The sequence below is a fragment of the Emydura macquarii genome, unplaced genomic scaffold, assembly GCF_026122565.2.
Source record: "Emydura macquarii macquarii isolate MOO-44397 ecotype Brisbane River unplaced genomic scaffold, CSIRO-AGI_Emac_v2 contig_771, whole genome shotgun sequence".
Taxonomy (NCBI): Eukaryota; Metazoa; Chordata; order Testudines; family Chelidae; genus Emydura; species Emydura macquarii.
Genome location: NW_027130908.1, coordinates 34,097 through 101,752, shown reverse-complemented (window position 1 = coordinate 101,752; position 67,656 = coordinate 34,097). Strand labels below are relative to the sequence as shown.

Below are 67,656 nucleotides of genomic sequence, written 5' to 3'. Positions count from 1 at the left end.
AAATATGAATGTGCATTAATCTACACAGCACAACGTAGGGACTGTGGTTTCACAAGGTGCGGCTAGATGGCTGGGATGCTTTAGTTGTGGTTGGTCCTGCTTTGAGCAGGGGGTTAGTCTAGATGACCTCCTGAGGTCCCTTCCAACCCTGATCATAGAATCACTGAAGATCTATGATCTAATCTATGATTCTAACATATGCTAGCCACTGAGAAGTTTTATACCACACAATATAGGAATAAGGAGCTGAGCAAAAGTTTTGGAATTCAATTGCACCGTTAATGATGGGTCCAATCTTGCAACCTTTCCTCACCTCAGAAATTGCCTTGCCCCAATTCTGATCCCACTTCAATTATGTTTTTTACAACATTTACTTCTGTGGGAGAGCCTTCCCCTTGAAAGCTGAAGGAGTGAGATAGGGATCGGGACCGGGGAATTACGTGATTGTCCTGTATTCCTATGTAATTTACATACAGGCTGTGCGTCACTAAAAAACAAAGAGGCCCCATCATAGTTTGTCCCCTCCTGGAATGCTGGACTGAGCTTCTAGGGGACCTGTCTAAGGCCTACAAGAATAATGACTCTGGACACCATTAATCAGCCTTCTTAGAGTTTGAGTATGGCGAAAGAAGCAGAACAGTGCAGGGGAGTCTCTGCTCAGACCCTGAACTGCTGTGGGGTCTGGTGCACAGATCAGGCAGATCCAACCCTGTGGAGACCAGCATACAGAGAGTTAGAGATCCGACCTAGCACCAGCTTGAAGCACAGGAATGACAAAATGGCTTACAGCCTTGGGTATCCCGAGATTTACTGTCCCCAATAAAGTCCGCTGAGATTGCAATTTTGGGGTGTGGCATTTCATTGCTTGGGGACCATATTTTTGGATTTTGTTTCTGGTGTACTGGCTTATGCTCCTTGTTAAGAGTGATCACATTCATCATTTTCCCAAGGGACTGCTCTTCCCCCTCATGTCCCCGGCACAATGAGGAGTCACCTTGGGTGCAGACGTTGGGCACCACAACAAAGAAAAAAGGAGCCAAACCATGAGAGGAAGGGGAAAAAAACCCTCCAATTAGCAAGCACTAGGGAGAAGCTTTGACCCATGCCTTGGGGGAGGTACCAGGTATGTAGGTATAGAAAGACAGAATGACAGCTAGATAGATTTTCAGGGGGCTAAGGATAGATAGATAGATAGATAGATAGATACAAGTGCAGAATCCTGAACTTAGAATGGAATAATCCCATCACAGCTATAGACTGGGGACCGACAGGCTAGGCAGCAGTTCTGCAGAAAAGGACCTGGGGGTTGCAGTGAACAAGAAGCTAGACATGAGTCAGCAGTGTGCCCTGGTTGCCAAGGAGGCTAACTGGGCTGCATTAGTAGGCGCATTGCCAGCAGATGGAGGAAAGTGATTATTCCCCTCTATTCGGCACTGTTGAAGCCACATTTGGAATATTGTGTCCAGTTTTGGGCCCCCACTACAGAAAGGATGTGAACAAATTGGAGAGAGTCCAGCAGAGGGCAACAAAAATGATGAGGGGGCTGGAGCACAAGACTTATGAGGAGAGGCTGAGGGAACTGGGCTTATTTAGTCTACAAAAGAGAAGAGTGAGGGGGGATTTGATAGCAGCCTTTAACTACCTGAAAGGGGGTTCCAGGGAGGATGGAGCTAGGCTGTTCTCAGTGGTGGCAGATGACAGAACAAGGAGCAATGGTCTCAAGTTGCAGTGGGTGAGGTCTGGGTTGGATATTAGGAAAATGTTTTTCCCTAGGAGGATGGTGAAGCACTGGAATGGGTTACCTAGGGAGGTGGTGGAATCTCCATCCTTAGAAGTTTTTAACTCCTGGCTTGACAAAGCCATGGCTGGGATGATTTAGCTGGGGTTGGTCCTGCTTTGAGCCGAGGGTTGGACTAGATGTCCTAGATGAGGTCCTCATCTTCTATGATTCTATTATAAGATAAGATTGATTATGGGTCCAAATACTTTATGGGGATAGAGAGAGATATGCAGGTATGGCTGATCTGCCTTCTAACCTAGAATAATTCTCCACCAACTGCACAGAACATTACAAAGAGACGCGCCTGTACTTATACTATGCCTCCTCCTGGGTGCTCTCAGCTGCTGACACTGCAATAAGCGGCAGAGATTCTGAGCTGAGGACGGCTGCACCTACCGTGTCAGGAATGGACATCGAGCTTCCATTTGATGGGATAATCCAGAGGGAAGTCTTGGAAAGAACGGAGGAAAGGTGGGAGAATCCAGATGAAAGACAAGAATTGATGGGGAGACTGAAAGGCATGCGAACCATGTGTAAATGGGCATTAGTCTGGATGCTGCAGAATGAGAGGGAAAGACACAAAGAAAGAGATCTACAGACAAATAGGCACAGAGAGACAGACATCAGACTGAAAGAGGGAGAAGTGTAAAACCCCTTTATTTAACACGAGAGCTGTTGGGGGAAATGATGGTTCTGTTTGTTTCTTTTCACAGAGAAGTTTGTCTTTTTTGTCAAGACCCTGACAAGCCAATTGTGGTGGCCAACATCGAAATGTTCTCCAAGAAACGCTGAACATTTTTGGTGCTTGACTAAAACATTTTCAGTTTTTGGCCGAGACATTTTTTGAAGAAAAAGTGAAATTTTCCAAGGAAAACAGATACTTTTAATGAAAATGTTCATTTAATTGAAAATGCAATTTTCCATTGTTGACTGACTGGCTGGCTGGCTGGCTGGCTAGCACATATATATCATATTAATAATATGTATTTTAGTATGCATTAAACACCAATGACAGTAAGCACAAATATTGTAACAGTAGCCTAAACTGGCCTTGCGTTTGCTGAAGGAAGCATTTGGCATACGTGGACAGGAAACTTATCAAAATAAATACTACCAGCTGAAATGTGTAACTTGGAGAGGATAGCTTCTGCGTAAGGTGAATGAAATGTCACTGCACATGACTTCTCATCAGAGACTGATATCCTACAGAACCTTTTTCCTATACCATGCTAACATTAGATATTTGGTCTCTTTAGTACACTTCACAATGAAATAACCAACCAATCTGTCGTCAAGCAATTGACTATACAATTGATCAACACCATCAAAAATAGTTCTGATGGACAATTATTTACCAGCTCTAATAAACATATGAGCGTACATTAAATATAGCATATCCCAAAAGGCATTATAAAAAAGCTATGCATTATAAAGTTGCACAAATAAAAGGATAAATAAGTAAGAAGCTAGATCAATAATATATCACTGTCATCAATTTCACTCAAACTATCACCAGGTTAATTGAAATATGTCCAGATTATCAATCATTTTAAAGGTCTAATCAAGCCACAGTCTGGTCCTATGACCAATATTCCCAGAATGCTGAGTACACCATATCTCTCTGACCCTGCTCTATCTACTCATGGGATTTAAAACAGCTGATTTGGCTTGCCTCAGGAAATAACTGGCTAATAGGGAAACAGTTCACAACTGGTCTCTTTGGCTCCATCTCTATCACTATATCTCACTTCCAGAATAAAGAGTGGCTTGCAAAATACCAACCCTACTGTGCTGAAAAATCTATTGCAAAATATTAAAGAGTGGACTCAAATACCGGCAATCAAAGAAACATTGAAACTCTGCCTCTGGGAGCGTAGAAGAAGTGATGTTTAGAAGCCAAGAGAGAGCAAGACAAACAGATTGATTATTCAGACTTCAAATGTTCTCTTACTTCAAACCTTAATAAGACTTCACTTAGTGACCATTCCCATGGATCCTAAATAAGGCCCCGGGGATTTTCTTAAGAATGTTACAATTTACTAGATCTGGCTGAAATTTGTTTTCCTCTTAGAAAATCCTTCAAAAACTGAAAACTGAAACATGTGAGACAAAATTTGCTGAAAACGAGAAGAATTCAATAAAATGTGAGGCATTTTAGATTTCCCGAAGAAAAAGAAAAATATGGAGGAAAACAGACACTTTCCATGAATAGGTTCATTTTGTCGAAAATCTCATTTCTGGGAAAAAAAAGAAAATGCTGGTGGACAATTTTCAATCACTTTCTAACATTTACCTTTAGTTGTGACTGTGAAGTAGTGACTGTTGTATCAGTGCCTGAGAAGGAGTGACTGGTATATTGCTAGTGTCTGGTTTTGCGAATCATCATCCAATTTCCGTCTTCACTCTTTTATTTTTATTTTCTTCATACATTTCCACTCTCTTGGTAAAGACCCTCTGTTTTTCTTGATAGGCTGATCTGATCTGGCTACCCTGCATTACACAAAACCTTCGTTCCCTTTCTCTGGGTTATTATAGAAGAAGTCAGCCTCCCTGTGTCAGCTGACACGAGATTTCTTGTGATAATCATATCTAAATTAATGTCATGGGGAATTGATTATATTTTGCAATTAATAGGGCAATTAACAAGACTGAAGAATACAACTTTCTACCGTTACTAAGTATTTCATCCAGCGGTAATTGCGTCAAGACCATATTGTCAGGTTGATCTAGTTTACTGGACTTACTCAACTAGTCGAAATCTATGCTGGGATTTTCAGTGGAACCTAAAGGTGTTAGGCACCTAACGCCTATTGATTTTTTGTGGGAGTCAGGCACCTAACTTCCATAGGCCTATTTGAAAATCCAAGCCTATGTTGGCAGACTCTTTCAAGAAAAGGAAAAAATATAAACATTTTCCAGACGGTTCATGCTCGTGTTTTAAGGATTTCTGGGTGAAAGGACTGTAAGAACTGGCCATCAAACAAGTCAACAAAAAGCCAGCTATCTTCCTTAAAGGCCTTCAGGGTGACAATGTTGGCCAATGACAAAACAAATATAAATCTTATTTGGCCCCCTATTTGGCCTCAATATCACATGATATGCAACAGTCTCCCCTCTCATCACCACTGTTGCATCAGAAACCCAATTTTGCATTGAAAAATAGTTTCAATGGAAATTTTTCAATCAATCCTGTGATATGAGGAGGAATTAGTCCCTGGTCTCCCGTAAGCAAAGGGACAACAATTCTGCTTGGCCCTCAATGAGGCTGAAGAAGTGTCCAGAAGATGCTCCTACACTGCACACCTGGGTTAAAGCTAGGCACAACCTGGCACTTAGAAAAGAGATCTAAGGAAGTATTAGACTTGGGCAAGTTTGACCTGGTTATAACAGTAGATGTAGAGTAGATGGCACCAGATACACATTGTACAATGACCAACAGAAGTTGAATTATGTTTGTATTCAACGTATACTGGATAATGACATTAATTTGTAATGATTTGAGTGATTGATAGCTAAGCGAAACCATGAGAGTCAGTTTCCAGAAAAATTAAAACCAATAGAGTAGTTAATCCAAAATCAGTGACATTTTATTTCAAGTGAAAAAGATTATTTCTGAATGAGAAGTTTGAATATAAAGAGCAGATTCTGCTGCCAGGTACACTGGTGTATATATAGAATAAAGCAACTGAAGTCACAGATGTTTTGCTAAATCTTCACTGAGGTAACTAAGAGAAGAATTTGGTTCTAAAAGTTGACATTACATGTATTTAAGTCCACCCAACATAGGTCCCAGTTCAGTAGTCCACATGTAATATAGGCCACAATATATTTCTTCTGGTCGTTCAATGATCCATTGATTTAGAATTCCAGCTAGGGTATATTTTTAAGACCAGAATAGTTCAGAAAAAGGATACACACAAAAAAGAAACATTTTATTGGATTGGTGTGACCTTTTATTAACTGATCTTCAGGAAGTCCCTGGTTTAAAAAATAGCTTGTCAAATATCTATCTATCTATCTATCTATCTATCTATCTATCTACGATGATCCTAGTGATTACTGGATCATTTGGGACAATCCCTAGGGGTATGAATAAGCAGCTCAGGAATACATGAGGGGTGCGAGACATCTAAGATAGATAGATATCCTGTCTTCGTCTGTCTAGGTTCTGTAATGTGGGGACAGACTGCATCTAATGGTTAGTTGCAGAAAATATGTATGATCACATCACTGAACTTATCTTCATGGTCTGGTGAATTATTGTTTCACAGTTACCTGAGCTGTCATCGCATCTACCCAATAAAAAGAAGTTTGAATTAGAATTTTTTCCCTTTCTTTCATTTTCCCTTTGAGTTTAGAAGTTGACTCCTTTCCCATCTCTGCTGATACTGTCTAGAGAATATAGATATAGGAGAATAAAGAGTTAAAAGCTGGACAAGTGGTCAGGCCTAAATTACAGGGAACGGGGTCAAGGCAAGGGGAAACCTTGTTTCTGTTAAGTGGTGTGAATTCTAGTTAGAGTCTGTTATCTTTGTCTTCTTTTCCTCCCTTCCTGGCCATCTGTGCTGGGAATGAGGTTAATAAAATACCTATTGTTATTTCTGTGCAAGGCCTTGGTGGGAAGAAAGCATTATCTTCCTTCTCCCCCTGGCATGCCTTTACTTCAAAGAATGTTAGTGTACAATTAATAGGTTTTAAAGTGATGTGCCTGCCCTCTGTATGGTAATCCTGTAAACAACAAACAGGGGTGGGTATAATCGTATTCACTATGTAGTTGTTAATATTCATTTTATAGGTGTCAATGTAACCAAATAAGGGTCTATGGGGAGTTGCTGGAAATGTATACATTTACATTTACATACTGTTATGGATAAAAGAATTGTAAAGTAACCCCCTCGTTGCTCACTCATGGCGTGGAGGTGGAACAAGCAGGCAATAAAGGGTTCCGTCTCCCCAATCCGCCCCCGGGACAACCTGTTTGGTTATTTCTAACAATAGACATGATTAACTTTTCTGCTTTGGTTAAGTTCGAGTACCTATTAGCCAAAGTACCAAGGGAGATTCGTCCTTCTCAAGTGCAGGATAAATAATGAATCAGAAGAGACACAGGCTCTTTAGTACTTCATACAAGGCAAGGAAAACCAAGCAGGCCATCAGGACCATTGCAGAGGGAATGAAGACCAGTGAAAAAGATGGTGACTGAAAGCTGAGAGGGCAGCCTGAGTCCTTCTATCCAGGACTGAGAGATTATATCGCAGATTCGAGATCATGCAGATCTGTCTTAAAGGTAAATCAACCTTTTCCCTCTCTTCCTATTTGAAATGATGTTATCAGACAGGGAAATAAAAAGACAAACATTAATAGCATCATAGATTCCAGGGTCAGAAAAAACCAATGTAATCATCTAGTCTGACCTCCTGCAAAACACGTAGCCATCAAACATACCTACATTAATTCCTGTGGCACCCCACAAATTAAAAAAAATGTTTCTTTGTTCCAAACAGTGTTAGCCTGAAACATTTTCTAATCTCAAACTGAAATTTAGATGGATTTCCAAAGCAAACAGATGTTTATGTGGCTGGAAATACCAAATTAGCATTCACAGAGATTCCTGTTACAGCCCTTCATGATTTATGGCTGTGGCGATTTGGGGAATCTGACTGTGCAATTTCTGAATTCAGGTTGATGTTACGAAGATGTTATAAAATGAAGGCATACCAGAATGCCTCTATGTGGAAGTTGAATCCAGTACTTGCAGACATGGGCTGACGGACGTACCTACTAGACATGGAGAGCCATTAATCTTCATGGCTGAACTCTGACCCAACAATTGGTATGCTAAGGAAGTTGGCTGGTACATGGAGAAGCTACTTCCTCCAGATTGTTGCAGGAGGGGCTGGTGATGGTGGATCTGGAAAAATGCCAGGAGCAGAATAAAGGAACCAGATGTTGGTAGGGGGCATATAAACTCAAGACACTCACTAAGACAGGAAGACGAAGCTTTGGGTAGGAGAGGAGAAGAGACAGAGAGGTTTTTGTAGTGAGGGTCCTCTGTAGGTATGGACTAGCCAAGTCAGAGAAGGGCAGCTGGGGAAAAGAAAGCTCCATGTTTCGGAAGAGAAGCCATGAGCTGCTAACAAAGGACCCTGGACACCCAAGGAGTGTCTCCCAATCCCAGAGAAATCTCCAGCATGGGGAGAAAGCTGAGGCAGGGAAATGTGGATGGGGTGTTCAAATGTGGATAGGCTAAGTAAAGAGCAATGAGCTTTTAGGATCCTGCGCAAAGTCTTGTCTGTGCATCTGTTGACCTTCACTGTAAACCAGAGGGCTCACACCTATAGAGGCTGACATGAGTTTCAGGACCTGGGCAACTGGATGCCCACTGGCAAGAAGGGTGTCAGACAAAAGTCTGCACCTGGATCCTCAAAGCCAGGAACAGGGCCTAAACTCTACCCAGCCCCAGCACACTAGAGCTTCTCTGACTAGGTTGCTGACAACGGCTCATGTAGGTGTTGCTGTTATCCTAGTCATTTCTATTCAGTTAAATATCCCGCATCAATCACAGTAACATCCCAGCACCCACAACAGTGAAAAACTTTGAAGAGCAATAAGGGAATTCCCCAAAATATCAAATAATGAGCATCATTGGCCGTGAACTCTTCACTGAAGGGAAGTGCTTTTTTAGTCCTACACATCAACATTTAGTGTGTGACAGAAGGCGAGCAAATAATCTGAACTGTTATGACAACACTTAGGTCTCTGGAGTATTGCTAGTGAAAACTTTTTCACTGAGGCGCCTCTTTTGAAGCAAAATGGCTTTTTTAATTAAATGGAACATTTTGCAAAAATCTCCATGTTATGCTAAATTTTGTGGGCGGTTTTTTTCATTTGAAAAACCGAAAACCCCCAAGCACTGAAAATAATTTGGCAAAAACTGGTGATGAAAACAATTATTTTTCTTTTCATCTTTTTTGTTTCAGGGAAAAGTAAAGCAAAGCAATTTCCCAACCACCTCTAATTCGGGTATCTTGAACCTTTATTTGATCTTTTACTGGGGCAATTTGGATGACAGAATATGCCTGATTTGTTCCCAAATGTGCACATAAATGCCGTGGTGTGGGGTTTTGATCCAGTTGTTGGAAAAGTAATGATGAGCTTTGAACCTTTCTGGAACTTAAAAGAAGATGTGATTTAAGTTTATCACCATCATGTTGCATTATTGGATTTGTTTGTATTCCTTAGATATGACCATGGCAAACACAGAGTGGAGAAATCAAACAACCATCACAGAATTCATTCTCTTGGGTTTTGGGGGTCTCCCTGCATTGCAGATTCTTCTCTTCCTGCTGCTCCTAGTGATCTACGTTGTGACCATGGCTGGGAACATCCTCATCATTGCACTAGTTGTGGCTGATCAGCACCTTCACACCCCCATGTACTTCTTCCTGGGGAACTTGTCCTGCTTGGAGACCTGCTACACCTCCACCATCCTGCCCCGGATGCTGGCCAGTCTCCTGACTGGGGACAGAACCATTTCTGTTATTGGCTGCTTTGTACAATTATATTTCTTTGGTTCTCTGGTGGGAACAGAATGTTATCTCCTAACTGCAATGTCTTATGATCGGTATTTAGCAATATGTAAACCACTGCATTATTCGACCCATATGAATGAAAGGTTCTGCTTCCAGCTAGCAGCTGGATCTTGGATAAGTACATTTTTGGTTGCTACCATAATAATATTTTTAATGTCACAATTAACTTTCTGTGGCCCCAGTGAAATTGACCATTTCTTTTGTGATCTCACTCCAGTGATAAACCTCTCCTGCGGTGTCACCCGCAAGATGGAACTTGTGACCTTCTTGAGCTCCTTCCTATTCATTTTACCACCATTTCTATTAACCCTGACTTCCTACGTTTGTATCATAAATGCTATCCTGAGAATTCCTTCTAGCATTGGAAGGCGAAAGGCATTTTCTACCTGCTCCTCTCACCTTATTGTGGTTGTTACTTTCTATGGGACACTGATCATTGTGTATATTTCACCAAAAACCAAGATGTTGCAAGAGCTTAACAAAGTGTTCTCTGTCTTCTATACAGTCTTGACTCCTCTGGTCAATCCTCTTATCTACTGCCTGAGAAACAAAGAGGTCATGGAGGCCCTGAGAAAAGCTGCCAGGAACTTTATGGCTTTCATGAGTACATTTATTTAGGGTAAAATTAAATGAAGTGTATGATCTCCGACATTCAGTCACGGGTACAGAATCTGGCTGGTCTGTTTTCACAGTATTGTAAGTTGTTCAAAGCGGGTGCTAGGTAATAAAAGTTTAACTGTATTGGTTAGATGAATCTGTGTGTGCAATAAATTAAAGTTGAAGACAAGGAAACTGGCACATACAGTGTTTGAACTAAAAAATATAGTTAGAGGTTTTCATGAAATCTGACCATGCAAAGTTACTGAAGCAAGTATCCAGGATGTCAGTTGCATTAACAGCAAATAATCAGAACCATTCGATGTGTTTTTCTTAGTCAAATTGGATGGGGTAACGTTACCACCTGTCTCTGGACATTTCTTTTCTGGGGTCACTTGGCAGCTGGTGGCTTAAGTCCGAAGAGTGAACAGGTTGATGGAGGAAGTGGGAGAAGAAATGGTGAGCTTCATCAGCAAGGCCAGCCACATCATTTATTCAAACACCGAGCCCTTTCACAACATCACTGGGTGTTACTTTTCCGGATCTGAAAGCATGCTGTCTGTGATTTCAAAGGGGCCTAAGGAAGTTAGGAACCCTGTTCCCCATGAAAGTTAATAAGAATTGGGACCCAGACTTCAAAAGCTATTTAGGCACATAAAGATGCAGATAAGCACCTAGCAGGATTTTTAAAAGCAGCTAAGCAAGTAAGGTGCCTGACTTCCATTGGAATCTATGGAATCTTAGGCTATGTCTACATAGACGGTGGCAAAATCGCCGCTGTCAGATCGACTTATCTGGATCGACTGAGTAGTCGGCGAAAACCCGCTCAGTCCATCCAGAAGTCGACGTACTAAAACCACCTTCTCAAGTGGCGTAGCGCTGCATTGACGGGAAAGCGGTTCCCGCCAGCGCAGTGCAGTGAAGACGGCGCGCAGAAGAGAGGCAGAGACGTTGATGGGAGTTACGCAAGTTCTTTGCGTATTTTGCGTAACTCTGGTCGACTGCCGCCAAATCGCCCAAGTAAGTGTCGACCAAGCCTCCGTCTGCGGAAGAGAAGAAAGACGGGAGATTTGATATCATCAGCCTTTAACTACCTGAAAGGGGGTTCCAAGGCTGTTCTCAGTGGTGGCAGATGACAGAACAAGGAGTCTCAAGTTGCAGTGAGGGAGGACTAGGTTGGATATTAGGAAAAAGTTTTTCACTAGGAGGGTGTTCTGGAATGGGTTACCTAGGGAAGTGGAGGAATCTCCATCCTCAGAGATTTTTCAGGCCTGGCTTGACAAAGCCCTGGCTGGGATGATTTAGTTGGGTTGGTCCTGCTTTGAGCAAGGGGTGGGACTAGATGACCTCCTGAGGTCCCTTCCAACCCAAATCTTCTGTGGTTCTATGCTGTTGCCTGCCGGCCTAGTCTAGATTCTTAGGGTCCAGTACCCCAAGAGACTTGTTAATGGTCAAGACATAGACCAGACCTTGTTAAAATGTGACAGTGGGATTTTCCAAAGCACCTCAGCAGGACAGATGCTTACCTGTCATTTGTTATGCACCCAACGGGATCTTAAGGCAGCTAAATACCGTCAACAGTCCGGCCCCCAGTCACCTGGGATTTTTAAAATTGTACCTAAATCTAATTGAAAGGCAAGGGGGGTGCGATGCATTAAACCCCTCAGACCTCGTAGGAAATCCCACCATGCACTGACATTACTGGAGTTATGCGAATGTAGAAAGAGTGTGAGTGAGAAGACAATCAGGTCCAGTTTGTTGCAAGCCCACCTCTACTTCCTTCCTCAATATTCCTCACCGCTCTGGAGTGTGGATGATGGGGAGGAAATCAGATGATATATAAATAGACAGATAGACAGCATGCACAACCGATGCAGCTAGTTTGACTATTTTTAAGGACTTTCCAACATCTCTGAAGGCATGAATGACACGGAGAGAGAGCATCTTTGCTGAAATTTAGGCATCCCAATCCATATTGAAATACAATGGGTTTGGGAAACCTAATTCCTTAATTCCCTTCACATAGTCCATTGTTATAATCCTGGCCATGTGCACAGAGGTGAATCAGGCCTTTTCCGTAGAAATTAGCTAGATCATGCCAAAAGTCACCTAATCTTGTAGCCACCAGAGCTACACTTTCCACTGATTTCAAAGGACTTTGTGATCAGGCTCTTAGGTATGGTAGCTGTGAGAACAATATCCCCACAGGACTTATCAGTTTGTTTTAAATAACACTGCTGATCACTCTCTATGAATAGTGTGATGAGGTCCCTTTGGGTTATCAAATGAGACAACATGTCTTTATATATTTCTGAGTTGGGTAATGGTAATACACAATTCTCCATGTGAAGGTCAAAAACGTGGATGATGTATATTTTCATGTAACTCATTTACTTAGCGGAGAACATGCCGTGAGAAGATGAAGCAATAGAAACAAGATTCTGGTTGCTGAAGAGGTGAAAACAAGGGTTAAAATGACATATGAAGGCCACAGACCAATCAAAGGTAAAAATGGCTTTGCTTGTTAATCAGGATAAATTATAATCAGAGTTTTCTGGCATTCGTGAACAACAGGAAACTGAACCATCATACAAAATGACCGTAAAACGATTGGGCTTGATTCCTTCCAGTTTTGCATTTTGTGTGGTCATTTACACCTACACAAAGCAATTGCCTCATGGGTTTAAAGTGTCACCGTGGGTGTGACTGGGTGGAAAATTCAGATTTGGTAGCATTTTACACCTAATTTATATTAAGGTCTGCATTTCTGCATGGGGTTGACTACCATAATAGTCTACATAATTTTTAATGATATTGTCTATGTATTTCTCATTCAGTTTCCACTTCATCATACTTACTTACTTACTGTATGTATGTATGTAAGATAGATAGATAGATAGATGTGATCAGATTTTTTTTCCCATGGAAAATTTTATCTTTTAATTGACAAACTGAAAACTGAAAAATGCTTGGCTCAAAACATCCACAAAGCAAAATAAATAAATGGATTTTTGGGTGAAATCTTGGCCGAAAAATGCCAGTTTTCATGTTTTTGGTTTTCTAATGAAAAGTCCTCTTCTGTTTTGTGGAAAGAAGACACTTTCTGCAACACATTTTGTTTAGTTGAAAACCCAGTATAATGTCAAAAAATAATTTTCACAATAAAGATTTGATGAGAATTTTTCTTTCTTTCTTTCTTTCTTTCTTCTGGGTCTCTTCTGAAGCCCTATAGAAGTAGGCAAAGAATCCTACTAAACTTCCCACAGTTTTTCTGATGCTATTGGGTGTGCTGAGATTCCTTCTCTTTCATTCTTGTTATTTCTGGGGTTGGGGAGGGATTGGTTCGGATGAAGCATAATCTTGTCACCTGTATTTCTTTTAAAAGGATTATAGTTGACTAGGTTCCATTGAATAGTAACTTTATGAGGCATATGATCTATTTCAAAAGGAATTATTTCAGTGAAGTTCTCTGGCTTGTGACAGGAGGTCACACCAGATAATCACAGTGGTCTCTTCTGACCTTAAAATCTATGAATCACTTAATTTTCCTCTGTGTACATTTCCTTTTCTTTAGATGGAGCATATGGGCACAATTGACAAAGAAAATCAAACAGCCATCACTGAATTTATTCTTCTGGGTTTTGGAGACTTACACGAAATACAGCCCTTACTGTTTGTGACATTTTTATTCATCTACACCGTAACCATGGTTGGCAATATCTTAATTGTTCTGGTGGTAGCAGCTGATCACAATCTACATACCCCCATGTACTTCTTCCTGGGGAACTTATCCTTCCTGGAAATCTGTTACACCACCACTATTGTCCCCAAGATGCTAAGAAGTATCCTTACAGTGCGGGAAGTGATTTTATTCATGGGCTGTGTAGCCCAGTTGTATATTTTTGGATCTTTGGCGGTCACAGAGTGTCTCATTTTATCCGTCATGTCCTACGATCGTTATTTAGCGATATGCAAGCCATTGTCTTATGCATCTGTGATGACCTTTAAGGTGTGCCTTCAGCTGGCAGCCGGCTGTTGGGTAGCTGGCTTCCTGACTCCTATAGCAATGGTCGCCTTGACATTCACGCTGCCTTTCTGTGCTTCCAAGGAGGTTGGCCATTTTTTTTGCGATTTCATGCCTCTGTTAAAACTTTCCTGTACTGACACCCACCTGGTTGAATTTCTGTCTTTCATAGTGTCTGCCTGTGTGACCCTGGTCCCCTTTCTACTAACCTTGACTTCCTACTGTAGGATCATCTTGACCATCCAAAGGATCCCTTCCACCACTGGGAAGCAAAAAGCTTTCTCCACCTGCTCCTCCCACCTCCTGGTTGTTTCTGTTTTCTATGGGACCATCATTATTGTTTATGGAGTCCCTGTAGGAAATCAGTCACCAGCTTTAAACAAGGCCTTCTCCCTGCTCTATACAGTCATCTCGCCCATGTTCAACCCCCTCATCTACAGCCTGAGGAACAAGGAGGTCCAAGGGGCCCTGTGAAAAGTTGGAAGCAAAGTCATCACTTGCCTAAAGAAGAGCAATATCCCATGAGGTGACCCAAGTGACTGAAATCAGAGAATAGTGATTGTCTCAGGTGTTCTGGAGGTTCAACATTTGACTCGCTCAAATGAACAGCAGCAATATGTCTACATACCTGTTTCAAGAGATCAGAAACTATCCTGTGAACAAGGGAACATTTCCTTGTGTGAATACTATTAATATTTTTGGAACATTTTATTAAGGCAAAGTTGCAATAAAACATTAACTTTCTAACATTATACATTACCTATTACTTATTCAGAATCAGTTTAATATTCAAAGAAGATTATTCATCTACACCAAATATATTTTTGCAAGATTCTGTATTGAGAGTCTTCCTCCGTGCAGAATCATAGGGTTAGAAAGGAACACCATGGTCATCTAGTCCAGTGGTTCTCAACCTTTCCAGACCACTGTACCCCTTTCAGGAGCCTGATTTGTCTCATGTACCCACAAGTTTCATGTCATTTAAAAATTACTTTCTTACAAAAACAGACATAAAAATACAAAAGTGTAATAGCATGTTATTACTGAAATATTGCTTACTTTCTCTCATTTTTACCATATAATTATAAAATAAATGGATTGGAATATAAATATTAGACAATACTCTGGAGTATTGTGTCCAGCTTTGGGCCCCCCACTACAGGAAGGATGTGGACAAATTGGAGAGAGTCCAGCAGAGGTCAACAAAAATGATTAGTGGGCTGGAGCACATGATTTACTATGACAGGCTGAGGGAATTGGGCTTGTTTAGTCTGCAGAAGAGAAGAATGAAGGGGGATTTGATAGCAGCCTTGAACTACTTGAAGCGGGGTTCCAAAGGGGATGGAATTAGGCTGCTCTCGGTGGTTGCAGATGACATAACTAGGAGCAATGGTTTCAAGTTGCAGTGGGGGAGGTCTAGGTTGAATATTAGGAAAATGTTTTTCACTCGGAGGGTGGTGAAGCACTGGAATGGGTAACCTACGGAGGTCGTGGAATCTCCATCCTTCGAGGTTTTTAAGGCCCAGCTTGACTAAGCCCTGGCTGGGATGATTTAGTTGGAGTTGGTTCTGCTTTGAGCAGGGGGTTGGACTAGATGACCTCCTGAGGTCCCTTCCAACCCTCATCTTCTATTATTCTTACATTTCAGTGTACAGTATATAGGGAAGTATAAACAAGTCATTGCCTGCATGAAATTTTAATTTTTCCTGACTTTGCTAATGATTTTTATGTAGCCTTCTGTAAAACCAGGCAAAGATCTAGATAACTTGATGTACCCCTGGAAGACCTTTCTCCACGGGGTTAATTCCTCATTTTTTTAAAGACTCCTTTAGCCATTTCAATTTAAGCAGCTGACAACAGTTTGTTTTGACCCTTTCAGGAATATTAATTACTAAAATTTCAGATTCATCAGAGTTTATTTGGAAGCCTGATACCCGTCCAATTTCCAAAGTCAGTTTTAACAAGGCTTCTGGATCTTCCAATTATAAGAAGACATTGGCAGCATACAAAGCTATTTTGTATTGTATGCTAGAAGAAGCTTTGATTTCCTTTCCCAAGGGGATATTTTTCACATTTATTGCAAATGGCTCAAGTGGGCATTGATGACCATTATCCAAATCATATGCTGCAAGTTGAGTATTCAGGACTAATATGCTCTTAGAAAACTGATTTCCAAAACCAAATCTTACGAATATCTGTCTGAGCTATTCCCACTCCAGTCTGTTGAAGGCTTTCTCAGCACATCTTCTTTTCGTTTACCAGTCCCCCGACTTTTCAGTCATCTGTATACTTTACAAGTGATGGTTTTCTGTTTTCTTCCAAGTCACTAATAAAAACATTAAATAAAGTAGGGGTAAGAAGTGATGGCCATGGGGACCGCACGAGAAACACACCCGCTACCTGACAATTCCCCATTTACAGTTACACTTTCATACCTCTCATTTAGCCAATTTTCAGTCCATTTGTGAGCCATGTTAAGTTTATATTATTCCAGTTTGTTTTAATCAAAGTGTCTTGCAGTACGGGAAGTCAAACGCTTTCGAAAAGTCGAAGTATATTACATCGACAATATTACCTTTGCTAACCAAACACGAAATCTCATCATACACACACACACAAAATTAAATTAATTTGACAGGATCTATGTGCCATAAAACCATGCTAATTAGCATTAATTATATTACCCTCCTTCAAGTCATTATTAATTGAGTCCCATATCAACTGCTTCATCGTCTTGCCTGAGATCAGTCATGTTGATTGGTCTATAATTACCCAGGATGTCCCGTTTACCCTTCTTAAATTTGGAGCTTTCTTCCAATCTTCTAGAAACCACCCAGGGTCCTGAGACTTACTGAAAATCAATATTATGAGTCCTCAGCCAGCTCTTTTAAAACCCTTTGATGTAAGTTATCAGGATCTGCCATTTAGGATCCTCCTGAAATATTACTGGAAGGGAAAGAATGTTATCATCACCATATGATAAGAGTATATAATCTGTTTTTCCCCAAACACAGAACAGAAATATTTATTGAACATTTCTGCATTTTCTGCGTTATTTATGATAATTATACCATTTCTAGCTAGAAAGAGACAATACCGTTGTCAGGATCCTTTCTGTTTCTAATATATTTAAATGAACACACAAACAAAAAAAACTATTAATTTCCTTAACTCTGCTGGCCATAGATTTCTCACTGTGTCCCTTTTCTTCCCTTATCAATTTTCTAAAATCCCTAACTTTTGATTTATATTCATTGCTATCAACTTCCCCTTTCTTTCACTTGTCATTTTTTATAGCTGCCTTCACTTCCCCTGTAAACAAGGTCAATTTTCTTAACTAGTATGGCCTTCTTCCTTGAAGTTCCATGACATCATGCAAGAGCCCGCTACTGGAAAACAAAGTTTATATAGTAAACACAAACGGGGAGCCCAAGTATTGAAGAGGGAATTTCAAAAGAGCTAAGTTTTCGGCAATTAATTCCTACAGGCAGCTTTGAAAATGGCAAAAACAGAAAATCATGAATTTAGATCCAACATCAAAAGCGGGTTGGGAACAATGGGCTCATACACAGAGATCCTGCTAAGTGACAGTCAAAGCTAACACCTTGGAATCTTCAGCATAAAACAAATTGCCTCCTCCCACTTGAGTTAATCTGTGAGTAAACAGCAGTTTGTGATAGCAAATGAGAAAAGCTGTAAAACAAAGACACAATGGCACATTATAAGGATATGTTACATTAGGGTTTAGGGTAGGATGTAAGTGTTCAACTGTCATTGCAAGAGAAAAGGCTATCCTTGAAAATCACTGCCAATCCTTTTGTCTCATACTCAACTATATCAATGACCTTCAGACACTTATTTAACATTTTGGTCCTTTTCATTACAATTCTACTAAATCCAGGGCGTTTGAAAACCATTTCATATCCTACTCAATACCTTTCCCAAGGCTTCTTTCACCTCTTTGTTTCTTAAAGTGTAAATGAAAGGGTTTAGTAGTGGAGTTACAATGGTGTTAAAGATGTTGATTGTTTTGTTCAAATCCAAAGAGTTCTGAGCAGAAGGCTTGACGTAGATAAAAATGATGGCGCCGTACCAGATAGTCACGACAGTGAGATGGGCAGAGCAAGTGGAAAAGGCCTTTTGCCGGCCTTGAGCAGATGGGATTCTCAAGATGGTGGAGATGATGTAAATATAGGAGAGCAGCGTTATCACGCATGAGACCACAATAACAACAATCGAGACAATGAACTTTGCCAGCTCAACGAGGTGCGTGTCTGTGCAGGAGAGCGCTATCCAAGAGTCTATGTCACAAGTGAAATGATTGATGATGTTAGGGCCACAGAAAGACAACCTGGATATTAAAGCTGCCAGCACAGAGATAGCCAGGAACCCACATAGCCATGAGAGGAAGGCCAGCTGAACAGAGAAGGTGCCGTTCATGAGGGTGCTGTAGCGCAGTGGGTGGCATATGGCCAGGTAGCGGTCATAGGCCATGATGGCCAGGAGGAAACATTCTGTGGCCCCCATGGAGAGGAGAACAAACAATTGCAGGAGACAGACAGTGAAAGAGATTGTTTGGCTCGTTCCCAGCATGACAGCAATAGTCTTGGGGACACATGCTGTGGTGTACCAGATCTCCAGGAAGGAGAGATTGCAGAGGAAGAAGTACATGGGGGTCTGCAGATGTGGGTTGATCCTCACTAGGGCAATGATGGACACATTCCCTACGATCGTCAGGATGTACATCACAGTAAACACCACAATAAGAGACATCCGGAAGTACCAAGTGCCGGGAAAGCCCAGGAGGATGAACTCCTGCACGCTGGTTTGGTTTCTTATTTCTCTCCTAGCCATGACATCCATCTGTCAAGACACGAGAGGTCATAAAGCATTTTAACATGTTGAACACACATTTGGATATGGAAGGTGCAGACCGCAGATATCTGGTACTAAAGCTATGAGAAGAGACAAGAAAATGGGTGCTACTCAACACTGTCCTGCCTTATGCATCTTTCCACCTCCACAGTAGAGATGGGATCTCCACTCATCATTCTTCTAAGTCCCATGAGGATGCACTGGGGTGGCTGACCCTATGGTGTCTTTTCTCTCTTGCTGATTTAACCCATCAACCCCACTCCACCCACTCATGAGAAAGCCTTGTTATTAGGCCTATTCTCTGCATGCCTCACCTTGGGAGGTAACTTTTCTCTCTGCTCCCCATAGAGTGGCAGTTTTTGCACAAGTCCCTCTGAAAGTTGACAGGATTTATACTCCTGAATCACTTACAATCTTCTGACTTTCACAGGGGCTTGTGTTCCTTAGACCTAGTGCTGGTCAAAAAAAAGATCGACAAAACCGCTTCCCTTGGAAAAATACCGTTTTGTTAAAATATTTCACAGAAAGACGCTAGGTTTAGCTGAAAATCTCATCGGGGGGTGTCTCAGATCCAACATGGAATATCTGATTAAACCAAAAACCTGGAAAATAGCAGCTCTTTAGCCCAGGGGTGGGGGCACTTCTTTGAGATGTAGGGGACTCATTTTTGTTCCATATTGGAATAAAAACAAAGCGTGAAGCTGGGGCATTTTCCACAAAATGGAAATCTTGTTTTTTGGCCAGCACCACTTAGTCCATTTTAAAAGCATACCTCAAATTCTCAGCAACGTGGAAACTACACTGGAAACTAACATTTCTATTTATTCTTTCTTGTGTGTCTTCTGATAGAATCTTAAGGTCCCACCTATGGTTGGGAAACAGTTTGTACTAAGCACTGGAAAAACATAGCACAACAGCCGTCCCTACTCCAAAGAGCTTACAATCTAAACTACAAGCCAGACAAGCCAGTAGAAACAAACAACAAAGATGCAGTTTCCCAGATGTACAGCGCAGATGTACAATCCCCCTCTTCCACTCACCTCCCCTGGGGTCAGCTTCACTCAAAGCTGACAGTCTAGGATAGACCAGAACAATATTTAGGAATCATGTTCCAAGCGCTATTCAATGCCAATGTGATTGTTGTTGTAGCCTGGTTTTTTCAAAGGGGTTTAAGGGAATCAGGTACCCAGCTCTCAGTAACATTCGGTGGAAGTTGGGTGATTAACTCCCGTATGTGTGTTTGAAAATCCCAGCTGCACAGTTTGAAATCCTTCTCCTACTGATAATAATTCTTGTGTAGGTCTTTACACCTGCAATGTGTACAGAATGGCTATTCAGCCGCACCACACACCTGCATGACAAAGACCGGATTTAACCACAGTAGGGTGAATAGTTGACCAGGCAAGTATCCCTACTCCTATTGTACAAGAGGAGCAACTAAATCAGGGAGCAGAAGTGATTTGTTCAAATCCGAGAGACAACTGGGCAGAGAATACAAGAGTTCAAATCCCCTCTTCTGTGCCCTGCTCTCAAATATAAACACTCCAAAACCTCCAGCTGCCAGAAGCTGGGACTGAAGAACAGGGATGCATCACTCAGAATAGCCCTGTTCTGTTTTTTCTCTCTGAAGCATCTGACACTGGCCGCTCTCGGAAGACAGGAGAGTGGGCTAGGTGTACCACTGGGCTGATCCAGTAGGACTGTTCTTCTATTAATGTGCATCTACACTTCTCTATCTGCCTGAGCTAAGTTAATGAACCAGTAAATTCGAGACGTGAATTTGTTAGAACTCCAGGAAACATTTTCATTTAAACATTTTGGATGGAAACACTCTCTTTGATGAAACGAAGACTTTAGCAAAAAATATTTTCATAGAACAATTTGGGATTTTCATAAACATAAAAATTCAGTTTCTGGTATCTGAATCGTAGAAGTGTAAGACTGGGAGAAGTCATTAAGTCCAGCCCTATTTCCCTTTGTTCCTCCTAGACTATATACTACATTGAAACAGAGGGATGAGTTATAACCATTCTTCCAGTACAGGTACAGTGGGCAAACACTGAGGTAAACTTTTGGAACAGCGGGCGTATATTGCCAAGAAAGGTGAAGCTATTTCCCTATACAGTTACTTTGAATTACAATTCCAGCAGTATCTGGCTAGTGGATTTAACTTACCAGCTCTGTTGATGGAGCTTGCTGATATAAATTCCCTTCATACACAATCTTTTTCTCTCTAGAGGATGCACAATCTGGCTGCTGATTAATGGTGCTTCGTAAGGTGGTATATTTTACTTTTCCCGCACCTAGACTTATATTTGTTACAGGAAGATTTCATACCTGATTCTTATTTCCAAGAAGGTCACTTTCCACCACTGTAGCAGTGTCAAAGGGGACTTAAAGTCTGTGTGATCAATTTGAATCATTTCCATTGTATGGACCCCTTACACTGCTGGAGTGGCGTGAAGTATTGTCGGTATAAAAGAGAATCTGCTACTTCAAAACCAAAAGACTGGCAAAGTTGGTAGATAGCTACATTGCTTAGAATCTCTTTCGATCACCATCCAACTGTATTTACCCTACCCACCTTGTTCATGCACTGCAGCTCAAACTGATCAGATGAGGGGAAGTGTTTTGTACTCCACCGTCAGCTCCCCATCACCCTGGGGACACCTGAGCTCAACAGAATTTCACAGACTTCCCTAGATAATATAAAACATTCTGCTAAGTCAGGATTGTCTCCTGGCTGAGGTACAGTGATGGAAGGCTGGAAACCAGCACGCTAGTTCAGCCTTTCCCAAATGCTTCCTGCACTGCGTTACTCAAACCCATCCCTCAGCCTCTTTTTCCCCATCTGTGAAATAATGAGAAATGCCCTCATTTGACCCCCCTCAGTTGCTGCACATGGACAAAGAGCTCACAGAAGAAGTCACTACTGTGCATTTTATTGGTCCTAGAAAAGCAAGGATTTATGCTGCATATACCTGAGCGCAATCCACGAGCAGCTGATCTATTCACCATTCACAGACATACAGCGATAGAGCAATCCTGGAACCGGGGAAAACATCAATACGTACATACATAAATTCATAGATTCCGAAGCCAGAAGGGAAGATTGTGATCATCTAGTCTGACCTCCCATATAAAACAGGCCATGGAGCATCCCCAAAATAATTCCTGGAGCAGATCTTTGAGAAAAAAATACCCAGTGTTGGTTAGAAAATTGGCAGTGACAGTGAATTCGCCACTAAACTTTCTAAATTGTTCCACTGATTAATTATTCTTACTTTACTTTACTTCCAGATTGAATTTTCCTAGCTTCAACTTCCTGCCATCGGATCATATTAGGTCTTTCTCTGCCAGCCTGAAGAATTTGTTGTGAATATTTGTTCCCCATGTAGGAACTTTCAGTCTGTGATCGAATCAACCCTTAACCTTCTTTTTGTTAAGCCAAATAGTTTGAGCTCTTTGAGACTATCATTATCAGGCATGTTTTCTAGTCCTTTAGCCATTCACGTGGCTCTTCTCTATACCTTCTCCAATTTATCAACATCCTTCTTGAATTGTGAGTATAAGGACTGGACACAGTATTCCAGCAGCTGTTGCACCAGTTCCAAACCAAGATTGAAAATAAATTCATCTGCTCCTACCTGAAATTCCTCCTTTACGGATTAACTTTTTAACCACAGCATCTCAGCGGGAGCTCACGTTCAGCTGATTATCCATCCTGGTCCCCAAAGTTTTCAGAGTTGCTGCTTCCCAGGATAGAGTCCCCCACCCTGTAATTTTGGCAGATAATCTTTGTTCTTAGGGGTATACATTTACATTTAGCCACGTTAAAACACATCATTTGCTTACATTCAGCTTATCAAGCTATTCATATTGCTCTATGTCAGAGACCCCGCCTCTTCATGTCTTATAGAAATCTAAGTCTATTACATCCACACTATTACCTTTATCAGCCAAATTTATAATCTCATCCAAAAATGATATCCAATTAGTCTGACAGGATCTATTTACCATAAACCCATGTGGACTGGCATTAATTATAGTATGCTATGTTAGTTATTTATTACTTGAGTCTTGTATCAGCGGCTTCATTATCTTACCTGGGATCCAGGGCAGGCAGACAGGCCTATAATTACATAGGTTATACTATTTTCCTTTTTTAAGTATTGGCCTTACATTACCTTTTTTCCAGTCTCCTGGAACTTCCCCAGCACGCCGAGGCATATTGAAAATCAATATTAACAATCCAGTGATGCCCTCAGCCAGCTCTTCTAAAACTCTTGTATGCAAGTTCTCCACCCCTTCTGCTTTTAAAATGTCTCATTATAATAGTTGATATTTTACATCCTTCCATGATATTAGTGGATGGCAAATTGTGTTATTATCATGATATAATATGACTATGTCATCTGTTTTTGATTACCCGAATGCAGACAAGAAATATTAATTAAACACTTTTGCCTTTCTGCATTGTTATTGACAATTCTATAATTTAATCCAATAATGGACCAATATCACTGGAACCCCCTTTCAGGTAGTTAAAGGCTGCTATCAAATCCCCCTCATTCTTCTCTTCTGCAGACTAAACAAGCCTAGTTCCTTCAGCCTCTCCTCATAAGTCTTGTGCTCCAGCCCCCTAATCATTTTTGTTGCCCTCCGTTGGTCTCTCTCCAACTTCTCCACATCCTTTTTGTAGTGGGGGGAAGAGTCAACATGGCTTTTGTAAAGGGAAATCATGCCTCACCAATCTATTAGAATTCTTTGAGGGGGCCAATAAGCATGTGGACAAGGTTGATCTAGTGGATAGAGGGTACTTGGATTTTCAGAAATCCTTTGACAAGATCCCTCACCAAAGGCTTTTAAGCAAAGTAGGGAGTCGTGGGATAAGAGAGAAGGTCCTCTCCTAGATCAGTAACTGATTAAAAGACAGGAAAGAAGGGATAGGAATAAATGGTCAGTTTTCACAATGGAGAGAGGTAAGTAGCAAGGTCCCTCCAGGATCTGTACTGGGACCAGTGCTGTTCAACATATTCATAAATGATCTGGTAAAGCGAGTAGACAGTGAGGTGGCAAAGTTTGCAGATGATACAAAACTACTCAAGATAATCAAATCCAAAGCTGATTGCAAAGAGTTACAAAGGAATCTCACAAAACTGGGTAACTTGGTAACAAAATGGTAGATAAAATTCAATATTGATAAATGCAAAGTAACGCACATTGGAAAACATAATCCCAACTCTACATACAAAATGATGGGGTCTAAATTAATGTTTACCACTCAAGAAAGAGATTTTGGGGTCATCATGGATCTCTGAAAACATCCCCTGAATGTGCAACAGCAGTCAAAAAAGCTAACAAAACCACTAGGAAAGGGACAGATAATAAGTAAATATTATAATCCCACTGTGTAAATCCATGGTACGCCCGCACTTTGAATACTGCATGCAGTTTTGTTCGCCCCATCTTAAGAAAAGACACATTAGAATTGGAAAAGGTGCATAGAAGGGCAACAAAAATTATTAGAGTTATGGAACAACTTCCATTTGAGGAGAGATTAAAAAGATGGGGACTGAGTGTTCAGCCTGGAAAAGAAATGACCAAGGGGGGATATGAATGGTGAGGAGAAAGTGAATCAGGAAGTGTTATTTACCCCTTTGCATAACACAACTACCAGGGGTTGCCCAATGAAATGAATAGGCAGCAGGTATAAAACAAACAAAAGGAAGTGCTTCTTCACACAAAGCACAGTCAACCTGTGGAACTCCTTGCCAGAGGATGTTGTGAAAGCCAAGACTATCACAGGGCTCAAAAAAGAACTAGATAAGTCCATGGAGGATAGGTCCAGCAATGGCTATTAGCCAGGATAAGCAGGGATTAATATCCAGTAGGTTTAAAACTAACATAGGGAAGTACTTCATCATACAAAGCACAGTCAACCTGTGGAACTCCTTTCCAGAGGATGTTGTGAAGGCCAAGACTATAACACGGTTAAAAAATAATTAGATATGTTCATGGAGGATTGGGTCATCAATGGCTCTAAACTATAGATGGTCAGGGATGCAACCCCATGTTCTGGGTGTTCCTAAATTTCTGACTGTCAGAAGCTTGGATTGAACAACAAGGGATGGATCACTCAATAACTGCTCTGTTCTGTTCAATCGCCCTGATCCATCCAGCACTGGCCACTGTCAGAAGACAGGATACCTGGGCGGGATGACTCAATATGGCCATTCTTATGTTCTCACGTAGGCAGGGGCTGCTGACATTTCAGTCATGGAGATTAAATTTCCCATTTCACAGTCATAGAGATTAAATTTAATTTAAAAATATATATCATGCTTTTAGGTAACTGACATATATTCCTTCTCACTCCATTTGCAGATAATTTCACAGTCAAAGCAAGTGGGAATTGGAGCTGAGAAGAGGCTCGAAGTACCTTGGTTCCCTGGAGGCTGATCAAAGAAGTGGCAATGAAGACTGTCCATCGTGTGTAAGGCACTTGACTTTAAGTCTGCAGCTGTTTCTATAGATCTGATCACACATCTGGAGTGACAGCCACCTAACAAGAATGAACCCTGATCAATTTCATTTGAAACATGTTAATTTTATTGACTCTGCCTTGATCATTACATAAAAAAAAATCCTTGTTTCATTATGTGCTCATTAAAATAATCCCCGTTAGCAATGTATCTACAAAGAAGTAATTTCTCCAATTAGTCAGGCAGCAGCCGTGACTCTATAGAGATTTACAGGAGGAGACACAGATTGTTATAACTTCACTTGCCTTAATCTGCACTTTGAGAAATGTTACACTCTTCTGAGATCCAGACACTGCCTGGAGATCCAACAAACCTCTCAAGCAATTAAGGAGCAGCGGCAGAAACAAAGTTACTCCTTGTTTTAATGGGTCCCAGAGAGGTCCATTAGATGGAAACGTTACTGAGAAAAGCAGGTCCCAGCAGCAGTCCCATTGGGGCTGATTAGGAAAGGAAGTCAGAAGCATGGATTAAAGTTATACAAAGATATGTAAAGGGAAAGGGGTCAAGCCAGTTATGCTGGCTGCTGTGAAAAGTGACCCTTCATTCAGAAATTCCACCAGAGTCCCCCTAAGTGAGGGAATGCAAGGAGAGGAGGCAATGCTGTGAAACTGACATGAAAACACACGGGAGATTCCCGCTCGCTCGGTTAGCCAAGGCAGCACGGCCCAGGCGCAGCGAGCGAAAGGCAATTCCAGGATTCTAGGCCTCAGTGACAGGGATCAGCCAACGCACCTGGATGGTGACGGGCTTTGCTGTTCTACCAGCGATCCCCAGTTCTGCCCTCAGCCCTAACCCACAGCCCACCCCACCTAATGCTATTAATGTCTGGGCTCATAAGTGTGCACACATGCCCTCAGTCCTGACTCTATACTCCCCTGGCTGTCACAGCCCGCCCCACAGCCCTGCCAACCCGCAGCGTCCTGCTATCCCAGTCCTGAGCTCCTCCATGTCCCCTAAAACTGCCAACACCCATTAATCCTGGCTTCCAGCCCCAGCTTCTATCCCATGTCTGGGCTAACACTCAGAACACACACAGCTCTGCTGCTGTGTTTCAATCCCGACCCGCAGACACCTGCTGTCCTGTCCTATTCCCTCCAGCTCTGCCAGGGCCTTCTAATAAATTGTGGGTCAATTGCTTGACCACTCTTTGGGTCAGCATGAAATAGGTTCAAGAATCATAGAATAATAGAGTTGGAAGGGACCTCAGGAGGTGTCTAGTCCAACCCCCTGTTCAAAGCAGGACCAACCTCAGCTAAATCATCCCAGCCAGGGCTTCGTCAAGCCTCAGCTTAAAAACCTCTAAAGATGGAGATTCCACCACCTCCCTAGGTAACCCATTCCGGTGCTTCACCACCCCCCTAGTGAAAAACTTTTTCCTAATATCCAACCTAGACCTCCCCCACTGCAACTTGAGACCATTGCTCCTTGTTCTGACATCTGCCACCACTGAGAACAGCCTAGCTCCATCCTCCCTGGAACCCCCTTTCAGGTAGTTGAAGGCTGCTATCAAATCCCCCCTCACTCTTCTCTTCTGCAGACTAAACAAGCCTAGTTCCCTCAGCCTCTCCTCATAAGTCATGTGCTCCAGCCCCCTAACCATTTTTGTTGCCCTCCGCTGGACTCTCTCCAACTTGTCCACATCCTTCCTGTAGTGCGGGGCCCAGAACTGGACACAATACTCCAAATGCAGCCTCACCAATGCCGAATAGAGAGGAATAATCACTTCCCGCAATCTGCTGGCAAAGAGAGCAATTAAACAACAAGTCAGATTGATCGCGATGAACTACTAATAATATAGTGCAGGGAAAAGGTTCAATATGCTACTAGTCTCCAGGAAAACTTCTATTGCAGCACTGTTGCATTATCCTTCCACAGAAGCTGTGCTAACAAAATTATACCCCTAAAGACAGCTTTCTATACCCAACCTGTTCGCAAGCTCAAGGTACCCGTCTATGTCATCTGAACCTACTTGTAACCAATCCATTTTCTACCTTCTTCTTTTGGTACCACGATGTATCCCCTATTTCTTTGTTCGGACGGGTATTTCAGGTTCAAAGGGCATGAAGGCACCTCCTAGGTTGGTATTAGGCCTAGAACAATCATATGTCATAGAATCATAGAAGATCAGGGTTGGAAGGGACCTCAGGAGGTCATCTAGTCCAACCCCCTGCTCAAAGCAGGACTAACCACAGCTAAATCATCCTAGCCAGGGCTTTGTCAAGCTGGGCCTTAAAAATCTCTAAGGATGGAGATTCCATCACCTCCCTAGGTAACCCATTCCAGTGCTTCAACACCCTCATAGTTAAAAAGATTTTCCTAACATCCAACCTAGACCTCCCCCACTGCAACTTGAGACCATTGCTCCTTGTTCTGTCATCTTCCACCACCTAGAACAGCCAAGTTCCATCCTCCCTGGAAGCTCCTTCAGGTGATTGAAGGCTGCTATCAGTTCCCCCCTCAGTCTTGTCTTCTGCAGACTAAACTAACCTAGTTCCCTCAGCCTCTCCTCATAAGTCATGTTCTCCAGCACCCTAATCATTTTTGTTTCCCTCCGCTGGACTCTCTCTAATTTGTCCACATCCTTTCTGCAGTGGGGGGAGGGCACAAAACTGGACACAGTCCTCCAAACATGACTCACAAGTGCAGAATAGAGGGGAATAATCACTTCCCTTTATCTGCTGGCAATGCTCCTTCTAACGTAGCCCAATATATCATTAGCCTTCTTGGCAACAAGGGCACACTGTTGACTGTTTGCCTTCACTATGATTTAGGGTTACTGTTCCTTCTGCCAAACCTGTTCTACATGTTCGTCATCTCTGTCATCCTAAGGATATGGTCCATGGAGGAAAGACGCAAAACTTTTCCACATGCACATCCCACCTCATCATGGTTGGTTTGATCTGTGGGAATAGATACGTGAGCTATGTATGAATTGCCTCTAGCTGTTCTCTCACTCTGGGTAGTGTCCATCCAGTACCACATGTTAAAAATCATCATCCACAGCCTGAAAAATAATGATGTGAAAAGAGTTGTGTGGAAAGCACTCAGAAAATGCAGATAGGCTGAGATGAAGGTGAGCTGAGTGTCAGAGAGTGAGATTTTCAAAAGTGCCCAATGCCCAGCTTTTTAAAGGCACTGAGGCACTTAGTAGGATTTTCAAAAGCACCTAGGTGCCTAAAACTTCTGAAAATCCCACTACGCAGCTATATTCCTTTAAAAATCTGTCCCTTGGTTCCTAGCTGCGTCATTAGACACATAAATACCTTTGAAAATCTGTCCTTTAAGGTGAAAATTTTAAAAGTGCCTAGTTTTAAAAGGGATCCGATTTTTAAAGATATTTCAGAGCCTAAACACACAGATAGGTGTGTAGTGTGATTTTCAAAATTGAGTTGGAGCCAGACTAGGCACCTAAATATCTTTAATAATGTGGCCCTTGACAACATCTACATCTTTAGATATGTAATTATCTTTGAAAATCTGGCTGCTATTACTTTTGAAAATTTTACCATTTGTGCCTCCGTTTTCTTATCTGTAAAATGGGGATAATCCATTTCTCAGCCAATATCAAGTTACATTGTGAGGTGCTCAGGTCATACGTCTGTCACTGCTCCCCCTGGTGTGGGAGTGGGGAAGACAAATCAGAGGAGGAGCTGGAGCAGTGGATATATTGGTAGTGGCTTGAAAAAGGTTAATTGGTCAAGGAGTTGGGGGGAAAGCGAGATTGGGACGTGGATGGAAAGCCCAAAAGAGGAAATTGGGATAGGCTGAATAAGGAGCCTGGAATTGGGATGAGGAGCCTGAGGGGATGGAAACAGACTGGGACAAGGACAGGCTGGAAGGAATGCAGTAGAAATGTCTGGGACCACTAGATGGCATTACCTTTTAGAACCTGGAAAAGAACCCAAGATTCCTGAGTCTCAACACACACACAACATGTACACAAATTAATTCTTTATTCCAATTACTGATGGAGAAAAAGTTTCAGATTTCCTCTTCATCAGAGAGACAGAGACATTTTTTACTACATAGTTAATTTCTTTCTTTCTCTTTCTTTAACATTTTTATACCTACATAGCACAAATCTACCATCATTTTATTTCCAGTAGAGGTAGTAGAATTCTTTAGTGTGAATAATATATGCAAAAATATTAAGGCTTATTTCTCTAAGAAATGAGAATACTAATAAACACTGAAAAATGGAGCAATGATACTGGGATCTCTGGTATTTCAATAGTGTCCAAGAAATGGCTCTCCATATCCACTTGGAGCCTGCAAAATAGGGAAATTGTAATATTATCCCCATTTCTGGAAGGGAAACTGAGGCACAGAGCCTGTGAATGTCAAAGTACTTTAGGCATATTGGGCAACAAACTGTCAGTGAAAAGCTATGGGAACTGGACCCTTAAGTTCCTTATTCACCCTGGAAAACCCAGTAGGGGGAGAAGATGTGAGTTACTGTGCTCTGCAGAGGTTGTCTATGGCATGGGGGCTATTCAACCCATCTCCTCATAGTCCAAAGCCAGAGTTTCCCCAAAAACCATCCTCCCCCATTGCCCACAGCCACATGCTTCTGTCCTTCACCCTGGGATTTTTACAGGTGGTTGAGATTCTTTACCAAAATAAATGAATAAATAAATAATTCTGCCAACAAATTGTGGATGGGAAAATATGTTTTAAATATGATTTTTAAAGAGCAACTGAACATTTCCAAGAACATTATTTTTTCATTACATTTTGAATCAAAAGTTTCAATTCTTAAATTTTCACACTGGCAAAAAATGAGGTAAATTCCCTTTTCTCTCTTTCTCACATTTCTTACTTTTCACCCTCTCCTCCCCATTTTTCCAAACAGTAAACCAAAGATGGGAGAGAAAAGACGAAACGAGGAACTAACATTTTAACATGAATGCATTGAAACTGAAAATTTAGCCTGAACAAAAATGAGCAGAAAACTGTTTTTTCTTTGTTTTGGAAATTTAACAGTGAAAATTTTAAACAATAATTATCTAAAGGCTAACAAATTTATTTGGGCATAAGCTTTCGTGAGCAGAAATCCACTTCATCGGATGAGTGAAGTGGAAACTTCAGTTTGGTAGGTCTATATACACATGCAAGGATGCGTGAGTTACATCACAGTGAGGAGAGCATGTATTAAGGAGGTAAATTCAATCAGGGTGGATGAGGCCATTCACAACAGGTGATGAGAAGGTGTGAATGTCAAAAGAGGGAACATTATTTTTTGTAGTGGGCTCGCCTCTCCCACTCTCTATTCAGACTCAGTCTGATAGTGTCAAGTTTGCATGTAAGTTCCAGCTCTGCAGTTTCACGCTGGAGTTTGTTTTTGAAGTGTTTTTGTTGAAGTACGGCAACTTTCAAGTCTGTTACTGAGTGTCCAGGGAGACTGAAGTTCTCTCCTACTGGTTTATGGATGTTACCATTCCTGATGTCTGATTTGTGCCCGTTTATTCTTTTGCGTAGTGACAGTCCAGTCTGGCCAATGTACATGGCAGAGGGGCATTGTTGGTACATGATGGCATATATCACATTAGTAGATGTGCAGGTAAACGAGCTCCTGATGGTGTGGCTGATGTGGTTAGGACCCGTGATGGTGTCACTTGAGTAGGTATGTGGGCAGAGTTGGCAATGGGGTTAGTTGCATGGACGCATGCATCTGACGAAGTGGGTTTCTGCCCATGAAAGCTTACGCCCAAATAAATTTGTTAGTCTTTAAGATGCCACAGGACTCTCGCTGTTTTGCTAAAAACAGACTAACACGGCTACCCTTCTGTAACTCAATAATTACCTAATATTTCGATATGGCGGATGGGGGGAGGAAAGAGATCTTCTTTTAAATGTTAATGTGTTGGTTGTCCATCACCCCTAGGTGGCTTTCAGAGAAGGAGATCTTAACGAAGAAGATGCAAGTACTAACCTTGGGGTGAATGAGCTTGTTTGGTTGTTTGGTTTTTGGTTGTTTCAGCAATAAACACAGGATACTGTACATTCACAAGCGAACACCCAGCAACTCACAGTGAGAGACAGACACTCCCATTACAAACATTCTCAACCACAGCCAGGAAAGAAAATACTCATATGCAGGTTGAGTTACACTCAGGAACACACTCATAATAATGTGCACGAAAAAAAGAATGTGTGCAACGTTCTTGGTGAGCAGACACACCCGAAGAATCAGAAATGTACTTATAATGTAAGCTTGCAAAAAACCACATAAGTCAGATCTACTTTAGAAACTTTTGCCATCTTGCAATGCCAGTTCGGAGGTCTGATATTTTGAGACATTTCGATACCAGTAAAAATCCCAGTGTAAACATGGTTATAAAGACATAAAAGTGCTTTTCCTGCTGTAGTGTATTTCTCTCAGAGAACCGCTATAAGCTGCACTAGCAAAACACTGGTGCATTTAAAATAGGAGTGGCTGCTAACTAGTATAGCTAAACCAGCAGAGATTTTCTTGTGTAGCCCTGGCTATACATTGTCTGGCTTCTCTCTCGCTCTGATGTAAACAGACATATACATATGGAGTCTCCTCCACTTACTGTCGTTGGGGAAAATTCTCAAAATCACCTACATGATTGAAGAACCGAAGTCGTATTTTCAAAAGTGACTTAGGAACTTAGAAGTCTCATAGTGGCCAGATTTTTAAAGGTATTTATGTGCCTAGCAGAAGCATGTCAAGAGTGTGTAGCTGACGTAGACAACTGGGCAATTAGACCTACCAATGGGGAGCTGCCAGGTGGCCTGCCGTGTCGGACAACCAGGAAAAGGAATCTCAAAAATATGCAGGGCTTAAAGGGAGGAGGAGCTTCCTATCCACCTGAACTCTGAGCAGAGAAGTTCACAATGGTGACCAGAACTGTCAGGGTGGGGCATTGCAGGACAGCTCCTGGAGGCCAACAACTGTCGACTGAAGTGTCTACACTGCGCTGACCTCATCACAGCGACACTGAGTCTATGCCAATCGGGGAGGTGGTGTTATTAAATCAGTGTGGCGGGAGAGCCAAATTTAAATGAAGACATGGTGCCAGCGAGGTCAACGTAAGCAGGTCCTGTGTCCCACATGGTCTTTTTGTGTCAAGCCCAGTCAACTTGGTCAATTTCTGGAGCCTGTTCAGTTTGAGTGGCAATAAAATAAACATTAAAAAAATGAAAAACTTCAGGGACTTATTAATTATTCCCCTTGAGACTGAATTCTCAATTTTCCAAAGCAGCAACTCTCTTGATCTGGCTCAGTAAAGCTTGGGGGACTTCAGTGAGTCATTGATCCTGGCATCAGTCTTGGGTCAGATAGGATATATGGGAAAGATTTCTCGGTCTTGTCTCCTCTTTGGAACCAGCTCCCCTTCCCCAGCCATTCAGGAGAGCAATGATTCGAGATGACATGTGAGTCCCAGACCCATCCTCAATTGTTTGGAGGCAGCTGATCACCAGCACGGGCAGTTGAGTGAGGTAATGATTCTTGTCATTCTTGTCTTGTCATGCAGTGTGGTACTAGTCATAGGCATTGTTACTGCAGAGAGCAAGTGTGTTCTGGACAGTTCATATACTAGCTTGCATTTTACAGGAACCTAAGTCAGTTAGGAGGAAAACAGCCCCTTTACCACCCAAACTATTTGACACTTTTGCATGACCAACTTTGTCTGACCAGGTGTTTCCTATGGCAGCGGGTCTGTGCTGCTCTGAAATGAAAGGCGGTATCACTGGAGAGGTCTGGAGCTGGGAAGTGAAAACTGGAAAAAACACAGGAAAGAGCCAAGTGAGATTCCCTGTGCCTAAGGCTAAGTCTACACTGATGGTGGCAAATTTGCCGTCAGATCGATTTCTCTGGCTTCACTGAGCGGTCAGTGAAGACCCGCTCAGTCGATCCAGAAATCGACGTATTAAGACCACCTTCTCAAGTGGCATAGCACTGCGTCAATGGGAACGCGGTTCCCATCGGCGCAGTGCAATGAAGACGGTGCGCAGAAGAGAAGCAGAAAAGTTGACGGGAGTTACGCATGTTTTTTGCGTAGCTTGCGTAACTCCGGTCGACTGCTGCCGAATCTTGGAGGTAAGTGTAGACAGGGCCTGAGTCCCTTTATTCCCCCTTGAAAATCCTAGACCGAATGGGGATCTGAATTACCCAGGGTCCCAGAATGTGTCCATGGCAGGGCAGTAACTGAAAGGAGGAGACATTTAGGACTAGGGTTGACAGTCTTTGGCAAAATCTATTTCCTGTAAAAAAACGAGGTTTCCTCAAAACCCAAAGTTTGGAAAGGAAAATCTTGAGATATTGGGGGGGAAAAAAGTATAAAAATGGGGGCATTGTGTGAGACTAAAAGTAGCATGGTCAAGTGGAAAAAGCGTGGGACCAGGACTGCAGAGATCTCAGTTCTTTTCCTGGCTCTTTCAGTGCCTGGCTGGGTGATCTTGTGCTACTCACGTCACCTGTCTGTGCCTCAGTTTTGCATTTGCAGAATGGGTATAATGTTACCAACCCCTTTGTAAAGCACTTTGAGGTCTATAGATAAAAGAAGCAAGTGCTGATGGTATTGTTCACAACAACAGTTTTAAAATATTTTTGGCTCCACCACCAATAAAAAAAGAATTAATATGAAAAATTCAATTTCAATTCAAAATTTGAAAAAAAAAGCCCTCCTTGTTTCAAAATTAAATGAAAATTAGGATTTGATTGCCATTGACATGACAATTTGCTTTAGAAATTTAACAATTAGAAATATCGACTATTTCATGGAAGTGGTTTTCCAGCTACGGCTGTTTCAAATACTTAAATCTGGAGTCATACGTGGAATATTTTTTGTGTTCACCAGTTTCAAATACAGGTGTTTAAAATTAATCCCTATGAGCACCTAATTACAGTGACTGTATTTATTTCAGACATGATGAGGACATGCAATACCTGTAACAGACAGTAAGATTTAATTCCTTCTCTTCTTGTAGCCACTAGAAGGGGGACAGCAATAATCACTTGGTTAAGGTGGTTTACAGATGCTCAGTACCTCAGATATTAAGGCCACGAGTGGGACTTGTGAATCTCCTAAATCAGTGGTTCTCAGATTTTCCAATCCAACTACTCTTCAGTTGAGACCAGGCACTACCTGGGACCTCCTTTCTGCTTATGAATACGGGAAGGGCATTCTGGTCATCACGACCTCCTGACACTTCCTTGTGACCCGCATGTTGAGAACCACTGGACTCTGAGAAGTCCATCCTAAGAGCACTCTCTGAAATGCACATTCCTCGCAATCCTGACCCTCTGGGCCCCAGGACGTGTGCTGCATCAAAACTGCAAGAAGATAACTGGAGACAGGGGCTAGCCAGTGGCTTGAACTGGTGTGTAGGCTGCTCTCCTTCACTCCAAATGACCCCAGAACTGAGGACAACCACTGGTGTAGCTTCTAGCATCTGCTGAAGCAGGGTTGCCCTCCACTGAGGTTGATTACATTTAGTAAGCTAAGAAAATTCCTAAACAAAATTGTGTATAAGAGGAGTCGATATTGACTTAATATTAGCAATTCAAGAAGGGAGTAATTAGAAGTTCTTCATACTAATTCTTATTTTTCTCTGTAGACATGTTTTGAGGCTATTAAATGGAACAGCACAACCTCAGTTCCACAGTGACAGAATTTCTCCTCTTGGGCCTCACCCAGAGTCCTGAGCTGCAGCGATGCCTCTTCGTTGTCTTCTTCATAGTCTATGTCACAACTTGGTTTGGAAATTTCACCATCATCACCATTGTGATCACCGACCACCGGCTCCACACCCCCATGTACTTCCTGCTGGCCAACTTGGCTTTCCTAGATGTCAGTGACTCATCAGTCACTGTACCCAAATTGCTGTTGGATCTCCTCTCCCAGCCGACAGCCATCTCATTTAATGAGTGCATCCTCCAGATGTTCTTCTTCCACTTCTTTGCTGGTGCTGCAATTCTTGTTTTTGTATTGCTGGCTATTGATCGGTATGTAGCAATCCATCAACCATTGCGATACTTGACTATCATGAACCAGAGTGTGTGCGTGTGGCTGGTGGCAGGGGCATGGCTGGGTGGATTTGCTCACTCAATTGCTCAAATTGGACTGGTCCTCCATTTGCCATTCTGTGGTCCTAACGTCCTGGACAATTTCTTCTGTGATGTTCCACAAGTCATCAAACTGGCCTGCACCGACACTTACTTGGTCGAGTTGCTGATGGTATCCAACAGCGGGATGCTCGTCATAATTCTGTTCATCGTTTTGCTCGTTTCATACACCGTCATCTTAGTTAGGATAAAGAAACATGTCACGGAAGGGAAGCGCAAAGCTCTGTCCACCTGTGGAACTCAGATCACAGTTGTGTGTTTACAGTTCATACCCTCCATCTTCATCTATGCTCGGCCCTTCCGGAAATTCCCCCTGGACAAGTTGGCTTCAGTCTTTTTCACTGCAATCACACCGATGCTGAACTCGATGATCTACACGCTGAGAAATGCCGAGATGAAGATGGCCATCAGGAGACTGATGAAAAGAATCCTTTTCTCAGGGAGGAAACTATAAAGACAGAATTTATCTTGAGTGATCTTTTTTCTTCCATTTTGTAGTAATTATCCCACATGGACTTTCCATCAGATTAAACTTTTTCATTCATAATTTCTATTTGAGATAGTAGGGAGAAATGTATTGGTCAATCTCCTCGCATGAAGTTTGTTTTCGTTATATTCAGCTTCCAAATAAAGCATTAACTCCTTATACATTTTACTTGATCCTGATCTGGGGATCTCTACCATTTTCTCCTTTGGAAGGATTGCCCCTACTTAATTTCTCCATGATACTAATAATGGTGGATCTGTCCTTCTCCAGGATGTGAGCACAAAGAGATCTTTCTACTAGGAATAACTGTGAATTGGCCCTTTCTTGAAAAATCAATTAATTTTTTTCTAAAATGTTGTGTTATTTCTGTCTGATTATTTTAGGGCATTGCCAGCATGTATACAGACAGATGGCTATTCCTCCACATTTTCTCTAGCGTTTATGACTACATTTCTTATATCTTTTAATAAGCTTAAGTGTAGTGAGTTCACATACATGAAGTATTTGTTCATAATTTGCGTGAATACTTCCATAAATATATGTGTTTTTAGCCCTCCTCCAGATGTGTTCCCATTCTTTTACATGATATTTGATTTTGGATTCTTTCCCCATTTTTCCATAAAAAATGGATTATTCTAGTTACGTCAGTAAAAATTTATTGTGCATGTGGGTCTCACCTTTCATACCTTTTGTCAGCCGAGCTTCTTGCACACAGCTGGGGTGCTTGAAGTCCTCTTCCCTTCGCTCCCCAAAAGCTCCCTGTCTGCCACCCTCCCATCACCCTCTATTACAGGGACTCCCCTCAGCTCCTCCCCATCTTCCCTCTACTAGGGGTTCAGTGTGCATCTTATCCTGCCTTCCTCCAATACCAGGGTTTCCATCCTTCCCCATAGCAGTGGTCCTGTGTATTCCTTCATTCCCTCCTCTCCCCATACCGGGCTCCTCATTTTCTCCCCTGTGTACATACTCCCATTCCCACCTTTCCCGCACATTTCCTCCTAATCCTTCCCCTAGGTTTCTGTCTTCTTTCTCTAAGGGTAATGCAGGGTGTCAAGACGTTAAACTGTGTTGGGAGAATTGGCTGCGATGAGATTGAGTATTGTTATGATGGAGGGCTTTAATGGTGACATGAACCAGTTCTACGATCTATCGACAATTACAGAGGTGGTTGTAGCTGTGGATGGCCTGATCAGATGTGCTATTCAAAAGTTATCTCAGTACAGCGAGAGACAGACAAACAAACACACAGAAGTGCTGTTGAGTTGAGTTTATGGCCTGCGTAGACTTGGCCAACCAATGGGAATCAAGCTCTTTGAGGTGTCCTTTCCACTTATTAATGGGTCCATCAATGTTAACATTCTTCTAAAATTTGGGATTTCTACGTTAGATTATAAAACATTCAGTCACAAATAAGGAAACAATAGTATATTCATCTTTCCCATGTGTTCTTTGATGGTATTAATTTCCACAATCAATACAGAGTTGTATTAACAACAACAATAACAATAATAATAAAAGTATGTAATTAATACAGAGTTCTATGCCCTTTTCCTCCTGCTCAATATATACTGCTTTTGACGACCCTGGGTGATATCTGGATTATTTTTGGTGGGTGTTAATCAAGGAGGGGAAAATGGCTACTTCTTATCAATATCTAATTTCACTTCTCATGTGTAATTATGACACTAAGGTTGTTTCCCTTTTGTCTTTGTCCAAACTTTTTTTTGGGGGGAGGGGCGGGGGGAGGAATCAATGTGCTCAATTCTGTTGGAACCAGATGCCAACATACTCTAGAGCAGCTAAATAGAGCCAGAGATTCATAGACTTAAAGGGCAAAAGGGATCAACAGGTCATAGTGTATGACCCTCTGTATATCACAGGCCATTAGATTTTGCCTATTTACCCCTGTGTTGATCTCAATAACCTGAGTTTGGATATGTTGCCCTTTTTGATCCAAGTGGCTACTCTGAGTCCAGGACCTTATAGCTTGTTCCAACTGGAGCAGAAAATGACGATAACGTCTGGTGCTTTCTTAGATGCAAATTTATTTATTTACAAGAAATGTACAAATTCCTGCATCTCTGAACACAGGAGGAACCAAAGACAAAATGGAGCATTCTTCGTTTATAGACCTAAACTTCCTTCATTCAGAATCGTGAGCCCAGAATCTCTCTGTAGGCTTCACATCTTGCTTACAGAGTGTGGCTTTGCTTTCTTCTTTCTGCTCTTGGTCTCTCCCTGTTTCTTGTCTAGTCTTTTACACACACACATACACACACACACACCTCTGCTCATAAAAATCACACACACACACACTCCTCCTCAGAACAATCAATGGCAAACATGGGCCTTTTTATTTTCTTTCAATGTACTCTGATTTTCAACATGTGGAAAATGCTGCAAGTACTGATGTTTTGAAATGTCAAAAATAAGAGAATTATTGACCGAATGATTCACTCCCAAATGTTGGCTTTTTCCTTGACACTTTCCAATAGACGTTTTTAAACTTTTCGTTTTGCAAACTCATCAGATATTTTGATTTTTTTTATATATATATATTTGCTTGGGCGGTGGTTTGTTTTTAGGGTTTTTTTTCTGGTACAAACCCAAATTCTGAAATCTCAGAAGTTCCCATGGAAAGAAGCACTGGCATTTTCCTCTACTGTTAGACAGCATAGAAATGTTCGCAGAAAGTAGTGGCTGGGTCATTTCCAGGAATGGCTACCAGATAATGTTACGCTGTCGGGGCTGAGGCCGGCACATCACACCTGTTCTCGGCCGTTCTGGGTCACTAACTCCGAGGGGGAACTCATGTGATCTCAAAGCAGTGAGCCAAACCTTAAGCAGTTTATTACCAGTGGGGAAAGTCCAGAACTCATCTGATGGGACTCTGTGCTCTTCCTTGCCTGCCATACATAGGGCCCCTTGCTGGGCTGGGATCGGTGCAGACTTTGGAGCACTTTGCCTGGGAATTAAGATTCCATTCAGACGCAAGGGCACCCCTTGACTGGGAAGGACTCTGGGGCCACCAGTGTCGGTCAGGGGCAGGCACTTGGGTCGGGCCTGGCCGTTACCTATGACAGTCCTGATTACAGCACTGGCGAGGCAGAAACGGAGCAGTGCCATTGAGTCCCAGTCCCTGGGGGTGGGGGCTGATACTTCAAGGGGCCCTCCATAGTTTCTTCCAGCCACCCTGAGAGCCACCGTTTTGGGGACAGCCCCTTCGCCTAGACCTCCGCCCACTTCCCGGCAGCTCTGCTTTGCCCTCTGTCACTCAAAGGGGATATGCCAGAGAGTTCATGATGTCTACTCAGGTCTTTGATATGGTTACTGATTTTATGTAGAAGGTGATTAGAGAGAATGGTGCTGGTTGGCAGTATACAAACCTTCGATAGAGAGATCGATAGATAGATCGATAGATAGATAGATAGATGTGGGGCTTGAGAAATAGATCTCTTTGTGTTTCATCAATGTCTCCAGCAGTATCTTTTGCAAGTCCTTATATATGATGACAATTGGCCTGCACACAGAGCAGGACTCTGATCTTAAATGGGGTCCCGATCTCTGTGTCATGTGCTAAAATTAAGACTTCCAGACCCACCAATCATGCTCCTCCTTCCCTCGCTCCTCAACTTGCCTTCCTATACAGCAAAAATATTGTTCCTGCAAAAGGGCCAGTAGTTGAAAGGCAACCAAAACTAAAGTCAGTGGAGAGAGTCTGAATTTACTACTGTAAATACAGCATTTTTCACATAAAAATTGCTCAGCATATTCTCATGGAGACAAAAATGTCATCAGTTGATTATACCTGTAAAGAAATGCAGAATGAAACCATGGTCATCAGAGAAAGATGGACCTTTTGTTCTTGGGGAAGAACCTCCACATAATCTGATTCCTCAGGGCAGCTTTGATCTCCTTGTTCCGCATGCTGTAGATGATGGGATTCATCACTGGAGGGACCATGAAATAGAAAGCATCCACCACGAGATCCAGCCCTGATGTGGAGCTGGAGGTGGGTTTCAGGTAGGCAAAGAAGCCAGTGAAAATTAACAAGGAGACCACAGTGAGGTGAGGGAGGCAGGTGGAGAAGGCTTTATGCCGGCCCTGCTTAGAGGGGATTCTCAGCACTGCTCTGAATATCAGGACATACGACACAATTATCAAAACGAACCAGTTTAACAATAAGACCACACTAAAGAGAATAACCCTGGTTTCACTGAGGTGCGAGTCGGAGCAGGCGAGCTTGAGGAGCTGGGGAATGTGACAGAAGAACTGATCCACTGTGTTGCCTCCACAGAAAGATATTGCAAATGTGCTCCTGGTATGCAGGCCAGAGTACAGCACACCGCTGATCCACGCACCGACTGCCATCTGGACACAAGCTCCCCTGTTCATCACCCTCCCATAGTGCAGTGGCTGACAGATGGCGACGTATCGGTCGTACGCCATGGCGGTCAGTATGCCGAGATCAGCTGAACTGAGGAACACGAACAGAAAGACTTGGGCAACACATCCAGAATAAGAAATTGATCTGGTGTTCATGAGGGAGTTGAGCATGGATTTGGGGAGGATGACAGAAATGTAGCCGAGGTCTAGGATGGACAGGTTAATCAGGAAGAAGTAGAGGGGGGTGTGAAGGTGGTGGTCGAGGGCTATAGCTGTGATGATGAGAAGGTTCCCCACCAGGGCTGCCAGGTAAACCACTAGAAACACCACAAAGTGCAAAATCTGCAGCTCTCGAACATCAGAGACTCTCAGGAGAAGGAACTCGGTCACGGTGGTTTGGTTGGACATTTTCTTCCTCAGCACCTTGTGCGATGGCTGTGGAGGGAAGGAGAGGGTCACGGGTCCGGATTAGAGTGTCAGAGGGAATGATCCTGATTCCCCTCTGAAACTTCTCATGATGTGAGTGTCAAAGGAACACGACACTCCTCACTTCCTCTGACTAGGATTGGGGAGTTCTCTTCACTCCTGACAATCAGACCACTAGAGAGACAAGGTGGGTGAGGGAAGATCTGTCATTGGACCCACCTCTCTTGGTGAGAGAGACGAGTTTACACCCTCTCAGGATATGGCCCACCATGTCACCTGATGAAATGCTTCACAGATTGGGACAAATTACAGCCCAAGCCCACAGTTCTAGCAAATTTGTTCCCTCAGCTCTGCCGAGCAACAGAGCAATAACATTGGGCATGAAATTAAAATACTAAATCATCAATAGAGCCTGATTCCCACTTTCCAGAGAAATACAACAGACTCCCAGAGCATCCTAAGTGCCGGCTTGTCTGTAACGATTCCTCACAAACTCAGTATATAGATGACCTGCTACCTGGTTACAAATTGATGGATGGCACCAATCCCAGCTATGCTGCCATCTCTGGGTGATGATGAGGGAGCCGCATCCTTCAGTTACCGCTGGGATGTGCCGTCTCCCTCTGTGACTTTATGTCTGTGCCTTGCGGTCAATGAAGGCAGGAGAATTGGGTTCTGTTCTCGGTTCTGCTGTGTGACCGTGGGCCAGTCACTTCTGTTTCCTTTCTCTGCCTTGTCCACTTGATTATGAGCTCTACAGGGGATATGTCTTATCACAAGTCAGATCCGTGTCACCATGTACAGCATCTGTGCTCAATTGGCAGCAATGTTGCATACTGGACATGGTGAGAGAGACCAGGAGGTCTGGATTCTAGTCCCATTGACCTAGAGTGGGTCTGCCTACACTGTGGCCAGAGTTAGCATGAGCATCTGATTATGTACCCACGGAGATCAGGTGGGTTTGTATTGTGCTACCCCCAGCTAGTGACGTCTATCTACCTCAGTCGTGAAGCATGGTCCCAGCTGCAGGGTAGATGTGTCCTTAATGTCCTTGAGCAGGGTCAACATAGATAGGCTGTGACGGCTTGATTGAACTCTGACTCTGAATTTCAAGGGCTAGTATGTCTTCTAGGTACAACCCATATTCCACGGGCCATCAGCTCTGCCGTCTACTCAGTTCTGTCATCCTGCGGAAATATGTCTTTGAAATAGAAATAAAAATGCATGTAATAAAATGACGGTGTTTTGAAATTATGGTGTTATTGGACCATACTAGCGTTTCCCACCTTGGCTGAGAGTTAATTTTGAAATAGGGCTGGTCGAAAATGTTCTGCTTAAAAGATTAAAAGAACTGTGTTTTCAGTTAAACACATTTTCATGGAAAGTGTCATCTCTCTATCAAAAAACAAAACTTTTTTTTTCAGGTGGGAGGGAATTTTGGTTGGAATCTTTCAGTTTTCGGCAGAAAATGTTTGGTTCTCTGTTGCCAAAACCCCATAATTTGGGGGATATTATAAAAAGACATAATTTTCTTCTAAAAAAAATCTGATTGGTTCTCCTGCTTGGACTGAATTGATAGCCAAAGTCTTAAAGAGTTCAAATCACCACTCAGATTGTGTTCTCAAATTCATCCTGTACATTAACATTTTAACCGATGTAGTTGAAATAGCAAACTTACTGCGTCGGTCTTTGGATAAATCTCTCCCAGCTTGCGATGCCTTTGGTCCTCCAGTGCTAGAAATCATTGGCCACTGTTTATCTCTATATTTCCATGCACGTGTCTCTCTCTCATGTACGCATCACTACATTATCCAGTGTATTGTCTCTATGCCCTGTCACTGAATTTCCTGAGTTGCTCAGTCTCTCTGCCCTTCCCAGCACACAGGGATCCTCTCCACAGATGGGCGCTCCCTGCTTCCCTCCTTGAGGAGCCTTGGCTGAGAACTGATGGACTAAATGGCTATAGAGCTTGTTCAGGCTTCAGACCTGGCCGCAACTCCGGATGTCCCTGTTCTGGAGCTAAATAGCTAAAATTGCTCTCCAGGTCTCAGATCTCAGCAATCATCTCACCTATGAACAAAGAACCCTTTCACCCTACCCTAGCTGACCCTCACCCCACAGACGGGGAACAGCGGCCAGCCCTGGATCTCACAGACTGGCTGCATCCGTGGAAGAAGCCTTGGTTAAAAACAAGGCAGGGTTGAGGCCCAAAGAGTATCTCAAGGTATTTGTCAAATCAAATATGTATTTATAGCACAGACATGTGACCTGTAACAGCTCAGAGCCTAGTGGCACCAGAAGCTCAGCAGGCCTGGAATAGCCGGTTCCTTCATTAGCTCCACATAAACACCTCTGGGGGAGCCGGCGTTTTTTGATTCCTGCATTGCATCAGCAGCTCTTGGGATGCAGCCACCAGAGGAACCACAGATCAGGCTGCCCTAGCAGCTTGAAGGTTGTCACTAAGAGGTACCTCGAGGCAAACACTAAAAATGAAGCGTCATGTCCCAAGGGAATGTAAATCAGTGCATTGTCATTGATTTCAGAGTAGCTATTTATGCCAACTGATGACCTGGCCCTTTCATTGCAATTGAGCTATGGTCAATTCGCCAACTCTGAGGGTCTGTCCTGTCACAGTTTTAATCCATATTCTTTGCCTGTGAACGTAAACCAAGGATGAGAGAAAAGTTCCTATTCTTTCTGCACATTCTTGGCTCTTTGGCCATAATACAAGGGTGTAACTTTGAATGGTCATGGACTGATTCATTGCCACTAGGGATAAATCTTTGGATGAATTCAGTGTTGCAGAGATTTTCTGTATCTGATCTTTAACTTCTATTGGGATGAATGGCCCGACTTCTTTCTTTCTTTCTTTCTTTCTTTCTTTCTTTCTTTCTTTCTTTCTTTCTCAGTAATTGCACTTCATATTTTTTTTCTTCTTCAGACAACACTAAAATTTGGCTCATTCAGCTGGAGATACAAAGCTGCATGGCATTTTAAAAATATTTCTTTCACACTGGTTGTGGGTGAGTCAGAGACATTGAACCAATATGAAAGGCCAGATCCCCAGTTGTTGTAAATCATCCCCTTATTACCTAGGGACAGACTTATTACCTATATGTTCTGTTCACCTGTTAACAGCATTTTTATTTAGCTGCCAACCATGTGGGACAGAGGATTTGGTGCATGAGCAGGAGATCTGGGTTCTAGTCCAATGGAGATCCTCTGTGTCCTTGGTAGGTTCATGAGAAACAGGCTTTGGCTGGGGCCTTCAACCATGTATGCATCAATTTAAAGGCACTTGTATATTTAAAACATATTCTGTGAGTATCAACAGGGCCCAAGCATAATTTTTTCAGGCCCAGTACAAACTGGTAACACAGGCCACCTCACACACATGTACCACAATCCCTCATCCCATACATAGAATCTCATAAGCCAGGAAATTTTTTTTCCTCATGCTAATAGGGATTACAGCCTGGCCCCAATAAAGTGCACCCTTTTTCCCCCTCATGTCGAGGCCTTGGGTATCAATTTTGCTACTTCCTCAGTTTTACCATCCAGCAAGTACCCTTTGGAACAGAAATAATAATGGTTGTAACAGAGCAAATCGGTTTGAAACTCTGGTGTAATTGGACAATATTAATATTAGTACCAATATTAGGACAGTATTAATTAGGACGGTATTAATATTAGGACAGTATTAATTAGTATTAATTAATTAGGACAGTATTAATCCGCACCCTGACTTAAAGCTAATTTCCCAGTTAGCAATAGGCAGACAATCTCTATTTAAATTCCCTCAAAGGAAAATTGAGTTTTCAATTGAACACACTTTTCATGGAAAATCTCTGCTATTAAAAAAAGCGAACAACATATTCTGCAAAATAGAAAACTTATTATTAATAGCAGGAGGAGGAGGAGGAAGAGGAGGAGTAAAATACGTTTTCAACAGTTTTTAATTGAAATTGGTTCTCAACTGCCAAAAAGAGAAACCTTTTTGGTTTTCACAATTTCAATGAAAGGTCATTTTTTCCCTGCTAAAATCGATCTGTCAGACTCTACATGTCTGATAATAAAAGTCACAAAACGTTTCAAGTGTAATTCATATTTCTGTTATTAAAGTTACCTGTGTATTAATATTGGCACATAGTTAGTTGAAAGAATTCACCATGTTGGTCTTTGTGGACTTTTCCCCAGCTTGTGATGCGTCTGATTCTCCTGCACTCGGATTCTTTGCTCATCTTTCTATCCTGCCCCCATCTCTGTGTTATCCAGAAGCAGTTTTCATGTCCTTGCAGTGAATTTCCTGAGTCTCTCGGCAGTTCCAGGCAGACAGAGATCCACTCCACAGAGGCGTGCTTCCTGCTGCACACATCGAGCAGCCTTGGGCAACAGACAAAGGACTGAATGGGATGACAGACTGAAAACCTCTCCCAGCTCTACAGCTGATCCTGGCTTCTGCAGGCTTCAGAGAAGGTCACAGCCCAGGATGTTCCTGGCCGGGGGCTAAGTAGCTGAATCTGCTCTCCAGGGCTGTGAGGCCAGCTCTGATCTCACCTCCGGAGCAAACTGACAACCAGGCCCAGCCGACCCCAATTTCCCAGAGGGGGAACAACACCTGCCCATGATCTCAGAGGATGACAGCATCTCTGGAAGGACCGTTAGCTAAAAACAAGGCAGGGCTGAGTCCCAAAGCGTGTCCCAAAGTCGTTGCAGAAGAAAACAGAGATTTCTAACACACACCTGAGCTACAATAGCTAAGAGCCCAATGGCACCAGGCTCTCAGCTGGCCTAGAGTAGCCTGTTCCTTCCTTAACTCCACACAAGCACCTCCGGGAGAGCAAAGATTTTTTTTCCCTCCTGCCTTGCACCATCAACTCTTGATATGCAGCCAGAAGAGGACCACATAGCTCAAACTTCTCTGGCTGCCTGACGTTGATGTCCAAAGATTACCCATCAGCAAAGACTAAAAATTAAGGGCCAAGTCCTGAGCTGGTGTAAATTGATGCAGTTCCATTGAGTTCAGAGGAGTTTGAGCTATTTACGCCAACTGCGGATGTGGGCCTTTGATTTCTGTTGAGGTATCTCAATTTTCACCAGCTGGGAAATCTAGCCTAAGACACAGTTATAAATCCATATTCTTTGCCCATAAATACACATACGCATAGAAATGTACACATAAAACCACACACAATAGTGCACATTCACAACACATGTGAAATCACACAATACTTTTCACAAATAAATGCACAATATTATGTGTTCACGAACATTCACAATAATGCACACTCAGAAAGACACTTGCCCTCCAGAACAAGAGTTGACAATGCACACAAAACTCACACACTATTTTTCAGCAACAAACACATGATTTCAGCTTAGGAACACACTCACCTTGACAACGTCACACATGTGAGCAATGATCTTGGCTAGCAAACACATACTGAAAGCAGAGTCTCAGAAACATGCATGTACAATGTAATATGAGAAAAAGAAACACATAAACCAGATCTATGCTAGAAACTTTTGCCACTTTGGCCATGTCAGTTAAGAAGTGTGTGTGTTTTTGCTACATTTCTATACCAGTAAAACCACTAGTGGAAACAAGGTTAAATCAGTTTAAAAGTGCTTCAGCAGTTTCTCTCATAGAAGCAGTGTAAAATATCCCAGCAAAACTCGTAGTAAATTTACACTGGTAGAGTTTGTTTGTATTGCTATATCAGCAAAGCTTGCCTTGTGTAGATCTGGTTGTACATGGTCTGGCTATACATTGTTCCTCTCTCTTCCTCTCATATAAACACACACACACTTACATGAACATAGATTCTCCTTCATTTAGTGCCATGGGATAATGTTATCAACCCCACAAGTGATTTAGGAACCTAAGTCTTATTTTCAAACGTGACTTTGGCACTTCTGAATATTACATGGCCAGATTTTTAAAGGTATTTAGGTGCGTAAAGGGGATTAGCTAAAGCATCTAAGTACTCAATGCCCATTGAAATCAACGAGTGTTAGGTACCTAGAAGTTTTTGAAAATCCCACAAGACACCCAAATACCTTTAAAACCTGTCCTCAGTGACTAGGGCACTTGTGAAAATGGGATCTTGATTTCTAAGTCACATATGTGGTTTTGCAAATGTTACTCCTCGCTATGAGTCAGCCATCAGCCAGACGCAGATATGAATGCTCACGATGGTGGCATACCGCACCAGGTGTTGGGTGACCATACGGCAGTTGAAGAACATGACTTCAAAGAAGAAGAGCTCTGTGGAGTCCACCAGGAAGTGGATGTAGGCCTTCATTGAAGGCTGGGGAAGGAACAGGTCTTCCGATTGCTTACCATGTTGGCCAACATCTTGAGGATGACCATGCTGGTGAGAGGGATCTCCAGGAGGGTGAGGATGGTGATGAAGGGACATAACGGACTGGTGATTCTGGAGAAGAAGGCCCAGAGATTTTGGCTTTGAAATAAACTGTTATTTCATGTAAATAATCCAGATCCCAGAAAGACAGAGTAATTCCAATGCACCAATTGTAGGGCTTTATTTGACTGGGACAGGAGAGTAATGGAGAGAGTGTACGGGTCTGACACCAGTTTGGTTTTAGCCTTAAGCCCTACCTATAACCATAACCCATACCCAATAGGGACATAAGCATGAGTTTATCTTTAAACCTTCAATGGGGCCAATTTATGTTTAAATTTAAGAATGTGCGGAAATGGCTTTTGGGATCAACACCTTTGTGCAGAATATTCAAAGTGAGTTTTAAATTCATAATCATAAATATTTGTACCAGATGCAGAGGTGGTGTAGATTTTAAAGATCTGCTCACTTCAGCATTAACAGCAGCATTGCCAGCAGATTGAGGGAAGGGGTTATTCCCCTCTATTTGCCATTGGTGAGGCCACTTTAGAGTATTGTGTCCAGTTTTGGGCCCCTCACTACAGAAAGGATGTGGACAAATTGGAGAGTCCAGTGGAGGGCAACGAACATTATTAGTGGGCTGAAGCACAAGACTTATGAGGAGAGGCTGAGGGAACTAGACTATTTTAGTCTACAGAAGAGAAGAATGAGGGGGGATTTCATAGCAGCCTTCAACTACCTGAAGGGGGGTTCCAGAGAGGATGGAGCTAGGCTGTTCTCACCACTGAAGTAAGTGAGCGGGCACTCATCAAGGATATGCAGTCTGAAGCTGACCACATCTACAGCATGGGTTATTAGAGAAACCCCCTTTGCAGAGATTGGCTGCACAATTGCCCTGTCCTGTTTGTAACTGATTCAGGGAACACCACAGGTGCCTTGACTGATCAAAACATGGTAGGCATATGATGGGTTTGATGAAGAGAAGGTGATTAACGACAGTCATCACTTAGCACTCATTATACCAAACAGATTCTACCATCATGTCCTACGGTGGCCTAAGTGACCATTTAGATGACAGGTGAATTGGCGAATGGTTGAAGAGGTCTGAGTGCAGAGGCAAGTCACTCTTCTCATGGATCTTGGCCAAGAACACGATGGAGGCCTCTTCATGATGAATATGGGGCAGTGCTCTGTTACCCAGCCATGGAAACAGAGTTGCACGTAAAGTCCTGGTAGCAATGTGCATAGTCAGTGACGCATTCAGCCAAGATTTTCCAAGATGGCTTCTAGCATATTCCATCTGCACAAAGCAAATGCAAGCCACGAGTCAAATATTTTCTTAAATAGCCATTACCTGAAGCCCAACCTAAACTTGGTTTACCTTGCCAGGACATTGGATAGGTCATTGATATAGCACAACGACTTTAGGAAGACAACAGCCAAAGTTAGCGTTCCTAGCTTCTGATTTATATTCATTACTATCAACTTCCCCTTTCTCCCACTTGTTTTATTGGCCATCTTTTTTACCAGTATGGCCTTGTTCCTTGAAGATGCATGGCATCACTCAAGTTCCCACTAATGGAAAACAAAGTTCATATAGTAAACATAAGGAGAGGAACTAGATTGTGTAAGTGGGATTTTCAAAGAACATAAGAATGAGCATACTGGATCAGACCTACGGTCCATCTATCCCAGTATCCTGTCTTCTGTGCCAGATGCTTCAGAGAGAATGAACAGCACAGGACAATTATCAAGTGATCCATCCCCTGTCATCCTGTCCCTGCTTCTGGCAGTCAGAGGTTTAGGGACACACCTGACCGCATCCCTGACCATCTTGGCTAATAGCCAGTAATGGAGCTATCCTCCATGAACGTATCTAATTCTTTTTTGAACCTGGTTATACTTTTGGCCTTCGCAACATGCTCTGGCAATGAGTTCACAGGTTGACTGTGCTTTGTGTGAAGAAGTGTTTCCTTTCTTTTGTTTTATAATTGATGAGTATTAAAATCATCCAGTGATCCCTATTCCTTGTGCTATATATAACATTTCCTTATTCACTTTCTCCACACCATTCATGATTGTATAGACCTCTATGATATACCCCCTCACTCATCTCTTTTTCAAGCTGAACAATTCCAGTCCTTTAAATCTCTCCTCACAGAGAAGCTATTCCATACCCCTAATCATTTGAGTTGCCCTTTTTTTTTTAACTTTTCCAATTCTAATATATCTTTTTTAAGTTGGTGTGACCAATACTGCACTCAGTATTCAAATCGTTGGTTTATATAGCGATGATATTCTATTTTCAGTTTTGTTATCTATCCTTTTCCTTATGGTTTCTAATATTCTGTTAGCACTTTTGACCACCACTGCATATTGAGAGAAGGTTTTCAGAGAACTATCCACAATTACTCCAGGACCTCTTTCTTGAGCGGTAACAACTGATTTAGACCCCATAATTTTTATATGTAGAGTTGGGATTGTGTTTTCTAATGTGCATTACTTTGTGTTGATCAATATTGAATTTCATTTGTCATTTTGTTGCCCTGTCACCTAGTTTTGTGAGATCCTTTTATAGCACTTTGCAGTCTGCTTTGGATTTATCTATCTTGAGTAATTTTGTATCATCTGTGAACTTTGCCACCTCACTGCTTATTCCTTTTTCCAGAACGTTTATGAATATGTTGGACAGCACTGGTCCCAATACAGATCCTCCGAGGACACCAATATTTACCTCTTTCTGTTGTGAAATCTGACCATTTATTCCTAGACTGTGTTTCCTGTGTTATAATGAGTTACTGATCATGAGAGAACCTTCCCTCTTATCCCATGACTCCCCACTATGCTGAAAAGACTTTGGGGAGGTACATTGTCAAAGGCTTTCTGAAAGTCCAAGTACACCAGATCCATTTGATCCCCGTTGTCCACATGTTTGTTGACCCCTCAAATAGGGTTGGTCCTGCTTTGAGCAGGGGGTTAGATTAGATGACCTCCTTAGGTCCCTTCCAACCCAAATATTCTATGATTCTATGAAATAATACTAATAAATTGGTGAGGCAGGATATCCCTTTACAAAAGACCTGTTGACTCTTCTCCAACATATCAGGTTCATCTATGTGTCTATTTTAGTCTGTTCTTTACTCTAGTTTCAACCAAATTGCCTGGTACTGAAGACAGGCTTACTGGCCTGGGAATACTAGGGTCGCCTCTGTCGCCTTTTTGAAGAATTAACATTATATTAGCTATCCACCAGACCTCTGGTACCAAGGCCAATTTACGCAATAGTTTAAATATCATAGTTAGTAGGTCTGGAAATTTCATATTTGACCTCCATCAGAACTCTTGTGTGAGCAATATCTGGTGCTGGTTAATGTATTGATTTGTTCCAAAACCTTCTCTATTGACACCTCAATCTGGGACAGTTTTTCAGAAGCCTAAAGAAGTTTGCTACCTAACATCTATTCAGATTCAATGGGAGTTGGGCAATTAATTCCCACAGGCTGCTTTGAAAATGCCTCCATGAAACTAGAGCTAATGTCTGAGCTTCTGTGTGTCTGTGCTTTTCTCGTATGTGGTGCTGGTATGTGCCCTCTGGTGTCACCTGCACCAAGGTAGCTTGCAGCTACTTGATTCCACAGACTTCGATGTTACCAATAAAAAAAGACTACATACTCAGTTTGATGGTGAAGGCTCAGCTAGTTTTTGGTCAACAAAACACACACGAAGGTCTGGGTTCACTAAAACATGTAATTCCCGTGACAAGGTGTTGGCTCAATCAATATAATGTTGTCCCCTCGGCCAATACAAAGTTGTCCCTCCTATTACTTTTATACACTTTTATCCTTTTATACAGGGAGACAAACAAGTTATGTATCACATCCACATATTACTGCTCTTGTACCTTATAGTCCTAACAAACAATCCTTTTCTATTATCCTGTCATCCTGTCCTGATCTTTACAAGGCGTCAGTGTGTTCCTCTACCACCCTGTAGGAATTTGTTTATATAGTTACTTAAGTGTTTTGAGTTTTCCCACAACATGCTTTCAGGTCAGGAATGTGCTTATTGGTTAGCTGACATTCTGACAAGGCCTACTTTGGTTAAGAACATAAGAACATCGGAACGGCCATACTGGATCAGACCAATGGTCCACCTAGCCCAGCATCTTATCTTCCGACAGTGGCGAATGCCAGGTGCTTCAGAGGCAATGTACAGAACTGGCAATCGAGTGACCCATTCCGTGTCGTTCACTTCCAACTCTGGGCAATCGGAAGCAAGGGTGATTCGGAGCATGGGGTTGCATCCCTTCAGAACTCTAGGGCGTATCCCATCTAATCCTGGAAATGTATTACAGTTTAATTTAGTAATTTGTTCCAATGTCTCCTCTACTGACACCTCAATCTGGGAAAGTTCCTCAGATTTGTCACTTGAAAAAAATGGCTCAGGTGTGGAAAACTCCCTCACCTCCTCTGAAATGAAGATGGATGCAAAGAATTCATTTAGCTTCTCTGCAATGGCCTTATCTTCCTTGAATGCTCCTGTAACATGTCAATCAGCTAGTGGCCCCACTGAATGTTTAGCAGGCTTCATGCTTCTGCTGGACTTCATTTATTTTTCGCTGTTAGTCTTTGAGTCTTTGGCAAGATGCTCTTCAAATTCTTTTTGAGCCTGCCAATTAAACTTTCACAAATGACTTTCCAGAGCTGATTCTCTTTTCTAGTTTCCTCAGTAGGATTTAAGTTCCTATTTTTAAATGATGCCTTTTTGCCTCTTACTGATTTTTTTACTTTGCTGTTTAGCCACGGTTGCATTTTTCAGGTCTTCTTACTATATTGTTGTTTTTATTTGGAGTATACCTTTAATTTGAACCTGTATTATGGTGATTGTAAAAAGTTTCCATGCAGTTTTTTAATTTCACTTTTGTGACTGTATCTTTTAATTTCCATTAAACTAGGTTCATAATGTTAGCTATGCCAAGGGCCCCAGCAAGGTCTAAAACACCCAGTGGGAGTTGGAAACCTAGCTTCCTTGGGCATAACGTAATTAACAATGCATCAATCCACAGAGATTTTGCAAAGAAACATTCAAACCTAGCATGGAGGGTAGTGAAGTACTGGAATGGGTTAACTAGGGAGGTGGTGGAATCTCCATCCTTAGAGGTTTTTAAGGCCCCGCTTGACAAAGCCCTGGCTGGGATGATTTAGCTGAAGTTAGTCCTGCTTTGAGCAGGGGGTTGGACTAGATACCTCCTGAGGTCCCTTCCAACTCTAATATTCTGTGATTCTATGATCTTGGAAACGCCAGCATCAAAAAATTTACCTCTTTCCACTTGAGGCCATCTGTGAGTGAATAGCAGGTTCTTATAGTAAATGATGAAAGCTGTAAAACAAAGATAGAATGGCATGCACAAAGGAAATATTACATTAGGTTTTGGCGTAGGATGTAGATGTCCAAGTGCCATTGCAAGAGGAAAGGATTGGTTGTCCCTTGAAAAACCCATGACTTAATCCTTTTGCCTCATATTTAGCTATATCAGTTGCCTTCAGGACATTGTAATTAAAGCGATGGTCCTTTTCTACTAGACCCTGGCTTTTCTAAACTCGCTTAACATAACCCTGACTGTCTTTCCCAAGGCTTCCTTCACATCTTTGTTTCTTAGAGTGTAAATGAAAGGGTTTAGTAGAGGAGTGACAATAGTGTTAAAGATGTTGATTGTTTTGTTCAAATATAATGTATCCTTTGCAGAAGGCTTGACAAAAAGAAAAATGGCGGAGCTGTACCAGATAGTCACAACGGTGAGATGGGCAGAACAAGTGGAAAAGGCCTTTTGCCAGCCTTTGGCTGATGGGAGTCTCAGGATGGTGGCGATAATGTAAATATAAGAGACCAGGGTTATTGCACATGAGATCATGACAACAATGAATGAGTCGATGAACGTTGCCAGCTCAACGAGGCGCGTGTCCGTGCAGGAGAGCGCTATCCAGGAATCTATGTTACAAAGGAAATGATTGATGACATTAGGGCCACAGAACGACAACCTGGATATTAGCGACACCAGCACAGAGATAGCCAGGAACCCACACAGCCAAGAGAGGAAAGCCAGCTGAGCAGAGAAAGTGCTGTTCATGAGGGAGCTATAGCGCAGTGGGTGGCATATGGCCAGATAGCGGTCATAGGCCATTGCAGCAAGGAGGAAACATTCTGTGGCCCCCAAGGAGAGGAGAATAAACAATTGCAGGAGACAGACAGTGAAAGAGATAGTTTGGTTTGTGCCCAGGATGACACCAATAGCCTTGGGGACACATGCTGTGGTGTACCAGATCTCCAGGAAGGAGAGATTGCAGAGGAAGAAGTACATGGGGGTGTGCAGGCGTGGTTCTGTCCTCACTAGGGCAATGATGGAGACGTTCCCGATGATTGTCAGGACGTACATCATAGAAAACGCCCCAGCTAGGGACATCCGGAAATACCAAGTGCCAGGAAAGCCCAGGAGAACGAATTTCTGCACGTTGGTTTGGTTTCTTATTAACATCTCAGCCATGACGTCCATCTGTCAAGACACGAGAGATCATAAGGCATTTCACCATGCTGTGCACAGAGACTTGGTTATGCAGATGTGCAGCCCCTAGAAGGTACTAAATTTAAGGGAAGAGAAGGGAGAATGGCTGGTCCGCTACACCATCCTGTCTTTTGCATCTTTCCATCTCTGCAGTAGAGATGAGAGGTTCACTCATCATTCCTCTAAGGCCCATGAAGATGCAAAGGGGTGGTTGACCCTTTGTTATCTTTCATGTCTTCATGATCTAGCCCATCAACCCACTCTACCCACCCGTGAGAAAATCTCATTCTTAAGCCTGTTCTTTCTTCATGTCTCACCTTGGAAGATAACTTTGCTCTCTGCTCTGGACAGAGAGGGAGTTTTTGCATAAGTAGCTCTGAAAATTGACAGGATTTCTTCTCCTAAATCACTTACACTTTTCTGACCTTCAATGGGACCTGTGTTACTTAGGCCTAGAGCTAGTAAAAAAAAAGTCAACAATACGGTTTCCCTTTGAAAAATACCGTTTTGTTAAAACTGAAATTTTTCACAGAAACACTCTAGGTTTAGCTGAAAATCTCATCGGGGGTGTCTCAGATACAGCATGGAATATCCGATTTAACAAAAACCCTGAAAAAAATTAGTTCTCAAGCCTAAGGGTTAAGGCACTTACTTGGCATGTAAGGGACCCACGTTTGAGTCTCATTTTTCTTCCACATTGGAATGAAAACAAAGTGTGAAGACATTACCTTTTCCACAAAATGGAATTCTTGTTTCTGGCCAGCCCTGCTTAGTAACTTTTGAAAACCCCACCTCAGCAACAAGGATACAACATTAGAAACTAGCAGTTCCGTTTATTATTTCTTCCATGTTTTCTGGTACAATCTTAATGTTTCACCTATGGTTTGGAAACCATTGTAGTAAGCACTAGAAAAACACAGCATAGAAGCCTTCCCTATTCCAAACAGTCTAAACTACAAGACAGACAAGCCAGTAGAAACAAACAACAATGATGCAGCTTCCCAGACGTACAGTGCGATGTCTTCCCAGTTTCTATTTCACATAACAACCGCCCGCCTCTACTCACTTTGCCTGGGCTCAGCTGCACACACAGCTTACAATCTAGACTAGACAAGAACAATATTTAGGAATCATGTTCCAAGCACTGTTCAATGCCAAATGCTTAAAAAGCAACCTATAACCACCCCACTATTGCATGTATTTTTGCCACATTCTAAAAAGGCCATTGCCCCCTGAACTGAGAGAGACGTCAGTTTATGGCATGAGGAATAGAGGAATAATCAGCGTTGTAGCTCGGTTTCTTCAAAGAGGTCTAAGGCAGTCAGGTACCAGCTTTCAGTAACATTCAGTGGAAGTTGGGTGATTAACTCCCATACACGTCTTTGAAAATCCAGCTGCTATGTCTATTCTCTGGAGTTTAATTTCAATTCATTCTCATACTAAGTCAAGGATTTGAAGTGATCTGTCCAAACCAGAGAGACAACTGGGCATAGAACAAAAGAGTTCAGATTGCCTCTTTTGTGTCCTGTGTCCTGATTTCCATTATGTATGTCTTCAATCCTCCAGCTGCCCGAAGCTGGGACTGGACAACACGGGATGGATAACTCGAAATTGCTCTGTTCTGTTCATTCTGTCTGAAGCATCTGACACTGGTCACTATCAGAAGACAGGATAGTGAGCTAGATGAGCCATTGGTCTCACTCAGTATGGCTGTTCATTATCTATCTATCTATCTATCTATCTATCTATCTATCTAATCTATCAATCTATCTATCCCCATACTCACCCATCTATCTGTCTGTCTGTCTGTCTGTCTGTCTGTCTTTTTGATGAAATGGCGATTTTAGCAAAACATATTTGCATAAAACAATCTGTGATTTTCAGAAACAGAAATCTTCATTTTCCAGTATCTCAGTCATAGAAATGTAAGCCTGAAAGGCACATCGAGAAATCTAAGTCGAGCCCCTGGTGCTACAGGAGGACAAAACTGTAGGCTATACCTGACAGCTCAAATCCATTTAAACAAATCCAGTGATGGGGATTCCACACCTCACTAGGAACCTTTCCAGAGCTAAACTCCCCTTAGAGTGAGAAAGTATTTCCTAAAATGTAACCTAAATCTCTGTTGCTGCAGATTAAGCCCATTATTTCCTGTCCTAACATCAGTGAATATGGTGAACAATTGATTCCTATCATCATGATAATAACCCTTAACATATCGGATGATTGGTATAAGATTTCCAAATCTTCTCTTCTCATGATTAAATAGGTCCAGGTTTTTTTTAACCTTTCTTCATAGGTCAAGTTTTCTAAACCTTTCAGCATTTTTGTTGCTCTCCTCTGGACTCTGTCCAGTTTGTCCACATCTTTCCTACAATGTGGCTTGCAGAATTGGAGACAATACTCCAGTTGAGACCTCCCCAGTGCAAAGTAGAGTGTGACAAATACCTCCTGTGTCTTACATACCACACTCCTGTTTATATACCCCAGAATGTTGTTAGCCTTTTACTCTCTGCATCACATTGTTGACTCATATTCAATTTGTGATCCATTATAACCCCCAGATCCTTTCCATTATTACTACCACCTACCCAGTTATCCCCCTTTTTGTAATTGTGCATTTGATTTTTCCTTCCTAAGGGCAGTGCTTTGTACTTGTCTTTCTTGAATTTCATCTTGATGACTATGGACCAATTCTCTCATTTGTCACGGTTCTTTTGAATTCTAATTCTGTCCTTCAAAGTGCTTGCTATCCCGCCCAGCTTGGTGTCATCTGCAGTTTTATTAAGCACACTTTCCACTCCATTATTCAAGTCATTAACGAGAATATTGGGTAGTACTGGGACCAGGATTCTCCCTCGCAGACCCCCACAAGAGATGCCCTCCCAGTTTGACAGTGAAGCATCGATCACTGCTCTTGAAGTATGATCTTTCAACTGGTGGTGTATCCACCAGAGAGCAATTTCAGCTAGACCACATTTCTCTGATTTGCTTAGGAGAATGTCGTGTGGGACTGTGTCAGAAGCCTTCCTTACATCAACTCCTTCCCCCCATCCACTAGGCCAATAAGCCTGTCATGAAATATTTTGAGTTATTTAAAACTAAACATTTTTAGTTAACCAAAAGAACATTGCTTTTTGAAGAAAACCAAAAGGAAACCTATTGAAATTCTTGATGAAAATGAAAATATTTTTATATTTGTCTAAATATTTGATGAAAAAAATCAGTTGGCTCTATTAGTTACACAATATAAAAAAATCCTATTTCCTTTTGTTCCCCGTAGACTATACACTATATTAAAAAGAAGGATGAGTTATAGACATTCTCCCAGTAGTGAAGCAGTGACGCCTCAATGAGGCAAACCTTCAGAATGGCAGGAGAGATTTTCGGGTAGGTCACGTTACCAAGGGTATGTCTAAACTGGCGGCGGCACTGTTGGACTGATGCCGTGGGGTCGATTGAGTGGGCAGTGGAGACCTGCTCAATCAATCTCAAAAGTGACCTCCAGTCGAGGTCATAAATCCACCCCCACAAGAGGAGTAACGCAGTGTTGACCAGAGGGCATTTCCCCTCAGCGCAGTGCAGTGAAGATGCCGCAGTAAGTAAAAGCTAGTAAGTCAATGGGAGATACTCTACGTAGCTTGCGTATCTCCTGTCGACTGCCACCATCAGCGTAGACCAGTCCAAAGAAAAGCGAAGCTATTTCACAGTATAGTTGCTATCAATTCCAATCATAGCTGGCAAGTGGATCTAATTTACCAGCTCTGTGGATGGAGCTTATCAGTTTAAATTTCCTCCATAATTTTTTTCTCTCCAGAACACATACAATATCTTGGCTGCTGGTAAATGGTGCATTGCACGATGGTATGTCCTGCTTTTCCTAAACCGAGATATATATATAAATGATAGGAATATTTCTTACCTGATTCTCATTTCTATGAATGTCACTTTACACCACTGTAGCAGTGTTAAGGGGATTTATGATCTGTCCGATAATTAAAATCACTTCCATTTTATGGACCCTTTATGCTACTAGAGTGGTGTGAATTGTTGTCAGCATAAATGGGAATCTGCCACTTCAGAACCAAAAGGCGGGCAAAGTCTATAGATATTTACATCGGTTAGAATCTCTTTCCATCACCATCCAACTATCTTGACTCCTACCTACCTTGCTCATGAACAGCAGCTCAAAATGATCGCCTGCGGAGGCTGTTTTCTACTCCCTCTCAGCTCCCCATCACCCTGGAGATATTTGATCTCAACAGAATTTCACAGACTTCCCTAGAGGGTGTAACACATTCAGCTAAATCAAGACCTGGTTAAAGCATCAGTACCTGCACACAGGAAAGCAGCACACAAGTCCTATCTTTTCTACACTTGATTTATACTTGGATTTACTTGATTTATATTTGATTTATACTGTATTTATACTTGGATTTATACTTGAACGCAATCCTCTAGCACCTGATCTATTCACCAGTTAGAGATACACAGACAGAGAGCACTCCTCCAACAATGAAGAGCACCGTTTCATAAACTCATAGGTTTATATATTCCGGTGCCAGAAGGGGACATTGTGATTGTCTAGTCTGCCCTCCCGTACAACACAGAATGTCCCGTATAACCAGAGAATATCCCCAAAATAATTCCTAGAGCAGATCTTTTAGAAAAAAAAAAATCCACTCTTGATTTAAAAATTGTCCCACTGCTGGACAATCCACCAGGGACCTTAGAAAATTGTTCTAGTGATTAATCACACTCATTGTAAAAAAATAACACCTTCATTCCAGTCTGAATTTGTCTTGCTTCAACTTCCAGCCATTGGACTGTGTTAGCACTTTCTCTGCCAGCTTGCATTAGACCTTTGAGCCACAACATCACATGGGGAGCTCATGTTCAGCTGGTTATCTGCCATGATCCCCTAATCTTTTTCTGAGTCACTGCTTCCCTGGATATAGCCCCCCATCCTGTAAGTATGGCCTACATTCTTTGCTCCTAGAGGTATACATTCCTGACCAACATGGCTAATAGCCATTGAAGGACCTATCATCTGTGGACTTATCTCATTCTTTTTTTAACCCATTTATGCTTTTGGCCTTCACAACATCCGCCGGCAACAACTTCCCCAGGTTGACTCTACATTATGTGAAAAAGTACTTTCTTTTGTTTGTTTTATACCTGGTGCCTATTAAAGTCATCCAATGAAGGGGTAAATAACATGTCAAATATGCACTTTCTCAACACCATTATTTATTTTATAGACCTCTGTCAAATCCCCCCTCATTGTCTTGTTTCCAAGCAGAACAATCCCATTGGTTTTAATCTCTACTTATATGGAAGGTCTTGATTTCTGTTGCCCTTCTCGGCACTTTTTCCAGTTCTAATATATCTTTTTTTGAGATGGGGGGACCAGAGCTACATTCAGCATTCAAAGTGCTGGTTTATGTACTGACATTATGATATTTTCTGTCTTACTATCTATCCCTTTCCTAATGATTCCTAATACTCTGTTTTCCAAAAACAGTGTTAGGACTCATTAGGAAATTAGTAGATGTTTCAGAGAACTATGCACGATAACTCCAAAAATCTCTTTCTTGAGTGGTAAGATCTTGTTTAGACACCATAATTTTGTGTGTATAATTGGGATTATATTTCCTAATGTGCATTACTTTGCGTCTATCAACACGGAATTTCATCTGCCTTTTTTGTTCTCCCTTCACTCAGTTTTGTGAAATCCCATTGTAAACTTTAACTAATTTGAGTAATTTTGTATTGTCTGCAAAATTTTCCACCTCACTCTTTACCCCTTTTTACAGATCATTTATGAATATTTTGAACAGCCCAGATCCCAATACAGATCCTGGGGGGACCCTGCTATTTATCTCTCTCTCTTGTGAAAATTGACCATTTCTTCATACCCTTTGTTTCCTATATTTTTACTAGTTACTGATCCATGAGAGGACCTTTCCTCTTTTCCCATGACTCCTCACGAGCCTTTGGTGAGGAACCTTGTCAAAGGCTTTCTGAAAATCCAAGTACACTCTATCCACTGGATCACCCTGGTCCATGTGTTTGTTGACCACATCAAAAAATTCTAAAAGATTACTGAGGCATGATTTCCCTGTAACAAAGCAGTTTTGATTCTTCCCCAACATATTATATTAATCTATCTTTCTGTTCTCTACTACAGTTCAATCAATTTGTACTGAAGTTAGGCTTACTGGCCTGTAATTTTCATGACTGCCTCTGGAGCCATTTTGAAAAATCCACATTAAATTACCTATCCACCAGGCACCTGGTACAAAAGTCGATTTAAGAACTAGTTTACAAACTGCAGTTAGATGTGCTGCAATTTTATATTTGAGTTCTTTCAGAGCTCTTGGGTGAATAACATCTGCTTAATTTACCCATTTGTTTCAAAACCTCCTCTCTTGACACCTCAATCTGGGACAGTGCCTCAGGAGCCTAAGGAAGTGAGTCACCTAACATTTATTTAATTTCAAGGGGATTTGGGCAACTAATTCCCACAGGTTGCTTTTTAAATGCCACCATGAAATGAGATCTGACGTCTGTTATCAGTGTGGGTCTGTGCTTTTCTCGTATGCTGTGCCGGAGCTCCGGTGTTAGCTGCACCAGTGTAGCTTGCACCTTGTTGATTCAGCAGACTGCGATAAAAAAAGACCACATGCTCGATTCAGTGACGAAGGCTCAGCCAGGTTTATTGTCAACAATACACGGTACTAGTGCCCCACATACCAAGCTCCAGGTTCACTAACACATGTATGCTCATGACAAGTCAACATAATGTTGTCCCCTAGGCCAATACAAAGTTGTCCCTCCTATCACACTTATACACTTTTAGCCTTTGACACAAACAAGTTACGTATTAAACCCATATGTTGTTATCATTCTTGTTCTTTGTAGTTCAAACCATACATCCTCATCCATTATTCTGTCATTCCACCCTTATCTTTACAAGACGTTTGTGTGTTCCTCTACCACCCTGTTAGCAATGCATTTATATATTTACTTAAGAGATCTGTGTGTCCCAGCACCATCCTCTCAGGACAGGAATGTGCTTATTTCATTAACTGATATTCTGACATAGCCTATTTTGGTTCATATTTTTACCCATGATGGGGGTCCCAGCAAGGCCTAGAACAGTCAATGGGAGTTGGGACCCAAACTCCCTTAGGCATGATACAAATCCTGGAAAGTGACATTCAAACCTAACGTCTTGGAATGTACAGCATAAAAAACGTGCCTTCTCTCACTTGAGTTCATCTGTGCGTGAATATCAGGTTGTGATAGTAATTATAAGAAACTGTAAACAAAAATCATGGTCGTGTGCATGAAGGAAGTGTTACATTAAGGTTTGGGGAAGGATGTTGGCATTCAAATGCAATTGTAATAGAAAAGGACTTTGCTGTCTTTTGAAAATCTATGACTTAATCCTTTTGCCTCATATTCAGCTATATCAGTGACCTTTAGGACATTGTAATTACACTTCTGGTCCTTTTGATGATATTTCTACTATATCCCGGGTGTTTGAAAACCACTTAACACTCTTCTGACTGTCTTTCCCAAGGCTTCCTTCACCTCTTTGTTTCTTAGAGTGTAAATAAATGGGTTTAATAGCGGAGTTACAATAGTGTTAAAGATGTTGATTGTTTTGTTCAAATCCAGTGAGCTCTGTGTAGAAGGCTTGACATACAGAAAAATGCCAGTGCCGTACCAAATAGTCACAACGGTGAGATGGGCAGAGCAAGTGGAAAAGGCCTTTTTCCGGCCTTGGGCTGATGGGATTCTCAAGATGGTGGTGATAATGTAAAAGTAGGAGACCAGGGTTATGACGCATGAGATCATGACAACAATGAATGAGTCGATGAATGTTGCCAGCTCAACGAGGCGCGTGTCCGTGCAGGAGAGCGCTACCCAGGAATCTATGTCACAAATGAAATGATTGATGACGTTAGGGCCACAGAAAGACAACCTGGATATTAGTACAGCCATAACTGAGATAGCCAGGAACCCACACAGCCAAGAGAGGAAGGCCAGCTGAGCAGAGAAGGTGCCATTCATGAGGGAGCTGTAGCGCAGTGGGTGGCATATGGCCAAGTAGCGGTCATAGGCCATGACAGCCAGGAGGAAACATTCTGTAGAACCCAAGGAGAGGAAAAAAAACAATTGCAGAAGGCAGCCAGTGAAAGAGATGGTTTGGCTCATGCCTACGATGACAGCAATAGCCTTGGGGACACATGTTGTGGTGTACCAGATCTCCAGGAAGGAGAGATTGCAGAGGAAGAAGTACATGGGGGTGCGTAGGCGTCGGTGTGTCCTCACAACAGCTATGATGGACACGTTCCCCGTGATCGTCAGGAAGAACATAACAGAAAACACCCCAGCAAGGGACATCTGGAAATACCAAGTGCCGGGAAAGCCCAAGAGGATGAACTCCTGCACACTGGTTTGGTTTCTTATTTCTGTCCCAGCCATGACATCCATCTGTCAAGACACAAGAGGTCATAAAGCATTTTAACATGTTGAACACACATTTGGATATGGAAGGTGCAGACTGCAGATGTCTGGTACTAAAGCTATGAGAAGAGACGAGAAAATGGGTGCTACTCAACACTGTCCTGCCTTATGCATCTTTCCACCTCCACAGTAGAGATGGGATCTCCACTCATCATTCTTCTAAGGCCCATGAGGATGCACTGGGGGTGGCTGACCCTATGGTGTCTTTTCTCTCTTGCTGATTTAACCCATCAACCCCACTCTACCCACTCATGAGAAAGCCTTGTTATTAGGCCTATTCTCTTCATGCCTCACCTTGGGAGATAACTTTTCTCTCTGCTCCCCACAGAGTGCCAGTTTTTGCACAAATCCCACTGAAAGTTGACAGGATTTATACTCCTAAATCACTTACAATCTTCTGACCTTCACAGGGGCTAGTGTTCCTTAGACCTAGAACTGATCAAAAAAAGATCAACAAAACTGCTTCTTTTGGAAAAATACGGTTGTGTTAAAATTGAACTATTTCACAGAAAGACGCTAGGTTTAGCTGAAAATCTCATCAGGGTGGTGTCTCAGATCCAACATGGAATATCTGATTAAACCAAAAACCTGGAAAATAGCAGCTCTTTAGCCCAGGGGTGGGGGCACTTATTTGAGAGGTAGGGGACTCGTTATTGTTCCATATTGGAATAAAAACAAAGCGTGAAGCCGGGGCATTTTCCACAAAATGGAAATCTTGGTTTTTGGCCAGCGCCACTTAGTCCATTTTAAAAGCATACCCCAAATTCTCAGCAACGTGGAAACTACACTGGAAACTAACATTTCTATTTATTCTTTCTTGTGTGTCTTCTGGTAGAATCTTAAGGTCCCACCTATGGTTGGGAAACAGTTTGTACTAAGCACTGGAAAAATGTAGCATAGAAGCCGTCCCTACTCCAAAGAGCTTACAATCTAAACTACAAGACAGACAAGCCAGTAGAACAAACAACAAAGATGCAGCTTCCCAGATGTACAGCGCAGATGTACAATTCCCCCTCTTCCACTCACCTCCCCTGGAGTCAGCCTCACTCAAAGCTTACAATCTAGACTAGACCAGAACAATATTTAGGAATCATGTTCCAAGCGCTATTCAATGCCAAATGCTTAAGAAACAACCTATAACCCACCCGACTATTGCACGTACTTTTGCCACATTCTGCAAAGGCCATTGCCCCCTGAACTGAGAAAGACGTCAGTTTATGGCGTGAAGAATAAATGGGTGATTGTTGTTGTAGCCTGATTTTTTCAAAGGGGTTTAAGGGAGTCAGGTACCCAGCTCTCCGTAACATTCGGTGGAAGTCGGGTGATTAACTCCCGTATGCGTGTTTGAAAATCCCAGCTGCACAGTTTGAAATCCTTCTCCTACAGATAATAATTCTTGTGTAGGTCTTTACACCTGCAATGTGTACAGAATGGCTATTCAACCACACCACACACCTGCGTGACAGAGACCAGATTTAACCACAGTGGGGTGAATGATTGACCAGGCAAGTATCACTACTCCTATTGTACGAGAGGAGCAACTAAATCAGGGAGCAGAAGTGATTTGTTCAAATCAGAGAGACAACTGGGCAGAGAACACAAGGGTTCAGATCCCTCCTTCTTTGCCCTGATCTGAGATATAAACACGCCAAAACCTCCAGCTGCCAGAAGTTGGGACTGAAGAACAGGGATGCATCACTCAAAATTGCCCTGTTCTGTTTTTTCTCTCTGAAGCATCTGACACTGGCCACTGTCGGAAGACAGGAGAGTCTTCTGTACCGTTGGGTTGATCCAGTAGGGCTGTTCTGATATTGATGTGCATCTACACTTCTCTATTTATCTGAGCTAAGTTAATGAACCAGTAAATTTGAGAGGTGAATTTGTTAGAGATCCTGAAAACATTTCCATTTAAACATTTTGGATGGAAACTCTCTTTTTGATGAAACGGAGGGTTTAGCAAAAAATATTTGCATAGAACAATTTGGGATTTTCATAAATATAAAAATTCAATTTCCTGTGCCTGAATCATATTAACGTAAGATTGGCAGAAGTCATTAAGTTCAGCCCTATTTCCTTTTGTTCCTCCTAGACTATATACTATATTGAAAAGAGGGATGAGTTATAACCATTCTTCCAGTACAGGTACAGTGGGCAAACACTGAGGCAAACTTTTGGAACAGCGGGGGTATTTTCAGGTATCTCCTATTACCAAGAAAGGTGAAGCTATTTCCCTATACAGTTACTCTGAATTACAATTCCAGCAGTATCTGGCTAGTGGATCTAACTTACCAGCTCTGTTGATGGACCTTGCCAATATAAATTCCCTTCATACACAAGCTTTTTCTCTCTGGAGGATGCACAATCTGGCTGCTGATTAATGGCGCTTTGTAAGCCGGTATATTTTGCTTTTCCCACACCTAGACTTATATTTGTTACAGGAAGATTTCATACTTGATTCTTATTTCCAAGAAGGTCACTTTCCACCACTGTAGCAGTGTCAAAGGGGACTTAAAGTCTGTGTGATCAGTTTGAATAATTTCCGTTTTATGGACCTCTTACACTGCTGGAGTGGCGTGAAGTATTATCGGTATAAAAGAGAATCTGCCACTTCAAAACAAAAGACTGGCAAAGTTGGTAGATATCTACATCGGTTACAATCTCTTTCGATCACCATCCAACTGTCTTTACCCTACCCACCTTGTTCATGCACTGCAGCTCAAATTGATCAGATGAGGGGAAGTGTTTTGTACTCCACCGTCAGCTCCCCATCACCCTGGGGACACCTGATCTCAACAGAATTTCAGACTTCCCTAGATAATATAACACATTCTGCTGAGTGAGGATTGTCTCCTGGCTGAAGTACAGTGATGGGAGGCTGGAGACCAGCACAGTAGTTCAGCCTTTCCCAAATGTATCCTGCACTGCGTGAGTCCCCATGTGTTACTCAAACCCATCCCTCAGCCTCATTTTCCATAACTGTGAAATAATGAGAAATGCCCTCATTTGACCCCTCCCGCTTGCTGTGCACGGACAAAGAGCTCACAGAAGAAGTCACTACTGTGCATTTTATTGGTCCTAGAAAAGCAAGGATTTATGCTGCATATACCTGAGTGCAATCCACGAGCAGCTGATCTATTCACCGTTTACAGACATACAGCGATAGAGCAATCCTGGAACCGGGGAAAACATCAATATGTACATACATAGATTCATAGATTCTGAAGCCAGAAGGGAAGATTGTAATCATCTAGTCTGATCTCCCACATAAAACAGGCCATGGAGCATCCCCAAAATAATTCCTGGAGCAGATCATTGAGAAAAAAAATACCCAGTGTTGATTTGAAAATTGGCAGTGACAGTGAATTCACCACTGAACTTGCTAAATTGTTCCGCTGATTAATTATTCTTAATTTAAAAATGAATACCTTACTTCCAGATTGAATTTACCTAGCTTCAACTTCCTGCCATCGGATCATATTAGGGCTTTGTCTGCCAGACTTAAGAATTTGTTGTGAATATTTGTTCCCCATGTAGGATCTTTCAGTCTGTGATCAAGTCAACCCTTAACCTTCTTTTTGTTAAGCCAGATAGTTTGAGCTCTTTGAGACTATCATTATCAGGCACGTTTTCTAGTCCTTTAGCCATTCACGTGGCTCTTCTCTATACCTTCTCCAATTTATCAACTGCTTCTTGAATTGTGAGCACAAGGACCTGACACAGTATTCCAGAAGCCGTCGCACCAGTTCCAAACCGAGATTAAAAATAAATTCCCTCTTTATGGATTAACTTTTTAGCCACAGCATCTCAGTGGGCGCTCACGTTCAGCTGATTATCCATCCTAGCCCCCAAATCTTTTTCAGAGTTGCTGCTTCCCAGGATAGAGTCCCCCACCCTGTAATTCCAGGAGGTTGTTTATTGGCAAATTAGGGGTGGAGAACCTGAGGCCTGTAAGAAGGCTATTGGCACAATCTAAAGGGGGGGTTCCCCGACAGACAGGAAGGAAAGGCCACTAGAGTAATGGAAAAAGCAGATCCAAGGAAGGCCGCTCTGGGCCCAGGTCTACACTAAGCACTTACTGCAGTATAACTAAGTCACTCAGGGGTGTGAAAACCCTCCAACCCTGAGTGATGTAGTTATACCACCCCAACCCCCCGTGTAGACAGTGCTATGTCCACAGGAGAGCTTCTCCTACTGACATAGCTGCCGCCTCTTGAGGAAGTGGCGTTGTTTAGCTGACAGAAAGCTCTCTGCCATCGGCCTACAGCATCTCCACCAAATTTGCAGTGTAGACCTGCCCTGAGGAGAGTTAGGTCTTGTCTATAGAAATATGTAGCTCATGACAAGCTGGGATGGGAATTTGCCCCTCACCAGCCTGCCATGGATCAACGGTCCATGAGCACCTGGCTGACATGCACGAACAGCTTGTAATGTGTGTTGTCAGTTGTCGGCTGTGTGTGTGCGCTCTCAGGGTGTATGCTGATCCAGCTCTGCGCAGATCAGTGAGACACCACTGCACAAGTGGATTATCCAATAAGACCAGAGATCCATTTCAGTAACGGAGACGCCAGGCCAGGTTTATTGTAGACAAAGCATGGTCCTAGTGTCCCGCAGACTCTACAGAACCACTAACACATGTGTGCTTGTTACCATGGACCAGTGCAATAAACGACAGGACTTTCCGTTCCCCCCTCGGCTGGACCAAGACAATTCCTTTGAGACCCTCCTTTATACACTGATACAAACAAGTTGTGTAGTGCCCTCTGACGTGTGTAGTGACGTGGTAAGATACCACTTTTTCGCTTGTACCGGATGGTTCGGCCAAAACATCTCCATCTATCCTATCATTCTAAAGGGTCAATAAGCCCTCGTTATCTTTGGGCTATTGGGATGTTCTGGTCCCTTTCTGGAATATGCTTGCGTGGGTGCTCTGTACCTAGTACTTTTTTAGGAATGTGTGTGTTTGCCCATTGCTGTGAGTCTGCCAGCATTCACAGCCTGATTTCTCCTAACTTTGCTTTCTAACAGCGGGGCTTGACCATTAGCAGTAGATGACAGAACAAGGAGCAGTGGTCTCAAGTTGCAGTGGGGGAGGTCTAGGTTGGACATTAGGAAAAGCTTTTTCACTAGGAGGGTGGTGAAGCACTGGGATGGGTTACATAGGGAGGTGGTGGAATCTCCATCTTTAGAGGTTTTTAAGCTGTGGCTTGACAAACCCTGGCTGGGATAATTTAGCTGAGGTTGGTCCTGCTTTGAGCAGGTGGTTGGACTAGACACCTCCTGAGGTCCCTTCCCACCCTCATCTTCTCTGATTCTAAGTACTTTAGCTTAGGCCTCAGGCCTCATTCCTGGCCTGTTATACTAGGCCTCATGTCTGAGGCCCTCACTT

General features: G+C 42.3%; 7 protein-coding genes across 8 annotated transcripts; 3 read left to right on the top strand and 4 right to left on the bottom strand.

Annotated features, from left to right (window-relative positions):
- The first annotated feature begins 9,030 nt into the window (after positions 1–9,030).
- On the top strand, positions 9,031–9,990 carry LOC137149569 (olfactory receptor 6B1-like). The gene has a single exon (XM_067543083.1). It carries the CDS (start codon positions 9,031–9,033, stop codon positions 9,988–9,990), a length of 960 nt encoding a protein of 319 aa, XP_067399184.1.
- A 3,562-nt stretch (positions 9,991–13,552) lies between these two features.
- LOC137149584 (olfactory receptor 10A7-like) lies at positions 13,553–14,467 on the top strand. Its single transcript, XM_067543099.1, has one exon. The coding sequence runs from the start codon at positions 13,553–13,555 to the stop codon at positions 14,465–14,467; it is 915 nt and encodes a 304-aa protein (XP_067399200.1).
- Positions 14,468–17,911: 3,444 nt separating this feature from the next.
- LOC137149583 (olfactory receptor 6F1-like) lies at positions 17,912–23,518 on the bottom strand. Of its 2 annotated transcripts, XM_067543098.1 has the most exons (2): positions 23,508–23,518; positions 17,912–18,827 (listed from the first exon to the last, which is right to left on the bottom strand). In XM_067543098.1, exons 1-2 carry the CDS (start codon positions 23,516–23,518, stop codon positions 17,912–17,914), a joined length of 927 nt encoding a protein of 308 aa, XP_067399199.1. The 2 variants fall into 2 exon arrangements, with proteins under 2 accessions (XP_067399199.1, XP_067399198.1); XM_067543097.1 differs by lacking the exon at positions 23,508–23,518 and having other exon boundaries at positions 17,912–18,856.
- An 11,498-nt stretch (positions 23,519–35,016) lies between these two features.
- Positions 35,017–35,963, top strand: LOC137149582 (olfactory receptor 4D9-like). The gene has a single exon (XM_067543096.1). The coding sequence runs from the start codon at positions 35,022–35,024 to the stop codon at positions 35,961–35,963; it is 942 nt and encodes a 313-aa protein (XP_067399197.1). The 5' UTR covers positions 35,017–35,021.
- A 3,873-nt stretch (positions 35,964–39,836) lies between these two features.
- Positions 39,837–40,790, bottom strand: LOC137149581 (olfactory receptor 14A16-like). The gene has a single exon (XM_067543095.1). The coding sequence runs from the start codon at positions 40,788–40,790 to the stop codon at positions 39,837–39,839; it is 954 nt and encodes a 317-aa protein (XP_067399196.1).
- Positions 40,791–52,751: 11,961 nt separating this feature from the next.
- On the bottom strand, positions 52,752–53,705 carry LOC137149568 (olfactory receptor 6F1-like). The gene has a single exon (XM_067543082.1). It carries the CDS (start codon positions 53,703–53,705, stop codon positions 52,752–52,754), a length of 954 nt encoding a protein of 317 aa, XP_067399183.1.
- Positions 53,706–61,265: 7,560 nt separating this feature from the next.
- Positions 61,266–62,228, bottom strand: LOC137149567 (olfactory receptor 6F1-like). The gene has a single exon (XM_067543081.1). It carries the CDS (start codon positions 62,226–62,228, stop codon positions 61,266–61,268), a length of 963 nt encoding a protein of 320 aa, XP_067399182.1.
- Positions 62,229–67,656: the final 5,428 nt, after the last annotated feature.

Excerpts from the sequence above, each read along its gene's own strand:
- LOC137149569 (XM_067543083.1), top strand. The coding sequence starts at position 9,031 with ATGGCAAACACAGAGTGGAGAAATCAAACAACCATCACAGAATTCATT.
- LOC137149584 (XM_067543099.1), top strand. The coding sequence starts at position 13,553 with ATGGGCACAATTGACAAAGAAAATCAAACAGCCATCACTGAATTTATT.
- LOC137149583 (XM_067543097.1), bottom strand. The coding sequence starts at position 18,856 with ATGGATGTCATGGCTAGGAGAGAAATAAGAAACCAAACCAGCGTGCAG.
- LOC137149582 (XM_067543096.1), top strand. The coding sequence starts at position 35,022 with ATGGAACAGCACAACCTCAGTTCCACAGTGACAGAATTTCTCCTCTTG.
- LOC137149581 (XM_067543095.1), bottom strand. The coding sequence starts at position 40,790 with ATGTCCAACCAAACCACCGTGACCGAGTTCCTTCTCCTGAGAGTCTCT.
- LOC137149568 (XM_067543082.1), bottom strand. The coding sequence starts at position 53,705 with ATGTTAATAAGAAACCAAACCAACGTGCAGAAATTCGTTCTCCTGGGC.
- LOC137149567 (XM_067543081.1), bottom strand. The coding sequence starts at position 62,228 with ATGGCTGGGACAGAAATAAGAAACCAAACCAGTGTGCAGGAGTTCATC.